Genomic DNA, 70,368 nt, shown 5'->3' with positions numbered 1-70,368 from the left:
CACTTGGTGTCAGTGTGTTTGTTTGTGTTACTGGGTGTCAGTGTGTGTCTGTGTGACTTGCTGTAAGTGTGTGTCTTTTTTACTTAGTGTCCGTGTGTGTCTGTGTTACTGGGTGTCAGTGTATGTCTTTGTTACTTGGTGTAAGTGTGTGTCTTTGTTAATGGGTATCAGTGTATGTCTTTGTTACTTGGTGTCAGTGTATGTCTTTGTTACTTTGTGTAAGTGTATGTCTTTGTTACTTGGTGTCAGTGTATGTCTTTGTTACTTGGTGTAAATGTGTGTCTGTGTTACTTGGTGTCAGTGTGTGTCTGTGTTACTTGGTGTAAGTGTGTGTCTTTGTTACTTGGTGTCCGTGTGTGTCTGTGTTACTGGGTGTCAGTTTATGTCTTTGTTACTTGATGTCAGTGTATGTCTTTGTTACTTGGTGTAAGTGTGTGTGTGTTACTGGGTATCAGTGTCTGTCTTTGTTACTTGGTGTAAGTGTGTGTCTGTGTTACTGGGTATCAGCGTATGTCTTTGTTACGTGGTGTCAGTGTATGTCTGTGTTACTTGGTGTAATTGTGTGTCTGTGTTACTGGGTATCAGTGTATATCTTTGTGACTTGGTGTCAATGTATGTCTTTGTTACTGGGTGTCTGTGTGTCTGTGTGACTTGGTGTCAGTGTATGTCTTTGTTACTTGGTGTAAGTGTGTGTCTGTGTTACGGGGTATCAGTGTATGTCATTGTTACTTGGTGTCAGTGTGTTTCAAAATACTTGGTGTCAGTGAAAGTCTGTGTTATTGGATATCAGTGAATGTCTTTGCTACATGGTGACAGTGTATGTCTGTCTTACTTGGTGTAAGTGTGTGTCTTCGTTACTTGGTGTAAGTGTATGTCTTTGTTACTTGGCGTCAGTGTATGCCTTTGTTACTTGGTGTAAGGGTGTGTCTGTGTTACTTGGTGTAAGTGTGTTTCTGTGTTACTTGGTATCATTGTATGTCTTTGTTACTTGGTGTAAGTGTGTGTCTGTGTTACTGGGTAACAGTGTATGTCATTGTTACTTGGTGTCAGTGTATGTCTGTGCTACTTGGTGTAAGTGTGTGTCTTTGTTACTTGGTGTAATTGTATCTCTTTGTCAATTGGTGTCAGTGTATGTCTTTGTTACTTGGTGTAAGTGTGTGTCTGTGTTACTTGGTATCAGTGTATGTCTTTGTTACTTGATGTAAGTGTGTATCTGTGTTACTGGGTAACAGTGTATGTCTTTGTTACTTGGTGTCAGTGTATGTCTGTGTTACTTGGTGTAAGTGTGTGTCTTTGTTACTTGGTGTAAGTGTGTGTCTTTGTTACTTGGTCTCAGTGTATGTCTGTGTTACTTGGTGTAAGTGTATGTCTTTGTTACTTGGTGTCAGTGCATGTCTTTGTTACTTGGTGTCAGTGTATGTCTTTGTTACTTGGTGTAAGTGTGTGCCTGTGTTACTTGGTGTAAGTGTGTGTCTGTGTTACTTGCTTTCATTGTACGTCTATGTTACTTGGTGTAAGTGTGTGTCTTTGTTACTTGGTGTAATTGTATGTCTTTGTTACTTTGTGTCAGTGTATGTCTTTGTTTCTTGGTGTCAGTGTATGTCTGAGTCACTTGGTGTCAGTGTGTTTGTTTGTGTTACTGGGTGTCAGTGTGTGTCTGTGTTACTTGCTGTAAGTGTGTGTCTTTGTTACATGGTGTCCGTGTGTGTCTGTGTTACTGGGTGTCAGTGTATGTCTTTGTTACTGGGTGTCAGTGTATGTCTTTGTTACTTGGTGTCAGTGTATTTCTTTGTTACTTGGTGTAAGTGTATGTCTTTGTTACTTGTTGTCAGTGTACGTCTTTGTTACTTGGTGTAAATGTGTGTCTGTGTTACTTGGTGTCAGTGTGTGTCTGTGTTACTTGGTGTAAGTGTGTGTCTTTGTTACTTGGTGTCCGTATGTGTCTGTGTTACTGGGTGTCAGTATATGTCTTTGTTACTTGATGTCAGTGTATGTCTTTGTTACTTGGTGTAAGTGTGTGTGTGTTACTGGGTATCAGTGTCTGTCTTTGTTCCTTGGTGTAAGTGTGTGTCTGTGTTACTGGGTATCAGCGTATGTCTTTGTTACGTGGTGTCAGTGTATGTCTGTGTTACTTCGTGTAATTGTGTGTCTGTGTTACTGGGTATCAGTGTATATCTTTGTTACTTGGTGTAAGTGTGTGTCTGTGTTACTTGGTGTAAGTGTGTGTCTGTGTTACTTGGTATCAGTGTATGTCTTTGTTACTTGGCGTAAGTGTGTGTCTGTGTTACTGGGTAACAGTGTATGTCTTTGTTACTTGGTGTCAGTGTATGTCTTTGTTACTTGGTGTAAGTGAGTGTTTGTGTTACTGGGTATCAGTGAATGTCTTTGTTACTTGGTGTAAGTGTGTGTCTGTGTTAATCGGTAACAGTGTATGTCTTTGTTACTTGGTGTCAGTGTGTGTCTGTGTTACTTGGTGTAAGCGTGTGTCTTTGTTACTTGGTGTAATTGTATGTCTTTGTTACTTGGTGTCAGAGTATGTCTGTGTTACTTGGTGTAAGTGTATGTCTTTGTTACTTGGTGTCAGTGTATGTCTTTGTTACTTGGTGTAAGTGTGTGTCTCTGTTACTGGGTATCAGTGTATGTCTTTGTTACTTGGTGTCAGTGTACGTCTTTGTGACTTGGTGTCAGTGTATGTCTTTGTTACTGGGTGTCACTGTATGTCTTTGTGACTTTGTGTCAGTGTATGTCTTTGTTACTGGGTGTCAGTTTATGTCATTGTTACTTGGTGTCAGTGTATGTCTTTGTTACTTGGTGTCATTGTATGTCTGTGTTACTTGGTGTAAGTGTGTGTCTTTGTTACTTGGTGTAAGTGTGTGTCTGTGTTACAGGGTATCAGTGTATGTCTTTGTTACTTGGTGTCAGTGTATGTCGTTGTTACTTGGTGTATGTGTGTGTCTGTGTTGCTGGGTGTCAGTGTATGTCTTTGTTACTTGGTGTCAGTGTATGTCTGTGTTGCTTGGTGTAAGTGTGTGTCTTTGTAACTTGGTGTAAATGTATGTCTTTGTTACTTGGTGTCAGTGTATGTCTGTGTTACTTTGTGTAAGTGTATGTCTTTGTTACTGGGTATCAGTGTATGTCTGTGTTGCTTGGTGTAAGTGTATTACTTTGTTACTTGGTGTCAGTGTATGTCTTTGTTACTTGGTGTAAGTGTGTGTCTGTGTTACTTGGTGTAAGTGTGTGTCTGTGTTACTTGGTATCAGTTTATGTCTTTGTTACTTGGTGTAAGTGTGTGTCTGTGTTAATGGGTAACAGTGTATGTCTTTGTTACTTGGTGTCAGTGTATGTCTGTGTTACTTGGTGTAAGTGTGTGTCTTTGTTTCTTGGTGTAATTGTACGTTTTGTTACTTGGTGTCAGTGTATGTCTTTGTTACTTGGTGTCAGTGTATGTCTGTGTTATTTTGTGTAAGTGTATGTCTTTGTTTCTTGGTGTCAGTGTATGTCTTTGTTACTTGGTGTTTAGTGTATGTCTGTGTTACTGGGTATCAGTGTATGTCTTTGTGACTTGGTGTAAGTGTATGTCTTTGTTACTGGGTGTAAGTGTGTGTCTGTGTTACTTGGTATCAGTGCATGTCTTTGTTACATGGTGTCAGTGTATGTCTGTGTTACTTGTTGTTAGTGTGTGTCTTTGTGACTTGGTGTAATTGTATGTCTTTGTTACTTGGTGTCATTGTATGTCTGTGTTACTTGGTGTAAGTGTGTGTCTGTGTTACTTGGCATAAGTGTATGTCTTTGTTACTTGGTGTAAGTGTGTGTCTGTGTTACCGGGTAACACTGTTTGTCTTTGTTACTTGGTGTCAGTGTATGTCTGCGTTACTTGGTGTAAGTGTGTGTCTTTGTTACTTGGTGTAATTGTATGTCTTTGTTACTTGGTGTCAGTGTATGTCTGTGTTACTTGGTGTAAGTGTATGTCTTTTTTACTTGCTGTCAGTGTATGTCTTTGTTACTTGGTGTAAGTGTGTGTCTGTGTTACTGGGAATCAATGTATGTCTTTGTTACTTGGTGTCAGTGTATGTCTTTGTAACTTGGTGTCAGTGTACGTCTGTGTTACTGGGTGTCACTGTATGTCTTTGTGACCTTGTGTCAGTGTATGTCTTGGTTACTGGGTGTCAGTTTATGTCTTTGTTTCTTGGTGTCAGTGTATGTCTTTGTTACTTGGTGTCAGTGTATGTCTGTGTTACTTGGTGTAAGTGTGTGTCTTTGTTACTTGGTGTAAGTGTGCGTCTGTGTTACTGGGTATCAGTGTATGTCTTTGTTACTTGGTGTCAGTGTATGTCGTTGTTACTTGGTGTGTGTGTGTGTCTGTGTTACTGGGTGTCAGTGTATGTATTTGTTGCTTGGTGTCAGGATATGTCTGTGTTGCTTGGTGTAAGTGTGTGTCTTTGTTACTTGTTGTAAGTGTATGTCTTTTTTACTTGGTGTCAGTGTTTGTCTTTGTTACTTTGTGGAAGTGTGTGTCTGTGTTGCTGCGTATCAGTGTATGTCTTTGTGACTTGGTGTCTGTGTATGTTTTTGTTACTGGGTGTCAGTGTATGTCTTTGTGACTTGGTGTCAGTGTGTGTCTCTGTTAGTCTTTGTTACTTGGTGTCAGTGTTTGTCTGTGTTATTGGGTATCAGTGTATGTCTTTGTTTCTTGGTGTCAGTGTAATTCTTTGTTACTTGGCGTCAGTGTATGTCTGTGTTACTGGGTATCACTGCATGTCTTTGTTACGTGGTATCAGAGTATGTCTGTTTTACTTGGTGTAAGTGTGTGTCTTCGTTACTTGGTGTAATTGTATGTCTTTTTTACTTGGTGTCAGTGTATGTCTGTGTTACGTGGTGAAAGTGTATGTCTTTGTTAATTAGTGTCAGTGTATGTCTTTGTTACTTGGTGTAAGTGTGTTTCTGTGTTACTTGGTGTAAGTGTGTGTCTGTGTTACTTGGTATCAGTGTATGTCTTTGATTCTTGGTGTCAATGCATTTCTTTGTTACATGGTGTCAGTGTATGTCTGTGTTACGTGGTGTAAGTGTGTGTCTTTGTTACTTGGTGTAATTGTATTTCTTTGTTACTTGGTGTCAGTGTATGTCTGTGTTACGTGATGTAAGTGTATGTCTTTGTTACTTGGTGTCAGTGTATGTCTCTGTTGCTTGGTGTAAGTGTGTGTCTCTGTTACTTGGTGTACGTGTGTGTCAGTGTTACGTGCTATCAGTGTATGTCTTTGTTACTTGGTGTAAGTGTGTGTCTGTGTTACTGGGTAACAGTGTATGTCTTTGTTACTTGGTGTCAGTGTATGTCTGTGATGCTTGGTGTAAGTGTGTGTCTTTGTTACTTGGTGTAATTGTATGTCTTTGTTACTTGGTGTCAATGTATGTCTGTGTTATTTTGTGTAAGTGTATGTCTTTGTTACTTGGTGTCAGTGTTTGTCTTTGTTACTTTGTGGAAGTGTGTGTCTGTGTTACTGGGTATCAGTGTATGTCTTTGTGACTTGGTGTCAGTGTATGTCTTTGTTGCTGGGTGTCAGTGTATGTCTTTGTGACTTGGTGTCAGTGTTTGTCTCTGTTACTCTTTCTAACTTGGTGTCAGTGTCTGTCTGTGTATGTCTTTGTTACTGTGTGTCAGTGTCTCTCTATGTTACTGGGTGTCAGTGTGTGTTTGTTTGTGTTACTGGGTGTCAGTATGTGTCTGTGCTAATTGGTGTAATTGTATGTCTTTGTTTCTTGGTGTCTGTGGATGTCTTTGTTACTTGGTGTCAGTGATTGTCTTTGGTACTTGGTGTAAGTGTGTGTCTGTGTTACTGGGTATCAGTGTATGTCTTTGTGACTTGGTGTCAGTGTATGTCTTTGTTACTGGGTGTCAGTGTATGTCTTTGTTACTTGGTGTAAATGTGTGTCTGTGTTACTGGGTATCAGTGTATGTCTTTGTTTCTTCGTATCAGTGTATGTCTTTGTTACATGGTGTCAGTGTATGTCTGTGTTACGTGGTGTAAGTGTGTGTCTTTGTTACTTGGTGTAATTGTATGTCTTTGTTACTTGGTGTCAGTGTATGTCTGTGTTACGTGATGTAAGTGTGTGTCTTTGTTACTTGGTGTCAGTGTATGTCTCTGTTGCTTGGTGTAAGTGTGTGTCTCTGTTACGTGGTGTACGTGTTTGTCTGTGTTACTTGCTATCAGTGTATGTCTTTGTTACTTGGTGTAACTGTGTGTCTGTGTTACTGGGTAACAGTGTATGTCTTTGTTACTTGGTGTCAGTGTATGTCTGTGATGCTTGGTGTAAGTGTGTGTCTTTGTTACTTGGTGTAAGTGTATGTCTTTGTGACTTGGTGTCAGAGTATGTCTGTGTTATTTTGTGTAAGTGTATGTCTTTGTTACTTGGTGTCAGTGTTTGTCTTTGTTACTTTGTCGAAGTGTGTGTCTGTGTTACTGGGTATCAGTGTATGTCTTTGTGACTTGGTGTCAGTGTATGTCTTTGTTACTGGGTGTCAGTGTATGTCTTTGTGACTTGGTGTCAGTATGTGTCTCTGTTAGTCTTTGTTACTTGGTGTCAGTGTCTGTCTGTGTATGTCTTTGTTACTGTGTGTCAGTGTTTCTCTATGTTACTGGGTGTCAGTGTGTGTTTGTTTGTGTTACTGGGTGTCGGTATGTGTCTGTGCTACTTGGTGTAATTGTATGTCTTTGTTTCTTGGTGTCTGTGGATGTCTTTGTTACTTGGTGTCTGTGTTACTTGGTGTAAGTGTGTGTCTGTGTTACTTGGTATCAGTGTATGTCTTTGTTACTTGGTGTAATTGTATGTCTTTGTTACTTGGTGTCAGTGTATGTCTTTGTAACTTGGTGTAAGTGTGTGTTTGTGTTACTTGGTGTAAGTGTATGTCTTTGTTACTTGGTGTAAGTGTGTGTCTGTGTTACTGGGAATCAGTGTCTGTCTTTGTTACTTGGTGTCAGTGTCTGTCTTTGTTACTTGGTGTAAGTGTGTGTCTGTGTTACTTGGTGTAAGTGTGTGTCTGTGTTACTTGGTGTCAGTGTATGTCTTTGTTACTTGGTGTAAGTGTGTGTCTGTGTTACTGGGTAACAGTGTATGTCTTTGTTACTTGGTGTCAGTGTTTGTCTGTGTTACTTGGTGTAAGTGTGTGTCTTTGTTACTTGGTGTAATTGTATGTCTTTGTTACTTGGTATCAGTGTATGTCTTTGTGACTTGGTGTCAGTGTATGTCTTTGTTACTTGGTGTAAGTGTGTGTCTGTGTTACTGGGTATCAGTGTATATCTTTGTTACTTGGTCTAAGTGTGTGTCTGTGTTACTGGGTGTCAGTGCATGTCTTTGTTACATGGTGTCAGTGTATGTCTGTGTTACTTGTTGTATGTGTGTGTCTTTGTTACTTGGTGTAATTGTATGTCTTTGTTACTTGGTATCAGTGCATGTCTTTGTGACTTGGTGTCAGTGTATGTCTTTGTTACTGGGTGTCAGTGTGTGTCTTTGTTACTTGGTGTCAGTGTATGTCTGCGTTACTTGGTGTAAGTGTATGTCTTTGTTACTTGGTGTCAGTGTATGTCTTTGTTACTTGGTGTAAGTGTGTGTCTGTGTTACTTGGTGTAAGTGTGTGTCTGTGTTACTTGGTATCAGTGTCTGTCTTTGTTACTTGGTGTAAGTGTCTGTCTGTGTTACTGGTTAACAGTGTATGTCTTTGTTACTTGGTGTCAGTGTATGGCTGTGTTACTTGGTGTAAGTGTGTGTCTTTGTTACTTGGTGTAATTGTATGTCTTTGTTACTTGGTGTCAGTGTATGTCTTTGTAACTTGGTGTAAGTGTGTGTTTGTGTTACTTGGTGTAAGTGCATGTCTTTGTTACTTGGTGTAAGTGTGTGTCTGTCTTACTGGGTATCAGTGTCTGTCTTTGTTACTTGGTGGAAGTGTGTGTCTGTGTTACTGGGTATCAGTGTATGTCTTTGTTACTTGGTGTCAGTGTATGTCTGTGTAACTTGGTGTAAGTGTGCATCTGTGTTACTGGGTGTCAGTGTATGTCTTTGTGAATTGGTGTCAGTGTATGTCTTTGTTATTGGGTGTCAGTGTGTGTCTTTGTGACTTGGTGTCAGTGTATGTCTTTGTTACTTGGTGTAATTGTGTGTCTGTGTTACTGGGAATCAGTGTATGTCTTTGTTACTTGGATTCAGTGTATGTCAAAATACTTGGTGTAAGTGTATGTCTTTGAAACTTGGTGTCAGTGTATGTCTGTGTTACATGGTGTATGTGTGTGTCTTTGTTACTTGGTGTAATTGTATGTCTTTGTTACTTGGTGTCAGTGCATGTCTTTGTTACTTGGTGTAAGTGTGTGTTTGTGTTACTTGGTGTAAGCGTGTGTCTGTGTTACTTGGTATCAGTGTATGCCTTTGTTACTTGGTTTAAGTGTGTGTCTGTGTTACTGGGTATCAGTTTATGTCTTTGTTACTTGGTGTTAGTGTCTGTCTGCGTTACTGGGTAACAGTGTATGTCTTTGTTACTTGGTGTCAGTGTATGGCTGTGTTACTTGGTGACTTGGTGTAAGTGTGTGTCTTTGTTACTTGGTGTAATTGTACGTCTTTGTTACTTGGTGTCAGTGTATGTCTTTGTAACTTGGTGTAAGTGTCTGTCTTTGTTACTGGGTGTCAGTGTATGTCTTTGTTACTTGGTGTAAGTGTGTGTCTGTCTTACTGGTTATCAGTGTCTGTCTTTGTTACTTGGTATAAGTGTGTGTCTGTGTTACTGGGAATCAGTGTATGTCTTTGTTACTTGGTGTCAGGGTATGTCTGTGTAATTTGGTGTAAGTGTGCGTCTGTATTACTGGGTATCAGTGTATGTCTTTGTGACTTGGTGTCAGTGTATGTCTTTGTTATTGGGTGTCAGTGTGTGTCTTTGTGACTTGGTGTCAGTGTATGTCTTGGTTACTTGGTTTAATTGTGTGTCTGTGTTACTGGGTATCAGTGTATGTCTTTGTTACTTGGTGTCAGTGTATGTCAAAATATTTGGTGTAAGTGTATGTCTTTGTTACCTGGTGTAAGTGTGTGTCTTTGTTACTTAGTGTAAGTGTATGCCTTTGTTACATGGTGTCTGTGTATGTCTTTGTTACTTGGTGTCAGTGTATGTCTATGTTACTTGGTGTAAGTGTGTGTCTGTGTTACTGGATATCAGTGTATGTCTTTGTTACTTGGTGTAAGTGTGTGTCTGTGTTACTGCGTATCAGTGTATGTCTTTGTTACTTGGTGTCTGTGTATGGCTTTGTTACTTGGCGTGAGTCTATGTCTCTGTTACTTGATGTCTGTGTACGTCTTTGTTACTTGGAGTAAGTGTGTGTCTATGTTACTGGTTATCAGTGTATGTCTTTGTTACTTGGCGTAAGTGTATGTCTTTGTTACTGTGCATCAGTGTTTCTCTATGTTACTGGGTGTCAGCGTGTGTTTGTTTGTGTTACTGTGTGTCAGTATTTAGTTTAGTGATACAGCACTGAAACAGGCCCTTCGGCCAACCGAGTCTGTGCCGACCATCAACCACCCATTTATACTAATCCTACACTAATCCCGTATTCCTACCACATCGCCACCTGTCCCAATATATTTCCCTACCACCTACCTATACTAGGGGCAATTTATAATTTCCAATTAACCTATCAACCTGCATGTCTTTGGCATGTGGAAGGAGACCGGAGCACCCGGAGGAAACCCACGCAGACACAGGGAGAACTCGCAAACTCCGCACAGGCAGTACCCAGAATCGAGCCCGTGTCCCTGGACCTGTGAGGCTGCTAACCACTGTGCCAATGTGCCGCCCAGTGTGTGTCTGTGTTACTGGGTATCAGTGTATGTCTTTGTTACTTGGTGTCAGTGTATGTCTGTGTTACCTGTTGTAAGTGTGGGTCTGTGTTGATCGGTATCAGTGTCTGTCTTTGTTACTTGGTGTAAGTGTGTGTCTGTGTTACTGGGTAACAGTGTATGTCTTTGTTACTTGGTGTCAGTGTATGACTGTGTTACTTGGTGTTAGTGTGTGTCTTTGTTACTTGGTGTAATTGTATGTCTTTGTTACTTGGTGTCAGTGTATGTCTGTGTTACTTGGTGTCAGTGTATGTCTGTGTTACTTGGTGTAAGTGTATGTCTTTGTTACCTGGTGTCATTGTATGTCTTTGTTACTTGGTGTAAGTGTGTGTCTGTGTTACTTGGTGTAAGTGTGTGTCTGTGTTACTTGGTATCAGTGTATGTCTTTGTTACTTGGTGTAAGTGTGTGTCTGTGTTACTGGGTAACAGTGTATGTCTTTGAAACTTGGTGTCAGTGTATGTCTGTGTTACATGGTGTATGTGTGTGTCTTTGTTACTTGGTGTAATTGTATGTCTTTGTTACTTGGTGTCAGTGCATGTCTTTGTTACTTGGTGTAAGTGTGTGTTTGTGTTACTTGGTGTAAGCGTGTGTCTGTGTTACTTGGTATCAGTGTATGCCTTTGTTACTTGGTTTAAGTGTGTGTCTGTGTTACTGGGTAACAGTGTATGTCTTTGTTACTTGGTGTCAGTGTATGTCTGTGTTACTTGGTGTAAGTGTGTGTCTTTGTTACTTGGTGTAATTGTATGTCTTTGTTACTTGGTGTCAGTGTATGTCTGTGTTACTAGGTGTAAGTGTATGTCTTTGTTACTTGGTGTCAGTTTATGTCTTGGTTACTTGGTGTAAGTGTGTGATTGTGCTACTGTGTATCAGTGCATGTCTTTGTTACTTGGTGTCTGTGTATGTCTTTGTGACTTGGTGTCATTGTGTGTCTTTGTTACTGGGTGTCAGTGTATGTCTTTGTGACTTGGTGTCAGTTTATGTCTTGGTTACTGTGTGTCAGTTTATGTCTTTGTTACTTGGTATCAGTGTATGTCTTTGTTACTTGGTGTCAGTTTATGTCTGTGTTACTTGGTGTAAGTGTGTGTCTTTGTTACTTGGTGTAAGTGTGCGTCTGTGCTGCTGGGTATCAGTGTATTTCTTTTTTACTTGGTGTCAGTGTATGTCTTTGTTACTAGGTGTAAGTGTGTGCCTGTGTTACTGGGTGTCAGTGTATGTCTTTGTTACTTTGTGTCAGTGTATGTCTGTGTTACATGGTGTCAGTGTATGTCTTTGTTACTGGGTGTCAGTGTATGTCTTTGTTACTTGGTGTAAGTGTGTGTCTGTGTTACTGGGTGTCAGTTTATGTCTTTGTTACTTGGTGTCAGTGTATGTCTGTGTTACTTCGTGTAAGTGTGTATCTTTGTTACTTGGTTTAAGTGTATGTCTTTGTTACTTGGTGTCAGTGTATGTCTGTGTTACTTGGTGTAAGTGTATGTCTTTGTTACTTGGTGTCAGTGTTTCTCTTTGTTACTTGGTGGAAGTGTGTGTCTGTGTTACTGGGTATCAGTGTATGTCTTTGTGACTTGGTGTCAGTCTATGTCTTTGTTACTGGGTGTCAGTGTATGTCTTTGTTACTTGGTGACAGTGTGTGTCTGTGTTAGTCAAAGATTTTTTTTTTTTTGTCTTTGCTACTTGGTGTCAAAGATAATTACAGCACAGGAACAGGCCCTTCGGCCCTCCAAGCCTGCGCCGATCCAGATCCTCTCTCTAAACATGTCGCCTATTTTCTAAGCTTCTGTATCTCTTTTCTTCCTGCCCATTCATGTATCTGTCTAGATACATCTTAAAAGACTCCATCGTGCCCGCATCTACCACCTCCGCTGGCAATGCGTTCCAGGTGCCCACCACCCTCTGCGTAAAGAACTTTCCACGCATATCCCCCCTAAACGTTTCCCCTTTCACTTTGAACTCGTGTCCTCTAGTAATTGAAACCCCCACTCTGGGAAAAAGCTTCTTGCTATCCACCCTGTCTATACCTCTCATGATTTTGTACACCTCAATCAGGTCCCCCCCTCAACCTCCGTCTTTCTAATGAAAATAATCCTAATCTACTCAACCTCTCTTCATAGCTACGCCCTCCATACCAGGCAACATCCTGGTGAACCTCCTCTGCACCCTTTCCAAAGCATCCACATCCTTTTGATAATGTGGCGACCAGAACTGTACGCAGTATTCCAAATGTGGCCGAACCAAAGTCCTGTACAACTGTAACATGACCTGCCAACTCTTGTACTCAATGCCCCGTCCGATGAAGGAAAGCATGCCGTATGCCTTCTTGTCCACTCTATTTACCTGCGTTGCCACCTTCAGGGAACAGTGGATCTGAACACCCAAATCTCTCTGGACATCAATTTTCCCCAGGACTTTTCCATTTACTGTATAGTTCACTATTGAATTGGATCTTCCAAAATGCATCACCTCGCATTTGCCCTATTGAACTCCATCTGCCATTTCTCTGCCCAACTCGCCAATCTATCTATATTCTGCTGTATTCTCTGACAGTCCCCTTCACTATCTGCTACTCCACCAATCTTAGTGTCGTCTGCAAATTTGCTAATCAGTCCACCTATACTTTCCTCCAAATCATTAATGTATATCACAAACGACAGTGGTCCCAGCACGGATCCCTGTGGAACACCACTGGTCACACGTCTCCATTTTGAGAAACTCCCTTCTACTGCTACTCTCTGTCTCCTGTTGCCCAGCCAGTTCTTTATCCATCTAGCTAGTACACCTAGTCTTTGTTACTTGGTGTAAGAGTGAGTCTGTGTATGTCTTTGTTACTGTGTGTCTGTGTTTCTCTATGTTGCTGGGTGTCAGTGTGTGTTTGTTTGCGTTACTGGGTTTCAGTGTGTGTCTTTGTTACTTGGTGTAAGTGTATGTCTTTGTTTCTTGGTGTCAGTGTATGTCTTTGTTACTTGGTGTCAGTGTTTGTCTTTGTTACTTGGTGTAACTGTGTGTCTGTGTTACTGGGTATCAGTGTATGTCTTTGTGACTTGGTGTCAGTGTATGTCTTTGTTACTGGGTGTAAGTCTGTGTCTGTGTTACTGGGTATCAGTGTATTTCTTTGTTTGTTGGTGTCAGTGTATGTCTTTGTTACTGGGTATCAGTGCATGTCTTTGTTACATGGTGTCAGTGTATGTCTGTGTTACTTGGTGTAAGTGTGTGTCTTTGTTACTTGGTGTCAGTGTATGTCTGTGTTACTGGGTATCACTGCATGTCTTTGTTACATGGTGTCAGTGTATGTCTGTGTTACTTGGTGTAAGTGTGTGTCTGTGTTACTGGGTAACAGTGTATGTCTTTGTTACTTGGTGTCAGTGTATGTCTGTGTTACTTGGTGTAAGTGTGTGTCTTTGCTACTTGGTGTAATTGTATGTCTTTGTTACTTGGTGTCAGTGTATGTCTGTGTTACTTGGTGTAAGTGTATGTCTTTGTTACTTGGTGTCAGTGTATGTCTTGGTTACTTGGTGTAAGTGTGTGTCTGTGCTACTGGGTATCAGTGTAAGTCTTTGTTACTGGGTGTCAGTGTATGTCTTTGTGACTTGGTGTCAGTGTATGTCTTTGTTACTGGGTGTCAGTGTATGTCTTTTGACTTGGTGTCAGTGTATGTCTTTGTTACTGTGTGTCAGTTTATGTCTTTGTTACTTGGTGTCAGTGGATGTCTTTGTTACTTGGTGTAAGTGTGTGTCTGTGTTACTGGGTTTCCGTGTATGTCTTTGTTACTTGGTGTCAGTGTATGTCTGTGTTACATGGTGTCAGTGTGTGTCTTTGTTACTGGGTGTCAGTGTATGTCTTTGTTACTTGGTGTAAGTGATTGTCTCTGTTACTGGGTATCAGTGTATGTCTTTGTTACTTGGTGTCAGTGTATGTCTGTGAACCGTCGTGTAAGTGTGTGTCTTTGTTACTTGGTGTAAGTGTGTGTCTGTGTTACTGGGTATCAGTTTATGTCTTTGTTACTTGGTGTCAGTGTATGTCTGTGTTACTTCGTGTAAGTTTGTATCTTTGTTACTTGGTTTAAGTGTATGTCTTTGTTACTTGGTGTCAGTGTATGTCTGTGTTACGTCGTGTAAGTGAATGTCTGTGTTACTTGGTGTAAGTTTATGTATTTGTTACTTGGTGGAAGTGTGTGTCTGTGTTACTGGGTATCAGTGTATGTCTTTGTGACTTGGTGTCAGTCTATGTCTTTGCTACTGGGTGTCAGTGTATGTCTTTGTTACTTGGTGACAGTGTGTGGCTGTGTTAGTCTTTGTTACTTGGTGTCAGTGTGAGTCTGTGTATGTCTTTGTAACTTTATGTCTGTGTTTCTCTATGTTACTGGGTGTTAGTGTGTGTTTGTTTGTGTTACTGGGTGTCAGTGTGTGTCTGTGTTAATTGGTGTAAGTGTATGTCTTTGTTTCTTGGTGTCAGTGTATGTCTTTGTTACTTGGTGTCAGTGTTTGTCTTTGTTACTTGGTGTAAGTGTGTTTCTGTGTTACTGGGTATCAGTGGATGTCTTTGTGACTGGTTGTCAGTGTCTGTCTTTGTTACTTGGTGTAAGTCTGTTTCTGTGTTACTGGGTATCAGTGTATGTCTTTGTTCGTTGGTGAAAGTTTATCTCTTTGTTACTTGGTGTCAGTGTATGTCTGTGTTACTGGGTATCAGTGCATGTCTTTGTTACATGGTGTCAGTGTATGTCTGTGTTACTTGGTGTAAGTGTGTGTCTTTGTTACTTGATGTCAGTGTATGTCTGTGTTACTGGGTTTCACTGCATGTCTTTGTTACATGGTGTCAGTGTCTGTCTGTGTTACTTGGTGCAAGTGTACGTCTTTGTTACTGGGTGTCAGTGTCTGTCTTCGTTACTTGGTGTCAGTGTATGTCTTTGTTACTGGGTGTAAGTCTGTGTCTGTGTTACTGGGTATCAGTGTATTTCTTTGTTTGTTGGTGTCAGTGTATGTCTTTGTTACTGGGTATCAGTGCATGTCTTTGTTACATGGTGTCAGTGTATGTCTGTGTTACTTGGTGTAAGTGTGTGTCTTTGTTACTTGGTGTCAGTGTATGTCTGTGTTACTGGGTATCACTGCATGTCTTTGTTACATGGTGTCAGTGTATGTCTGTGTTACTTGGTGTAAGTGTGTGTCTGTGTTACTGGGTAACAGTGTATGTCTTTGTTACTTGGTGTCAGTGTATGTCTGTGTTACTTGGTGTAAGTGTGTGTCTTTGCTACTTGGTGTAATTGTATGTCTTTGTTACTTGGTGTCAGTGTATGTCTGTGTTACTTGGTGTAAGTGTATGTCTTTGTTACTTGGTGTCAGTGTATGTCTTGGTTACTTGGTGTAAGTGTGTGTCTGTGCTACTGGGTATCAGTGTAAGTCTTTGTTACTGGGTGTCAGTGTATGTCTTTGTGACTTGGTGTCAGTGTATGTCTTTGTTACTGGGTGTCAGTGTATGTCTTTTGACTTGGTGTCAGTGTATGTCTTTGTTACTGTGTGTCAGTTTATGTCTTTGTTACTTGGTGTCAGTGGATGTCTTTGTTACTTGGTGCAAGTGTGTGTCTGTGTTACTGGGTTTCCGTGTATGTCTTTGTTACTTGGTGTCAGTGTATGTCTGTGTTACATGGTGTCAGTGTGTGTCTTTGTTACTGGGTGTCAGTGTATGTCTTTGTTACTTGGTGTAAGTGAGTGTCTCTGTTACTGGGTATCAGTGTATGTCTTTGTTACTTGGTGTCAGTGTATCTCTGTGAACCGTCGTGTAAGTGTGTGTCTTTGTTACTTGGTGTAAGTGTGTGTCTGTGTTACTGGGTATCAGTTTATGTCTTTGTTACTTGGTGTCAGTGTATGTCTGTGATACTTCGTGTAAGTGTGTATCTTTGTTACTTGGTTTAAGTGTATGTCTTTGTTACTTGGTGTCAGTGTATGTCTGTGTTACGTCGTGTAAGTGTATGTCTGTGTTACTTGGTGTAAGTTTATGTATTTGTTACTTGGTGGAAGTGTGTGTCTGTGTTACTGGGTATCAGTGTATCTCTTTGTTACTTGGTGTCAGTGTATGTCTGTGTTACTGGGTATCAGTGCATGTCTTTGTTACATGGTGTCAGTGTATGTCTGTGTTACTTGGTGTAAGTGTGTGTATTTGTTACTTGATGTCAGTGTATGTCTGTGTTACTGGGCTTCACTGCATGTCTTTGTTACATGGTGTCAGTGTCTGTCTGTGTTACTTGGTGCAAGTGTACGTCTTTGTTACTGGGTGTCAGTGTCTGTCTTCGTTACTTGGTGTCAGTGTATGTCTTTGTAACTTGGTGTCAGTGTATGTCTTTGTTACTTGGTGTAAGTTTGTGTCTGTTTTACTGGGTATCAGTGTATATCTTTGTTACTTGGTGTAAGTGTGTGTCTGTGTTACTGGGTATCAGTGCATGTCTTTGTTACATGGTGTCAGTGTATGTCTGTTTTAAAAGGTGTAAGTGTGTGTCTTTGTTACTTGGTGTAATTGTATGTCTTTGTTACTTGGTGTCAGTGTATGTCTGTGTTACTTGGTGTAAGTGTATGACTTTGTTACTTGGTGTCAGTGTATGTATTTGTTACTTGGTGTAAGTTTGTGTCTGTGTTACTTGGTATCAGTGTATGTCTTTGTGACTTGGCGTAAGTGTGTGTCTGTGTTACTGGGTAACAGTGTATGTCTTTGTTCCTTGGTGTCAGTGTATGTCTGTGTTACATGGTGTAAGTGTATTTCTTTGTTACTTGGTGTAATTGTGTGTCTGTGTTACTGGTTAACAGTGTATGTCTTTGTTACTTGGTGTAATTGTATGTCTTTGTTACTTGATGTCAGTGTATGTCTGTGTTACTTGGTGTAATTGTATGTCTTTGTTACTTGGTGTCAGTGTATGTCTTTGTTACTTGGTGTAAGTGTGTGTCTGTGCTACTGGTTATCAGTGTATGTCTTTGTTACTTGGTGTCAGTGTATGTCTTTGTGACTTGGTGTCAGTGTATGTCTTTTTTACTGGGTGTCAGTGTGTGTCTTTGTGACTTGGTGTCAGTGTATGTCTTTGCTACTGTGTGTCAGTTTATGTCTTTGTTACTTGGTGTCTGTGTATGTCTTTGTTACTTGGTGTCAGTGTATGTCTGTGTTACTTGGTGTAAGTGTGTGTCTTGTTTACTTGGTGTAAGTGTGTGTCTGTGTTACTGGTTATCAGTGTATGTCTTTGTTACTTGGTGTCAGTGTATGTCTTTGTTACTTGGTGTAAGTGTGTGTCTGTGTTACTGGGTGTCAGTGTATGTCTTTGTTACTTGGTGTCCGTGTATGTCTTTGTTACTTCGTGTAAGTGTGTGTCTTTGTTACTTGGTGTAATTGTATGTCTTTGTTACTTGGTGTCAGTGTATGTCCGTGTTACGTGTTGTAAGTGTATGACTATGTTACTTGGTGTCAGTGTATGTCTTTGTTACTTGGTGTAATTTTGCGTCTGTGATACTTGGTGTAAGTGTGTGTCTGTGTTACTTTGTATCAGTATATGGCTGTGTTACTTGGTGTAATTGCATGACTTTGTTACTGGGTATCAGTGTATGTCTTTGTGACTTGGTGTCAGTGTATGTCTTTGTTACTGGGTGTCAGTGTGTGTCTTTGTGACTTGGTGTCAGTGTATGTCTTTGTTACTTGGTGTAAGTTTGTTTCTGTGTTACTGGGTATCAGTGTATGACTTTGTTACTGGGTGTCCGTGTATGTCTGTGTTACTTGGTGTATGTGTGTCTTTGTTACTTGGTGTCAGTGTATGTCTTTGTTACTTGGTGTAAGTGTGTGTCTGTGTTACTGGGTATCAGTGTATGTCTTTGTCACTTGGTATCAGTGTATGTCTTTGTTACTGGGTGTCAGTGTGTGTCTGTGTTAATTCGTGTCAGTGTATGTCTTTGTGACTGTGTATCAGTGTTTCTCTGTGTTACTGGGTGTCAGTGTGTGTTTGTTTGTGTTACTGGGTGTCAGTGACGCTAGGTGTCAGTATTTAGTTTAGTTTAGAGATACAGCACTGAAACAGGCCCCTCGGCCCACCGAGACTGGGCCGACCATCAACCACCCATTTATACTAATCCTACACTAATCCCGTATTCCTATCACATCCCCACCTGTCCCTATATATTTCCCTACCACCTACATGTACTCGGGGCAATTTATGATGGCCAATTAACCTATCAACCTGCAAGTCTTTGGCATGTGGGAGGAAACCGGAGCACCCGGAGGAAACGCACGCAGACACAGGGAGAACTTGCAAACTCCGCACAGGCAGTTCCCAGAATTGAACCCGGGTCCCTGGAGCTGTGAGGCTGCGGTGCTAACCACAGTGGTGATGTGCCCACCCCCACCCCCCACCCCCCAGTGTGTGCCTGTGTTACCGGGTATCAGTGTATGTCTTTGTTACTTGGTGTCAGTGTATGTCTGTGTTACTTGGTGTAAGTGTGTGTCTGTGTTACTGGGTATCAGTGTATGTCTTTGTGACTTGGTGTCAGTGTATGTCTTTTTTACTGGGTGTCAGTGTGTGTCTTTGTGACTTGGTGTCAGTGTACGTCTTTGTTACTGGGTGTCAGTTTATGTCTTTGTTACTTGGTGTATGTGTGTGTCTGTGTTACTGGGTATCAGTGTCTGTCTTTGTTACTTGGTGTAAGTGTGTGTCTGTGTGACTGGGTATCAGTGTATGTCTTTGTTACTTGGTGTAGGTGTGTGTCTGTGTTACTGGGTATCAGTGTATGTCTTTGTTACTTGGTGTCAGTGTATGTCTGTGTTACTTGGTGTAAGTGTGTGTCTGTGTTACTGGGTATCAGTGCATTGTTTTGTGACTTGGTGTAAGTGTGTGTCTGTGTTGCTGGGTATCAGTGTCTGTCTTTGTTACTTGGTGTAAGTGTGTGTCTGTGTTACTGGGAATCAGTGTATGTCTTTGTTACTTGGTGTCAGTGTATGTCTGTGTTACTTGGTGTAAGTGTGTATCTGTGTTACTGGGTATCAGTGTATGTCTTTGTGACTTGGTGTCAGTGTATGTCTTTTTTATTGGGTGTCAGTGTGTGTCTTTGTGACTTGGTGTCAGTGTATGTCTTTGTTACTGGGTGTCAGTGTATGTCTTTGTTACTTGGTGTATGTGGGTGTCTGTGTTACTGGGTATCAGTGTCTGTCTTTGTTACTTGGTGTAAGTGTGTGTCTGTGTGACTGGGTATCAGTGTATGTCTTTGTTACTTGGTGTAGGTGTGTGTCTGTGTTACGGGGTATCAGTGTATGTCTTTGTTAATTGGTGTCAGTGTATGTCTGTGTTACTTGGTGTAAGTGTGTGTCTGTGTTACTGGGTGTCAGTGTATTGTTTTGTGACTTTGTGTAAGTGTGTGTCTGTGTTACTGGGTATCAGTGTCTGTCTTTGTTACTTGTTGTAAGTGTGTGTCTGTGTTACTGGGAATCAGTGTATGTCTTTGTTACTTGGTGTCAGTGTATGTCTGTGTTACTTGGTGTAAGTGTGTGTCTGTGTTACTGGTTATCAGTGTATGTCTTTGTGACTTGGTGTCAGTGTATGTCTTTTTTACTGGGTATCAGTGTGTGTCTTTGTGACTTGGTGTCAGTGTTTGTCTTTGTTACTGGGTATCAGTGTCTGTCTTTGTTACTTGGTGTCAGTGTGTGTCTGTGTGACTGGGTATCAGTGTATGTCTTTGTTACTTGTTGTAGGTGTGTGTCTGTGTTACTGGGTATCAGTGTATGTCTTTGTTACTTGGTGTCAGTGTCTGTCTGTGTTACTTGGTGTAAGTGTGTGTCTGTGTTACTGGGTATCAGTGTATTGTTTTGTGACTTGGTGTAAGTGTATGTCTTTGTGACTTGGCATAAGTGTGTGTCTGTGTGACTGGGTATCAGTGTATGTCTTTGTTACTTGGTGTAGGTGTGTGTCTGTGTTACGGGGTATCAGTGTATGTCTTTGTTACTTGGTGTCAGTGTATGTCTGTGTTACTTGGTGTAAGTGTGTGTCTGTGTTACTGGGTGTCAGTGTATTGTTTTGTGACTTTGTGTAAGTGTGTGTCTGTGTTACTGGGTATCAGTGTCTGTCTTTGTTACTTGTTGTAAGTGTGTGTCTGTGTTACTGGGAATCAGTGTACGTCTTTGTTACTGGGTGTCAGTGTCTGTCTTCGTTACTTGGTGTCAGTGTATGTCTTTGTAACTTGGTGTCAGTGTATGTCTTTGTTACTTGGTGTAAGTTTGTGTCTGTTTTACTGGGTATCAGTGTATATCTTTGTTACTTGGTGTAAGTGTGTGTCTGTGTTACTGGGTATCAGTGCATGTCTTTGTTACATGGTGTCAGTGTATGTCTGTTTTAAAAGGTGTAAGTGTGTGTCTTTGTTACTTCGTGTAATTGTATGTCTTTGTTACTGGGTGTCAGTGTATGTCTGTGTTACTTGGTGTAAGTGTATGACTTTGTTACTTGGTGTCAGTGTATGTCTTTGTTACTTGGTGTAAGTTTGTGTCTGTGTTACTTGGTATCAGTGTATGTCTTTGTGACTTGGCGTAAGTGTGTGTCTGTGTTACTGGGTAACAGTGTATGTCTGTGTTACATGGTGTAAGTGTATTTCTTTGTTACTTGGTGTAATTGTATGTCTTTGTTACTTGGTGTCAGTGTATGTCTTTGTTACTTGGTGTAAGAGTGTGTTTTTGTTACTTGTTGTAATTGTGTGTCTGTGTTACTGGGTAACAGTGTATGTCTTTGTTACTTAGTGTCAGTGTATGTCTTTGTTACTTGGTGTAAGTGTGTGCCTTTGTTACTTGGTGTAATTGTATGTCTTTGTTACTTGGTGTCAGTGTATGTCTGTGTTACTTGGTGTAATTGTATGTCTTTGTTACTTGGTGTCAGTGAATGTCTTTGTTACTTGGTGCAAGTGTGTGTCTGTGCTACTGGTTATCAGTGTATGTCTTTGTTACTTGGTGTCAGTGTATGTCTGTGTTACTTGGTGTAAGTGTGTGTCTGTGTTACTGGTTATCAGTGTATGTCTTTGTGACTTGGTGTCAGTGTATGTCTTTTTTACTGGGTGTCAGTGTGTGTCTTTGTGACTTGGTGTCAGTGTTTGTCTTTGTTACTGGGTATCAGTGTCTGTCTTTGTTACTTGGTGTCAGTGTGTGTCTGTGTGACTGGGTATCAGTGTATGTCTTTGTTACTTGTTGTAGGTGTGTGTCTGTGTTACTGGGTATCAGTGTATGTCTTTGTTACTTGGTGTCAGTGTCTGTCTGTGTTACTTGGTGTAAGTGTGTGTCTGTGTTACTGGGTATCAGTGTATTGTTTTGTGACTTGGTGTAAGTGTATGTCTTTGTGACTTGGCATAAGTGTGTGTCTGTGTGACTGGGTATCAGTGTATGTCTTTGTTACTTGGTGTAGGTGTGTGTCTGTGTTACGGGGTATCAGTGTATGTCTTTGTTACTTGGTGTCAGTGTATGTCTGTGTTACTTGGTGTAAGTGTGTGTCTGTGTTACTGGGTGTCAGTGTATTGTTTTGTGACTTTGTGTAAGTGTGTGTCTGTGTTACTGGGTATCAGTGTCTGTCTTTGTTACTTGTTGTAAGTGTGTGTCTGTGTTACTGGGAATCAGTGTACGTCTTTGTTACTGGGTGTCAGTGTCTGTCTTCGTTACTTTGTGTCAGTGTATGTCTTTGTAACTTGGTGTCAGTGTATGTCTTTGTTACTTGGTGTAAGTTTGTGTCTGTTTTACTGGGTATCAGTGTATATCTTTGTTACTTGGTGTAAGTGTGTGTCTGTGTTACTGGGTATCAGTGCATGTCTTTGTTACATGGTGTCAGTGTATGTCTGTTTTAAAAGGTGTAAGTGTGTGTCTTTGTTACTTCGTGTAATTGTATGTCTTTGTTACTGGGTGTCAGTGTATGTCTGTGTTACTTGGTGTAAGTGTATGACTTTGTTACTTGGTGTCAGTGTATGTCTTTGTTACTTGGTGTAAGTTTGTGTCTGTGTTACTTGGTATCAGTGTATGTCTTTGTGACTTGGCGTAAGTGTGTGTCTGTGTTACTGGGTAACAGTGTATGTCTGTGTTACATGGTGTAAGTGTATTTCTTTGTTACTTGGTGTAATTGTATGTCTTTGTTACTTGGTGTCAGTGTATGTCTTTGTTACTTGGTGTAAGAGTGTGTTTTTGTTACTTGTTGTAATTGTGTGTCTGTGTTACTGGGTAACAGTGTATGTCTTTGTTACTTAGTGTCAGTGTATGTCTTTGTTACTTGGTGTAAGTGTGTGCCTTTGTTACTTGGTGTAATTGTATGTCTTTGTTACTTGGTGTCAGTGTATGTCTGTGTTACTTGGTGTAATTGTATGTCTTTGTTACTTGGTGTCAGTGAATGTCTTTGTTACTTGGTGCAAGTGTGTGTCTGTGCTACTGGTTATCAGTGTATGTCTTTGTTACTTGGTGTCAGTGTATGTCTTTGTGACTTGGTGTCAGTGTATGTCTTTTTTACTGGGTGTCAGTGTGTGTCTTTGTGACTTGGTGTCAGTGTATGTCTTTGCTACTGTGTGTCAGTTTATGTCTTTGTTACTTGGTGTCTGTGTATGTCTTTGTTACTTGGTGTCAGTGTATGTCTGTGTTACTTGGTGTAAGTGTGTGTCTTTTTTACTTGGTGTAAGTGTGTGTCTGTGTTACTGGGTATCAGTGTATGTCTTTGTCACTTGGTATCAGTGTATGTCTTTGTTACTGGGTGTCATTGTTTGTCTGTGTTACTTCGTGTCAGTGTATGTCTTTGTGACTGTGTATCAGTGTTTCTCTGTGTTACTGGGTGTCAGTGTGTGTTTGTTTGTGTTACTGGGTGTCAGTGACACTAGGTGTCAGTATTTAGTTTAGTTTAGAGATAAGGCACTGAAACAGGCCCCTCGGCCCACCGAGTCTGGGCCGACCATCAACCACCCATTTATACTAATCCTACACTAATCCCGTATTCCTATCACATCCCCACCTGTCCCTATATATTTCCCTACCACCTACATGTACTCGGGGCAATTTATGATGGCCAATTAACCTATCAACCTGCAAGTCTTTGGCATGTGGGAGGAAACCGGAGCACCCGGAGGAAACCCACGCAGACACAGGGAGAACTTGCAAACTCCGCACAGGCAGTACCCAGAATCGAAACCGGGTCCCTGGAGCTGTGAGGCTGCGCTGCTAACCACAGTGGTGATGTGCCCCCCCACCCCCCAGTGTGTGCCTGTGTTACTGGGTATCAGTGTATGTCTTTGTTACTTGGTGTCAGTGTACGTCTGTGTTACTTTTTGTAAGTGTGTGTCTTTGTTACTGGGTGTCAGTGTGTGTCTTCGTTACTGGCTGTCAGTGTATGTCTTTGTTACTTGGTGTAAGTGTGTGTCTGTGTTACTGGGTATCAGTGTCTGTCTTTGTTACTTGGTGCAAGTGTGTGTCTGTGTTACTGGGAATCAGTGTATGTCTTTGTTACTTGGTGTCAGTGTATGTCTGTGTTACTTGGTGAAAGTGTGTGTCTGTGTTACTGGGTATCAGTGTATGTCTTTGTGACGTGGTGTCAGAGTATGTCTTTTTTACTGGGTGTAAGTGTGTGTCTTTGTGACTTGCTGTCAGTGTATGTCTTTGTTACTTGTTGTATGTGTGTGTCTGTGTTACTGGGTATCAGTGTATGTCTTTGTTACTTGGTGTCAGTGTCTGTCTGTGTTACTGGGTGTCAGTGTGTGTCTGTTTTACTTGGTGTCAGTGTATGTCTTTGTTACTTGGTGTATTTGTGTTTCTCTGTGTTACTGGGTGTCAGTGTGTGTTTGTTTGTGTTACTGGGTGTCAGTGACACTAGGAGTCAGTATTTAGTTTAGCTTAGAGATACAGCAATTGAACAGGCCGTTCGGCCCACCGAGTCAGTGCCGACCATCAACCACCCATTTATACTAATCCTACACTAATCCCGTATACCTATCACATCCCCACCTGTCCCTATATATTTCCCTACCTCCGACCTCTACTAGGGGCAATTTATGATGGCCAATTAACCAATCAACCTGCAAGTCTTTGGCATGTGGGAGGAAACCGGAGCACGCGGAGGAAACCCACGCAGACACAGGGAGAACTTGCAAACTCCGCACAGGCAGTACCCAGAATCGAACCCGGGTCCCTGGAGCTGTGAGGCTGCGGTGCTAACCACTGCGCCAATGTGCCCCGCCCCCCGCCCCCCCCCCCAGTGTGTGCCTGTGTTACTGTGTATCAGTGTATGTCTTTGTTACTTGGTGTCAGTGGATGTCTGTGTTACTTGGTGTCAGTGTGTTTGTTTGTGTAACTGGGTGTCAGTGTGTGTCTGTGTTACTTGGTGTAAGTGTGTGTCTTTGTTACTTGGTGTACGTGTGTGTCTGTGTTACTGGGTAGCAGTGTCTGTCTTTGTTACTTGGTGTAAGTGTGTGTCTGTGTGACTGGGTATCAGTGTATGTCTTTGTTACTTGGTGTCAGTGTATGTCTTTGTTACTTGGTGTAAGTGTGTATCTGTGTTACTGGGTGTCTGTGTTACTTGGTGTAAGTGTGTGTCTTTGTTACTTGGTGTCCGTGTGTGTCAGTGTTACTGGGTTTCAGTGTATGTCTTTGTTACTGGGTGTCAGTGTATGTCTTTGTTACTTGGTGCATGTGTGTGTCTGTGTTACTGGGTATCAGTGTCTGTCTTTTTTACTTGGTGTCAGTGTCTGTCTTTGTTACTAGGTATCAGTGTATGTCTTTGTTACTTGGTGTCAGTGTATGTCTGTGTTACTTGGTGTAAGTGTGTGTCTGTGTTACTGGGTGTCAGTGTGTGTCTGTGTTACTTGGTGTAAGTGTGTGTCTTTGATACTTGGTGTCCGTGTGTGTCTGTGTTACTGGGTGTCAGTGTATGTCTTTGTTACTGGGTGTCAGTGTATGTCTTTGTTACTTGGTGTATGTGTGTGTCTGTGTTACTGGTTATCAGTGTCTGTCTTTGTTACTTGGTGTAAGTGTGTGTCTGTGTTACTGGGTATCAGTGCATGTCTTTGTTACTTGGTGTAAGTGTGTGTCTGTGTTACTGGGTATCAGTGTATGTCTTTGTTACTTGGTGTCAGTGCATGTCTGTGTTACTTGGTGTAAGTGTGTGTTTGTGTTACTGGGTATCAGTGTATTGTTTTGTGACTTGGTGTAAGTGTGTGTCTGTGTTACTGGGTATCAGTGTATGTCTTTGTTACTTGGTGTCAGTGTATGTCTGTGTTAATTGGTGTAGGTGTGTGTATGTGTTACTGGGTATCAGTGTATGTCTTTGTGACTTGGTGTCAGTGTATGTCTTTGTTACTGGGTGTCAGTGTGTCTCTTTGTGACTTGGTGTCAGTGTATGTCTTTGTTGCTTGCTGTAAGTGTGTGTCTGTGTTACTGGGTATCAGTGTATGTCTTTGTTGCTGGGTGTCAGTGTATGTCTGTGTTACTTGGTGTAAGTGTATGTCTTTGTTACTTGGTGTCAGTGTATGTCTTTGTTACTTGGTGTAAGTGTGTGTCTGTGTTACTGGGTATCAGTGTATGTCTTTGTGACTTGGTATCAGTGTATGTCTTTGTTACTGGGTGTCAGTGTGTGTCTGTGTTACTTCGTGTCAGTGTATGTCTTTGTTACTGTGTATCAATGTTTCTCTGTGTTACTGGGTGTCAGAGTGTATTTGTTTGTGTTACTGGGTGTCAGTGACACTATGTGTCAGTATTTAGTTTAGTTTAGAGATACAGCACTTAAACAGGCCCTTCGGCCCACCGAGTCTGTGCCGACCATCAGCCACCCATTTATACTAATCCTGCACTAATCCCGTATTCCTATCACATCCCCACCTGTCGATATATATTTCCCTCCCACCTACCTATACGAGGGGCAATTTATGATGGCCAATTAACCTATCAACCTTCAAGTCTTTGGCATGTGGGAGGGAACCGGAGCACCCGGAGGAAACCCAGGCAGACACAGGGAGAACTTGCAAACTCCGCACAGGCAGTACCCAGAATCGAACACGGGTGCCTGGAGCTGTGAGGCTGCGGTGCTAACCACAGCGCCGATGTGCCCCCCCCTCCCCTCCCCCCCAGTGTGTGCCTGTGTTACTGGGTATCAGTGTATGTCTTTGTTACTTGGTGTCAGTGTATGTCTGTGTTACTTGGTGTGAGTGTGTGTCTTTGTTACTGGGTGTCAGTGTGTGTCTTTGTTACTGGGTGTCATTGTACGTCTTTGTAACTTGGTGTCCGTGTGTGTCTGTGTTACTGGGTATCAGTGTATGTCTTTGTTACTGGGTGTCAGTGTATGTCTGTTTTACTTGGTGTAAGTGTGTGCCTTTGTTACTTGGTGTCAGTGTATTTCTTTGTTACTTGGTGTCAGTGTATGTCTTTGTTACTTGGTGTAAGTGTGTGTCTGTGTTACTGGGTATCAGTGTATGTCTTTGTGACTTGGTATCAGTGTATGTCTTTGTTACTGGGTGTCAGTGTGTGTCTTTGTTACTGGGTGTCATTGTACGTCTTTGTAACTTGGTGTCCGTGTGTGTCTGTGTTACTGGGTATCAGTGTCTGTCTTTGTTAATTGGTGTAAGTGTGTGTCTGTGTTACTGGGTATCAGTGTATGTCTTTGTTACTTGGTGTCAGTGTATGTCTGTGTTACTTGGTGTAAATGTGTGTCTGTGTTACTGGGTATCAGTGTATGTCTTTGTGACTTGGTGTCAGTGTATGTCTTTGTTAATGGGTGTCAGTGTGTGTCTTTGTGATTTGGTGTCAGTGTATGTCTGTGTTACTTGGTGTAAGTGTGTGTCTGTGTTACTGGGTATCAGTGTATGTCTTTGTGACTTGGTGTCAGAGTATGTCTTTTTTACTGGGTGTCAGTGTGTGTCTTTGTGACTTGGTGTCAGTGTATGTCTTTGTTACTTGGTGTAAGTGTGTGTCTGTGTTACTGGGTATCAGTGTATGTCTTTGTTACTTGGTGTCAGTGTATGTCTGTGTTACTTGGTGTAAGTGTGTGTCTTTGTTACTTGATGTCAGTGTATGTCTTTGTTACTTGGTGTAAGTGTGTGGCTGTGATACTGTGGATCAGTGTATGTCTTTGTGACTTGGTATCAGTGTATGCCTTTGTTACTGGGTGTCAGTGGGTGTCTGTGTTACTTGGTGTCTGTGTATGTCTTTGTTACTGTGTGTCAGTGCGTGTTTGTTTGTGTTACTAGGTGTCAGTGACACTGGGTGTCAGTATTTAGTTTAGTTTCGAGATACAGCACTTAAACAGGCCCTTCGGCCCACCGAGTCAGTGCCGACCATCAACCACCCATTTATACTAATCCTACACTAATCCCGTATACCTATCACATCCCCACCTGTCCCTATATATTTCCCTACCTCCTACCTATACTAGGGGCAATTTATGATAGCCAATGAACCAATCAACCGGCAAGTCTTTGGCATGTGGGAGGAAACCGGAACACGCGGAGGAAACCCACGCAGACACAGGGAGAACTTGCAAACTCCGCACAGGCAGTACCCAGAATCGAACCCGGGTCCCTGGAGCTGTGAGGCTGCGGTGCTAACCACTGCGCCAATGTGCCCCGCCCCCCGCCCCCCCCCCAGTGTGTGCCTGTGTTACTGTGTATCAGTGTATGTCTTTGTTACTTGGTGTCAGTGGATGTCTGTGTTACTTGGTGTCAGTGTGTTTGTTTGTGTAACTGGGTGTCAGTGTGTGTCTGTGTTACTTGGTGTAAGTGTGTGTCTTTGTTACTTGGTGTACGTGTGTGTCTGTGTTACTGGGTAGCAGTGTCTGTCTTTGTTACTTGGTGTAAGTGTGTGTCTGTGTGACTGGGTATCAGTGTATGTCTTTGTTACTTGGTGTCAGTGTATGTCTTTGTTACTTGGTGTAAGTGTGTATCTGTGTTACTGGGTGTCTGTGTTACTTGGTGTAAGTGTGTGTCTTTGTTACTTGGTGTCCGTGTGTGTCAGTGTTACTGGGTTTCAGTGTATGTCTTTGTTACTGGGTGTCAGTGTATGTCTTTGTTACTTGGTGCATGTGTGTGTCTGTGTTACTGGGTATCAGTGTCTGTCTTTGTTACTTGGTGTCAGTGTCTGTCTTTGTTACTAGGTATCAGTGTATGTCTTTGTTACTTGGTGTCAGTGTATGTCTGTGTTACTTGGTGTAAGTGTGTGTCTGTGTTACTGGGTGTCAGTGTGTGTCTGTGTTACTTGGTGTAAGTGTGTGTCTTTGTTACTTGGTGTCCGTGTGTGTCTGTGTTACTGGGTGTCAGTGTATGTCTTTGTTACTGGGTGTCAGTGTATGTCTTTGTTACTTGGTGTATGTGTGTGTCTGTGTTACTGGTTATCAGTGTCTGTCTTTGTTACTTGGTGTAAGTGTGTGTCTGTGTTACTGGGTATCAGTGCATGTCTTTGTTACTTGGTGTAAGTGTGTGTCTGTGTTACTGGGTATCAGTGTATGTCTTTGTTACTTGGTGTCAGTGCATGTCTGTGTTACTTGGTGTAAGTGTGTGTTTGTGTTACTGGGTATCAGTGTATTGTTTTGTGACTTGGTGTAAGTGTGTGTCTGTGTTACTGGGTATCAGTGTATGTCTTTGTTACTTGGTGTCAGTGTATGTCTGTGTTAATTGGTGTAGGTGTGTGTATGTGTTACTGGGTATCAGTGTATGTCTTTGTGAGTTGGTGTCAGTGTATGTCTTTGTTACTGGGTGTCAGTGTGTCTCTTTGTGACTTGGTGTCAGTGTATGTCTTTGTTACTTGCTGTAAGTGTGTGTCTGTGTTACTGGGTATCAGTGTATGTCTTTGTTGCTGGGTGTCAGTGTATGTCTGTGTTACTTGGTGTAAGTGTATGTCTTTGTTACTTGGTGTCAGTGTATGTCTTTGTTACTTGGTGTAAGTGTGTGTCTGTGTTACTGGGTATCAGTGTATGTCTTTGTTACTTGGTGTCAGTGGATGTCTGTGTTACTTGGTGTCAGTGTGTTTGTTTGTGTAACTGGGTGTCAGTGTGTGTCTGTGTTACTTGGTGTAAGTGTGTGTCTTTGTTACTTGGTGTACGTGTGTGTCTGTGTTACTGGGTAGCAGTGTCTGTCTTTGTTACTTGGTGTAAGTGTGTGTCTGTGTGACTGGGTATCAGTGTATGTCTTTGGTACTTGGTGTCAGTGTATGTCTGTGTTACTTGGTGTAAGTGTGTATCTGTGTTACTGGGTGTCTGTGTTACTTGGTGTAAGTGTGTGTCTTTGTTACTTGGTGTCCGTGTGTGTCAGTGTTACTGGGTTTCAGTGTATGTCTTTGTTACTGGGTGTCAGTGTATGTCTTTGTTACTTGGTGCATGTGTGTGTCTGTGTTACTGGGTATCAGTGTCTGTCTTTGTTACTTGGTGTCAGTGTATGTCTTTGTTACTAGGTATCAGTGTATGTCTTTGTTACTTGGTGTCAGTGTATGTCTGTGTTACTTGGTGTAAGTGTGTGTCTGTGTTACTGGGTGTCAGTGTGTGTCTGTGTTACTTGGTGTAAGTGTGTGTCTTTGTTACTTGGTGTCCGTGTGTGTCTGTGTTACTGGGTGTCAGTGTATGTCATTGTTACTGGGTGTCAGTGTATGTCTTTGTTACTTGGTGTATGTGTGTGTCTGTGTTACTGGTTATCAGTGTCTGTCTTTGTTACTTGGTGTAAGTGTGTGTCTGTGTTACTGGGTATCAGTGCATGTCTTTGTTACTTGGTGTAAGTGTGTGTCTGTGTTACTGGGTATCAGTGTATGTCTTTGTTACTTGGTGTCAGTGCATGTCTGTGTTACTTGGTGAAAGTGTGTGTTTGTGTTACTGGGTATCAGTGTATTGTTTTGTGACTTGGTGTAAGTGTGTGTCTGTGTTACTGGGTATCAGTGTATGTCTTTGTTACTTGGTGTCAGTGTATGTCTGTGTTAATTGGTGTAGGTGTGTGTATGTGTTACTGGGTTTCAGTGTATGTCTTTGTGACTTGGTGTCAGTGTATGTCTTTGTTACTGGGTGTCAGTGTGTCTCTTTGTGACTTGGTGTCAGTGTATGTCTTTGTTACTTGCTGTAAGTGTGTGTCTGTGTTACTGGGTATCAGAGTATGTCTTTGTTGCTGGGTGTCAGTGTATGTCTGTGTAACTTGGTGTAAGTGTATGTCTTTGTTACTTGGTGTCAGTGTATGTCTTTGTTACTTGGTGTAAGTGTGTGTCTGTGTTACTGGGTATCAGTGTATGTCTTTGTGACTTGGTATCAGTGTATGTCTTTGTTACTGGGTGTCAGTGTGTGTCTGTGTTACTGGGTATCAGAGTATGTCTTTGTTGCTGGGTGTCAGTGTATGTCTGTGTAACTTGGTGTAAGTGTATGTCTTTGTTACTTGGTGTCAGTGTATGTCTTTGTTACTTGGTGTCCGTGTGTGTCTGTGTTACTGGGTGTCAGTGTATGTCTTTGTTACTGGGTGTCAGTGTATGTCTTTGTTACTTGGTGTATGTGTGTGTCTGTGATACTGGGTATCAGTGTCTGTCTTTGTTACTTAGTGTAAGTGTGTGTCTGTGTTACTGGGTATCAGTGTATGTCTTTGTGACTTGGTGTGAGTGTATGTCTTTGTTACTGGGTGTCAGTGTGTGTCTTTGTGACTTGGCGTCAGTGCATGTCTTTGTTACTTGGTGTAAGTGTGTGTCTTTCTTACTGGGTATCAGTGTATGTCTTGGTTACTGGGTGTCAGTGTATGTCTGTGTTACTTGGTGTAAGTGTGTGTCTTTGTTACTTGGTGTCAATGTATGTCTTTGTTACTTGGTGTAAGTGTGTGTCTGTGTTACTGGGTATCAGTGTATGTCTTTGTGACTTGGTATCAGTGTATGTCTTTGTTACTGGCTGTCAGTCTGTGTCTGTGTTACTTCGTGTCAGTGTATGTCTTTGTTACTGTGTATCAGTGTTTCTCTGTGTTACTTGGTGTAAGTGTATGTCTTTGTTACTTGGTGTCAGTGTATGACTGTGTTACTTGGTGCAAGTCTGTGTCTTTGTTACTTGGTGTGCGTGTGTGTCTGCGTTACTGGGTGTCAGTGTATGTCTTTGTTACTGGGTGTCAGTGTATGTCTGTGTTACTTGGTGTAAGTGTGTGTCTTTGTTCCTTGATGTCAGTGTATGTCTGTGTTACTTGGTGTAAGTGTGTGTCTGTGTTACTGGGTATCAGTGCATGTCTTTGTGACTGGGTGTCAGTGTGTGTCTTTGTGACTTGGTGTCAGTGTATGTCTTTGTTACTTGGTGTAAGTGTGTGTCTTTGTTACTGGGTATCAGTGTATGTCTTTGTTACTTGGTGTCTGTGTATGTCAAAATACTTGCTGTAAGTGTATGTCTTTGTTACTTGGTGTAATTGTCTGTCTTTGTTACTTGGTGTCAGTGTGTGTCTGTGTTGCTGGGTATCAGTGTATGTCTTTGTGACTGGGTGTCAGTGTGTGTCTTTGTGACTTGGTGTCAGTGTATGTCTTTGTTACTTGGTGTAAGTGTGTGTCTTTGTTACTGGGTATCAGTGTATGTCTTTGTTACTTGGTGTCTGTGTATGTCAAAATACTTGCTGTAAGTGTATGTCTTTGTTACTTGGTGTAATTGTCTGTCTTTGTTACTTGGTGTCAGTGTGTGTCTGTGTTGCTGGGTATCAGTGTATGTCTTTGTTACTGGGTGTCAGTGTGTATCTGTGTTACTTGGTGTCAGTGTAAGTCTTTGTGACTTGGTGTCAGTGTATGTCTTTGTTACTGGGCGTCAGTGTGTGTCTGTGTTACTTGGTGTCAGTGTATGTCTTTGTTACTGTTCATCAGTGTTTCTCTGTGTTACTGGGTGTCAGTGTGTGTTTGTTTGTGTTACTGGGTGTCATTGTGTGTCTGTGTTACTTGGTGTAAGTGTGTGTCTTTGTTACTTGGTGTCCGTGTGTGTCAGTGTTACTGGGTGTCACTGTATGTCTTTGTTTCTGGGTGTCAGTGTGTGTCTGTGTTACTGGGTATCAGTGCATGTCTTTGTTACTTGGTGTCAGTGTATGTCTGTGTTACTTGGTGTAAGTGTGTGTCTGTGTTACTGGGTATCAGTGTATGTCTTTGTGACTTGGTGTCAGTGTATGACTTTGTTACTGGGTGTCAGTGTGTGTCTTTATGACTTGGTGTCAGTGTATGCCTTTGTTACTTGGTATAAGTGTGTGTCTGTGTTACTGGGTATCAGTGTATGTCTTCGTTACTTGGTGTCAGTGTATGTCAAAATACTTGGTGTAAGTGTATGTCTTTGTGACTTGGTGTCATTGTATGTCTTTTTTACTGGGTGTCAGTGTGTGTCTGTGTTACTTGGTGTCAGTGTATGTCATTGTTACTGTGTATCAGTGTTTCTCTGTGTTACTGGGTGTCAGTGTGTGTTTGTTTGTGTTACTGGGTATCAGTGTATGTCTTTGTGACTTGGTATCAGTGTAAGTCTTTGTTACTTTGTGTCAGTATGTGTCTGTGTTACTTGGTGTCAGTGTGTATCTTTGTTACTGTGTATCAGTGTTTCTCTGTGTTACTGGGTGTCACTGTATGTCTTTGTTACTTGGTGTAAATGTGTGTCTGTGTTACTGGGTGTCAGTGTCTGTCTTTGTTACTTGTTGTAAGTGTGTGTCTGTGTTACTGGGTATCAGTGTATGTCTTTGTTACTTGGTGTCAGTGTATGCATGTGTTACTTGGTGTAAGTGTGTGTCTGTGTTACTGGGTATCAGTGTATGTCTTTGTGACTTGGTGTCAGTGTATGACTTTGTTACTGGGTGTCAGTGTGTGTCTTTGTGACTTGGTGTCAGTGTATGTCTTTGTTACTTGGTGTAAGTGTGTGTCTGTGTTACTGGGTATCAGTGTATGTCTTTGTGACTTGGTGTCAGTGTATGTCTTTTTTACTGGGTTTCAGTGTGTGTCTGTGTTAATTGGTGTCAGTGTATGTTATTGTTACTGTGTATCAGTGTTTCTCTGTGTTACTGTGTGTCAGTGTGTGTTTGTCTGTGTTACTGCGTATCAGTGTATGTCTTTGTGACTTGGTATCAGTGTATGTCTTTGTTACTGGGTGTCAGTGTGTGTCCGTGTTACTTGGTGTCAGTGTGTATCTTTGTTACTTGGTGTAAGTGTGTGTCTGTGTTACTGGGTATCAGTGTATGTCTTTGTGACTTGGTATCAGTGTATGTCTTTGTTACTGGGTGGCAGTGTGTGTCTGTGTTTCTTCGTGTCAGTGTACGTCTTTGTTACTGTGTATCATTGTTTATCTGTGTTACTGGGTGTCAGTGTATGTCTTTGTTACTTGGTATAAGTGTGTGTCTGTGTTACAGGGTATCAGTGTCTTTCTTTGTTACTTGGTGTAAGTGTGTGTCTGTGTTACTGGGTATCAGTGTATGTCTTTGTTACTTGGTGTCAGTGTATGTCTGTGTTACTTGGTGTAAGTGTGTGTCTGTGTTACTGGGTATCAGTGTATGTCTTTGTGACTTGGTGTCAGTGTATGTCTTTGTTACTGGGTGTCAGTGTGTGTCTTTGTGACTTGGTCTCAGTGTATGTCTTTGTTACTTTGTGTAAGTGTGTGTCTGTGTTACTGGGTATCAGTGTATGTCATTGTTACTTGGTGTCAGTGTATGTCTGTGTTACTTGGTGTAAGTGTGTGTCTTTGTTACTTGGTGTCAGTGTACGTCTTTGTTACTTGTTGTAAGTGTGTGGCTGTGTTACTGGGTATCGGTGTATGACTTTGTGACTTGGTATCAGTGTATGTCTTTGTTACTGGGTGTCAGTGTGTGTCTGCGTTACTTGGTGTCAGTGTATGTCTTTGTTACTGTGTATCAGTGTTTTTCTGTGTTACTGGGTGTCAGTGTGTGTTTGTTTGTGTTACTGGGTGTCATTGTGCGTCTGTGTTACTTGGTGTAAGTGTGTGTCTTTGTTACTTGGTGTCCGTGTGTGTCTGTGTTACTGGGTGTCAGTGTATGTCTTTGTTACTGGGTGTCAGTGTATGTCTTTGTTACTTGGTGTAAGTTTGTGTCAGTGTTACTGGGTCGCAGTGTCTGTCTTTGTTACTTGGTGTAAGTGTGTGTCTGTGTTACTGGGTATCAGTGCATGTCTTTGTTACTTGTTGTCAGTGTATGTCTGTGTTACTTGGTGTAAGTGTGTGTCTGTGTTACTGGGTATCAGTGTATGTCTTTGTGACTTGGTGTCAGTGTATGACTTTGTTACTGGGTGTCAGTGTGTGTCTTTGTGACTTGGTGTCAGTGTATGTCTTTGTTACTTGGTGTAAGTGTGTGTCTGTGTTACTGGGTATCAGTGTATGTCTTTGTTACTTGGTGTCAGTGTATGTCAAAATACTTGGTGTAAGTGTATGTCTTTGTGACTTGGTATCAGTGTATGTCTTTGTGACTTGGTGTCAGTGTATGTCTTTTTTAGTGAGTGTCAGTGTGTGTCTGTGTTAATTGGTGTCAGTGTATGTCATTGTTACTGTGTATCAGTGTTTCTCTGTGTTACTGTGTGTCAGTGTGTGTTTGTTTGTGTTACTGGGTATCAGTGTATGTCTTTGTGACTTGGTATCAGTGTATGTCTTTGTTACTGGGTGTCAGTGTGTGTCCGTGTTACTTGGTGTCAGTGTGTATCTTTGTTACTTGGTGTAAGTGTGTGTCTGTGTTACTGGGTATCAGTGTATGTCTTTGTGACTTGGTATCAGTGTATGTCTTTGTTACTGGGTGTCAGTGTGTGTCTGTGTTTCTTCGTGTCAGTGTACGTCTTTGTTACTGTGTATCATTGTTTCTCTGTGTTACTGGGTGTCAGTGTATGTCTTTGTTACTTGGTATAAGTGTGTGTCTGTGTTACTGGGTATCAGTGTCTTTCTTTGCTACTTGGTGTAAGTGTGTGTCTGTGTTACTGGGTATCAGTGTATGTCTTTGTTACTTGGTGTAATTGTATGTCTGTGTTACTTGGTGTAAGTGTGTGTCTGTGTTACTGGGTATCAGTGTATGTCTTTGTGACTTGGTGTCAGTGTATGTCTTTGTTACTGGGTGTCAGTGTGTGTCTTTGTGACTTGGTCTCAGTGTATGTCTTTGTTACTTTGTGTAAGTGTGTGTCTGTGTTACTGGGTATCAGTGTATGTCTTTGTTACTTGGTGTCAGTGTATGTCTGTGTTACTTGGTGTAAGTGTGTGTCTTTGTTACTTGGTGTCAGTGTACGTCCTTGTTACTTGTTGTAAGTGTGTGGCTGTGTTACTGGGTATCAGTGTATGACTTTGTGACTTGGTATCAGTGTATGTCTTTGTTACTGGGTGTCAGTGTGTGTCTGCGTTACTTGGTGTCAGTGTATGTCTTTGTTACTGTGTATCAGTGTTTTTCTGTGTTACTGGGTGTCAGTGTGTGTTTGTTTGTGTTACTGGGTGTCATTGTGCGTCTGTGTTACTTGGTGCAAGTGTGTGTCTTTGTTACTTGGTGTCCGTGTGTGTCTGTGTTACTGGGTGTCAGTGTATGTCTTTGTTACTTGGTGTAAGTGTGTGTCTGTGTTACTGGGTAGCAGTGTCTGTCTTTGTTACTTGGTGTAAGTGTGTGTCTGTGTTACTGGGTATCAGTGCATGTCTTTGTTACTTGGTGTCAGTGTATGTCTTTGTTACTTGGTGTCAGTGTATGTCAAAATACTTGGTGTCAGTGTATGTCTTTGTGACTTGGTATCAGTGTATGTCTTGGTGACTTGGTGTCATTGTATGTCTTTGTTACTGGGTGTCAGTGTGTGTCTATGTTACTTGGTGTCAGTGTGTATCTTTGTTACTTGGTGTAAGTGTGTGTCTGTGTTACTGGGTATCAGTGTATGTCTTTGTGACTTGGTATCAGTGTATGTCTTTGTTACTGGGTGTCAGTGTGTGTCTGTGTTACTTCGTGTCAGTGTATGTCTTTGTTACTGTGTATCAGTGTTTCTCTGTGTTACTGGGTGTCAGTGTCTGTCTTTGTTACTTGGTGTAAGTGTGTGTCTGTGTTACTGGGTATCAGTGTATGTCTTTGTTACTTGGTGTCAGTGTATGCATGTGTTACTTGGTGTAAGTGTGTGTCTGTGTTACTGGGTATCAGAGTATGTCTTTTTGACTTGGTGTCTGTGTGACTTTGTTACTGGGTGCAAGTGTGTGTCTGTGTTACTGGGTATCAGTGTGTGTCTTTGTGACTTGGTGTCAGTGTATGTCTTTGTTACTTGGTGTAAGTTTGTGTCTGTGTTACTGGGTATCAGTGTATGTCTTTGTTACTTGGTGTCAGTGTATGTCAAAATACTTGGTGTAAGTGTATGTCTTTGTGACTTGGTATCAGTGTATGTCTTTGTTACTGTGTGTCAGTGTGTGTCTTTGTGACTTGGTGTCAGTGTGTGTCTTTGTTACTTGGTGTAACTGTGTCTCTATGTTACTGGGTATCGGTGTATGTCTTTGTTACTTGGTGTCAGTGTATGTCAAAATACTTGGAGTAAGTGTATGTCTTTGTTACTTGGTGTAATTGTCTGTCTTTGTTACTTGGTGTCAGTGTATGTCTGTGCTACTTGGTGTAAGTGTGTGTCTTTGTTACGTGGTGTAAGTGTATGTCTTTGTTACTTGGTGTCAGTGTATGTCTTTGTTACTTGGTGTCAGAATGTGTCTGTCTTACTGGGCATCAGTGTTTGTCTTTTTGACTTGGTGTCAGTGTATGTCTTTGTGACTTGGTGTCAGTGTATGTCTTTTTTACTGGGTGTCAGTTTGTGTCTGTGTTACTTGGTGTCAGTGTATGTCTTTGTTACTGTGCATCAATGTTTCTCTGTGATATACATATATCAGGAATAAAAGAATGACTAGAGTTAGATTAGGGCCAATCAAGGATAGTCGTGGGAAGTTGTGTGTGGAATCAGAGGAGATAGGGGAAGTGTTAAATGAATATTTTGCGTCAGTATTTACAGTAGAGAAAGAAAATGTTGTTGAGAATACTTCGATTCAGGCTACGAGGCTAGATGGGATTGAGGTTCACAAGGAGGATCTGTTAGCAATTTTGGAAAGTGTGAAAAGAGATAAGCCAGCTGGGCCAGATGGGATTTATCCTAAGATTCTCTGGGAAGCTAGGGAGGAGATTGCAGAGCCTTTGTCCTTGATCTTTATGTCGTCATTGTCGAAAGGAATTGTGCCGGAAGACTGGAGGATTGCAGATGTTGTCCCCTTGTTCAAGAAGGGGAGTAGAGACAGCCCTGGTAATTATAGACCTGTGAGCCTTACTTCGGTTGTGGGTAAAATGTTGGAAAAGTTTATAAGAGACAGGATTTATAATCATCTTGAAAAGAATAAGTAGATTAGAGATAGTCAGGGCGGTTTTGTGACGGGTAGATCGTGCCTCACAAACCTTATTGAGTTTTTCGAGAAGGTGACCAAACAGGTGGATGAGGGTAAAGCAGTGGATGTGGTGAATATGAATTTCAGTAAGGCGTTTGATAAGGTTCCCCACGGTAGGCTATTGCAGAAAATACGGAAGTATGGGGTTGAAGGCGATTTAGAGCTTTGGATCAGAAATTGGCTAGCTGAAAGAAGACAGAGGGTGGTGGTTGATGGCAAATGTTCATCCTGGAGTTTAGTTACTAGTGGTGTACCGCAAGGATCTGTTTTGGGGCCACTGCTGTTTGTCATTTTATAAATGTCCTGGAAGAGGGTGTAGAAGGGTGGGTTAGTAAATTTGCAGATGACACTAAGGTCGGTGGAGTTGTGGACAGTGCCGAAGGATGTTGTAGGGTACAGAGAGACATAGATAGGCTGCAGAACTGGGCTGAGAGTTGGCAAATGGAGTTTAATGCGGAAAAGTGTGAGGTGATTCACTTTGGAAGGAGTAACAGGAATGCAGAGTACTGGGCTAATGGGAAGATTCTTGGTAGTGTAGATGAACAGAGAGATCTTGGTGTCCAGGTGCATAAATCCCTGAAGGTTGCTAACCAGGTTAATAGGGCTGTTAAGAAGGCATATGGTGTGTTAGCATTTATTAGTAGGGGGATCGAGTTTCGGAGCCAAGAGGTCATGCTGCAGCTGTACAAAACTCTGGTGAGACCGCACCTGGAGTATTGCGTGCAGTTCTGGTCACCACATTATAGGAAGGATGTGGAAGCTATGGAAAGGGTGCAGAGGAGATTTACTAGGATGTTGCCTGGTATGGAGGGAAGGTCTTGCGAGGAAAGGCTGAGGGACTTGAGGTTGTTTTCGTTGGAGAGAAGGAGGAGGAGAGGTGACTTAATAGAGACATATAAGATAATCAGTGGGTTAGATAGGGTGGATAGTGAGCGTCTTTTTCCTCGGATGGTGATGGCAAACACGAGGGGACATAGGTTCAAGTTGAGGGGTGATAGATATAGAACAGATGTGAGAGGTAGTTTCTTTACTCAGAGAGTAGTAAGGGCGTGGAACGCCCTGCCTGCAGCAGTAGTAGATTCGCCAACTTTAAGGGCATTTAAGTGGACATTGGATAGACACATGGAAGAAAATGGAATAGTGTAGGTCAGATGGTTTCACAGGTCGGAGCAACATCGAGGGCAAAAGGGCCTGTACTGCGCTGTAATGTTCTAATTCTAATTCTACTGGGTGTCAGTGTGTGTTTGTTTGTGTTACTGGGTGTCAGTGTGTGTCTGTGTTACTTGGTGTAAGTGTGTGTCTTTGTTACTTGGTGTCCGTGTGTGTCTGTGTTACTGGGTAGCAGTGTCTGTCTTTGTTACTTGATGTAAGTGTGTGTCTGTGTTAATGGGTATCAGTGCATGTCTTTGTGACTTGGTGTCAGTGAATGTCAAAATACTTGGTGTAATTGTATGTCTTTGTTACTTGGTGTAATTGTCTGTCTTTGTTAGTTGGTGTCAGTGTATGTCTTTGTTACTTGGTGTCAGTGTATGTCTTTGTTACTTGGTGTCAGTCTGTGTCTGTGTTACTGGGTATCAGTGTATGTCTTTGTGACTTTGTATCAGTGTCTGTCTTTGTGACTTGGTGTCAGTGTATGTCTTTTTTACTGGGTGCCAGTGTCTGTCTGTGTTACTTGGTGTCAGTGTATGACATTGTTCCTGTGTATCAGAGTTTCTCTGTGTTACTGGGTGTCAGTGAGTGTTTGTTTGCGTTACTGGGTATCAGAGTATGACTTTGTGAATTGGTATCAGTGTATGTCTTTGTTCCTGGGTGTCAGTGTGTGTCTGTGTGTCAGTGTATCAGTGTTTCTCTGTGTGACTGGGTGTCAGTGTGTGTTTGTTTGTGTTAATGGGTGTCAGTGACACTAGGTGTCAGTATTTAGTTTAGTTTGGAGATACAGCAATTAAACAGGCCCTTCGTCTCACCGAGTCTGTGCCGACCATCAACCACCCATTTATACTAATCCTGCACTAATCCCGTATTCCTATCACATCCCCACCTGTCCCTAAAGATTTCCCTACCACCTACCTATACTAGGGGCAATTTATGATGGCCCATTAACCTATCAACCTGCAAGTCTTTGGCATTTGGGAGGAGACCGGAGCACCCGAAGGAAACCCACGCAGACACAGGAGAACTTGCAAACTCCGCACAGGCAGTACCCAGAATCGAACCCGGGTCCCTGGAGCTGTGAGACTGCGGTGCTAACCACTGCGGCAATGTGCCCCCACCCCCCACCAGTGTGTGCCTGCGTTACTGGGAATCAGTGTGTGTCGTTGTTACTTGGTGTCAGTGTATGTCTGTGTTACTTGGTGTAAGTCTGTGTCTTTGTTACTTGGTGTGCGTGTGTGTCTGCGTTACAGGGTGTCAGTGTATGTCTTTGTTACTTGGTGTCAGTATATGTCTGTGTTACTTGGTGTAAGTGTGTGTCTGTGTTACTGGGTGTCAGTGTGTGTCTGTGTTACTTAGTGTAAGTGTGTGTCTTTGTTACTTGGTGTCCGTGTGTGTCTGTGTTACTGGGTGTCAGTGTATGTCTTTGTTACTGGGTGTCAGTGTATGTCTTTGTTACTTGGTGTAAGTGTGTGTCTGTGTTACTGGGTGTCAGTGTATGTCTGTGTTACTTGGTGTAAGTGTGTGTCTGTGTTACTGGGTATCAGTGTATGTCTTTGTGACTTGGTGTCATTGTATGTCTTTGTTACTGGGTGTCAGTTTATGTCTTTGTTACTGGGTGTCAGTGTATGTCTTTGTTACTTGGTGTCAGTGTGTGTCTGTGTTACTGGGTGTCAGTGTATGTCTGTGTTGCTTGGTGTAAGTGTGTGTCTGTGTTACTGGGTATCAGTGTATGTCTTTGTGACTTGGTGTCATTGTATGTCTTTGTTACTGGGTGGCAGAGTGTGTCTTTGTGACTTGGTGTCAGTGTATGTCTTTGTTACTTGGTGTAAGTGTGTGTCTGTGTTACTGGGTATCAGTGTATGTCTTTGTTACTTGGTGTCAGTGTATGTCAAAATACTTGGAGTAAGTGTGTGTCTTTGTTACTTGGTGTCAGTGAATGTCTTTGTTACTTGGTGTAAGTGTGTGTCTTTGTTACTTGGTGTCAGTGAATGTCTTTGTTACTTGGTGTCAGTGTGTGTCTGTGTTACTGGGTATCAGTGTATGTCTTTGTGACTTGGTATCAGTGTACGTCTTTGTGACTTGGTGTCTGTGTATGTCTTTGTTACTGGGTGTCAGTGTATGTCTGTGCTACTGGGTGTCAGTGTATGTCTTTGTTATTTGCTGTCAGTGTGTGTCTGTGTTACTTGGTGTCAGTGTGTTTGTTTGTGTTACTGGGTGTCAGTGTGTGTCTGTGTTACTTGGTGTAAGTGTGTGTCTGTGTTACTTGGTGTCAGTGTATGTCTGTGTTACTTGGTGTCAGTGTGTTTGTTTGTGTTACTGGGTGTCAGTGTGTGTCTGTGTTACTTGGTGTAAGTGTGTGTCTGTGTTACTGGGTGTCAGTGTATGTCTGTGTTACTGGGTGTCAGTGTATGTCTGTGTTACTGGGTGTCAGTGTATGTCTTTGTTATTTGCTGTCAGTGTGTGTCTGTGTTACTGGGTATCAGTGTATGTCTTTGTGACTTGGTATCAGTGTCTGTCTTTGTGACTTGGTGTCAGTGTATGTCTTTTTTACTGGGTGCCAGTGTGTGTCTGTGTTACTTGGTGTCAGTGTATGTCACTGTTACTGTGTATCAGTGTTTCTCAGTGTTATCGGGTGTCAGTGTGTGTCTGTGTTACTTGGTGTCAGTGTATTAGTGTTTCTCTGTGTGACTGGGTGTCAGTGTGTGTTTGTTTGTGTTACTGGGTTTCAGTGACACTAGGTGTCAGTATTTAGTTTAGTTTAGAGATACAGCACTTAAACAGGCCCTTCGGCTCACCGAGTCTGTGCCGACCATCAACCACCCATTTATACTAATCCTACATTAATCCCATATTTCTATCACATCCCCACCTATCCCTATATATTTTCCTCCCACCTACCTATACTAGGGGCCATTTATGATGGCCAGTTCAACGATAAACCTGCAAGTCTTTGGCATATGGGAGGAAATCGGAGCACCCGGAGGAAACCCAAGCCGACACAGGAGAACTTGCAAACTCCGCACAGGCAGTACCCAGAATCGATCCCGGGTCCCTGGAGCTGTGGGACTGCGTTGCTAACCACTGCGCCAATGTGCGCCCCCCCCAGTGTGTACCTGTGTTACTGGGTATCAGTGTGTGTCTTTGTGACTTGGTGTCAGTGTATGTCTTTGTTACTTGGTGTAAGTGTGTGTCTATGTTACTGCGTATCAGTTTATGTCTTTGTTACTTGGTGTCAGTGTATGTCAAAATACTTGGTGTAAGTGTATGTCTTTGTTACTGGGTGTCAGTGTATGTCTTTGTTACTTAATGTAAGAGTGTGTCTGTGTTACTGGGTGTCAGTGTATGTCTGTGTTACTTGGTGTAATTGTGTGTCTGTGTTACTGGGTATCAGTGTATGTCTTTGTGACTTTGTGTCATTGTATGTCTTTGTTTCTGGGTGTCAGTGTGTGTCTTTGTGACTTGGTGTCAGTGTATGTCTTTGTTACTTGGTGTAAGTGTGTGTCTGTTTTACTGGGTATCAGTGGATGTCTTTGTTACTTGGTGTCAGTGTATGTCAAAATACTTGGTGTAAGTGAATGTCTTTGTTACTTGGTGTAATTGTCTGTCTTTGTTACTTGGTGTAAGTGTGTGTCTTTGTTACTTGGTGTCAGTGTATGTCTTTGTTACTTGGTGTCAGTGTGTGCCTGTGTTACTGGGTATCAGTGTATGTCTTTGTTACTGGGTGTCAGTGTATGACTTTGTTACTTGGTGTAAGTGTGTGTCTGTGTTACTGGGCGTCAGTGCATGTCAATGTTACTTGGTGAAAGTGTGTGTCTGTGTTACTGGGTATCAGTGTATGTCTTTGTGACTTGGTGTCATTGTATGTCTTTGTTACTGGGTGTCAGTGTGTGTCTTTGTGACTTGGTGTCATTGTATGTCTTTGTTACTGGGTGTTAGTGTATGTCTTTGTTACTTGGTGTAAATGTGTGTCTTTGTGACTGGGTGTCAGTGTATGTTTGTGTTACTTGGTGTAAGTGTGTGTCTGTGATACTGGGTATCAGTGTATGTCTTTGTGACTTGGTGTCATTGTATGTCTTTGTTACTGGGTGTCAGTGTGTGTCTTTGTGACTTGGTGTCAGTGTATGTCTTTGTTACTTGGTGTAAGTGTGTGTCTGTGTTACTGGGTATCAGTGTATGTCTTTGTTGCTTGGTGTCAGTGTATGTCAAAATACTTGGTGTAAGTGTATGTCTTTGTTACTTGGTGTAATTGTCTGTCTTTGTTACTTGGTGCAAGTGTGTGTCTTTGTTACTTGGTGTCAGTGTATGTCTTTGTTACTTGGTGTCGGTGTGTGTCTGTGTGACTGGGTATCAGTGTATGTCTTTGTTCCTGGGTTTCAGTGTATGTCTTTGTTACTTGGTGTAAGTGTGTGTCTGTGTTACTGGGTGTCAGTGTATGTCTGTGTTGCTTGGTGTAAGTGTGTGTCTGTGTTACTGGGTATCAGTGTATGTCTTTGTGACTTGGTGTCATTGTATGTCTTTGTTACTGGGTGGCAGTGTGTGTCTTTGTGACTTGGTGTCAGTGTATGTCTTTGTTACTTGGTGTAAGTGTGTGTCTGTGTTACTGGGTATCAGTGTATGTCTTTGTTACTTGGTGTCAGTGTATGTCAAAGTACTTGGTGTAAGTGTATGTCTTTGTTACTTGGTGTAACTGTCTGTCTTTGCTACTTGGTGTAAGTGTGTGTCTTTGTTACTTGGTGTCAGTGAATGTCTTTGTTACTTGGTGTCAGTGTATGTCAAAATACTTGGTGTAATTGTATGTCTTTGTTACTTGGTGTAATTGTCTGTCTTTGTTAGTTGGTTTCAGTGTATGTCTTTGTTACTTGGTGTCAGTATGTGTCTGTGTTACTGGGTATCAGTGTATGTCTTTGTGACTTGGTATCAGTGTCTGTCTTTGTGACTTGGTGTCAGTGTATGTCTTTTTTACTGGGTGCCAGTGTGTGTCTGTGTTACTTGGTGTCAGTGTATGTCATTGTTACTGTGTATCAGTGTTTCTCTGTGTTACTGGGTGTCAGTGAGTGTTTGTTTGTGTTACTGGGTATCAGTGTATGTCTTTGTGACTTGGTATCAGTGTATGTCTTTGTTACTGGGTGTCAGTGTGTGTCTGTGTTACTTGGTGTCAGTGTATCTCTTTGTGACTGGGTGTCAGTGTGTGTTTGTTTGTGTTACTGGGTGTCAGTGACACGAGGTGTCAGTATTTAGTTTAGTTTAGACATACAGCACTTAAACAGTCCCTTCGGCTAACCGAGTCTGTGCCGACCATCAACCACCAATTTATACTAATCCTACACTAATCCCGCATTCCTATCACATCCCCACCGATCCGTATATATTCCCCTACCACCTACCTAAACTAGGGGCAATTTATGATGGCCAATTAACCTATCAACCTGCAAGTCTTTGGCATGTGGGAGGAAACCGGAGCACCCGGAGGAAACCCACGCAGACACAGGGAGAACTTGCAAACTCCGCACAGGCAGTACCGAGAATAGAACATGCGTCCCTGGAGCTGTGAGGCTGCAGTGCTAACCACTGCGCCAGGGTGCCGCCCAGTGTGTATCTGTGTTACTGGGTGTCAGTGTATGTCTTTGTTACTTGGTGTCAGTGTATGTCTGTGTTACTTGGTGTCAGTGTGTTTGTTTGTGTTACTGGGTGTCAGTGTGTGTCTGTGTTTCTTGGTGTAAGTGTGTGTCTTTGTTACTTGGTGTCCGTGTGTGTCTGTGTTACTGGGTGTCAGTGTATGTCTTTGTTACCGGGTGTCAGTGTATGTCTTTGTTACTTGGTGTAAGTGTGTGTCTGTGTTACTGGGTAGCAGTGTCTGTCTTTGTTACTTGGTGTAAGTGTGTGTCTGTGTTACTGGGTATCAGTGCATGTCTTTTTTACTTGGTTTCAGTGTATGTCTGTGTTACTTGGTGTAAGTGTGTGTCTGTGTTACTCGGTATCAGTGTATGTCTTTGTGACTTGGTGTCAGTGTACGACTTTGTTACTGGGTGTCAGTGTGTGTCTTTGTGACTTTGTGTCAGTGTATGTCTTTGTTACTTGGTGTACGTGTGTGTCTGTGTTACTGGGTATCAGTGTATGTCTTTGTTACTTGGTGTCAGTTTATGTCAAAATACTTGGTGTAAGTGTATGTCTTTGTTACTTGGTGTAATTGTCTGTCTTTGTTACTTGGTGTCAGTGTATGTCTTTGTTACTTGGTGTCAGTGTGTGTCTGTGTTACTGGGTATCAGTGTATGTCTTTGTGACTTGGTATCAGTGTCTGTCTTTGTGACTTGGTGTCAGTGTATGGCTTTTTTACTGGGTGTCAGTGTGTGTCTGTGTTACTTGTTGTCAGTGTATGTCATTGTTACTGCATATCAGTGTTTCTCTCTGTTACTGGGTGTCAGTGTGTGTTTGTTTGTGTTACTGGGTATCAGTGTATGTCTTTGTGACTTGGTATCAGTGTATGTCTTTGTTACTGGGTGTCAGAGTGTGTCTGTGTTACTTGGTGTCAGTGTATGTCTTTGTTGCTTGGTGTAAGTGTGTGTCTGTGTGACTGGGTATCAGTGTATGTCTTTGTGACTTGGTATCAGTGTCTGTCTTTGTTACTGGGTGTCACTGTGTGTCTGTGTTACTTCGTGGCAGTGTATGTCTTTGTTACTTGGTGTCAGTGTATGTCTGTGTTACTTGGTGTAAGTGTGTGTCTTTGTTACTGGGTGTCAGTGTGTGTCTTTGTGACTTGGTGTCAGTGTATGTCTTTGTTACTTGGTGTCAGTGTATGTATGTGTTACTTGGTGTCAGTGTGTTTGTTTGTGTTACTGGGTGTCAGTGTGTGTCTGTGTTACTTGGTGTAAGTGTGTGTCTTTGTTACTTGGTGTCCGTGTGTGTCTGTGTTACTTGGTGTCAGTGTATGTAATTGTTACTGTGTATCAGTGTTTCTCTGTGTTACTGGGTGTCAGTGAGTGTTTGTTTGTGTTACTGGGTATCAGTGTATGTCTTTGTGACTTGGTATCAGTGTATGTCTTTGTTACTGGGTGTCAGTGTGTGTCTGTGTTACTTGTTGTCAGTGTATGTCATTGTTACTGCATATCAGTGTTTCTCTCTGTTACTGGGTGTCAGTGTGTTTGTTTGTGTTACTGGGTATCAGTGTATGTCTTTGTGACTTGGTATCAGTGTATGTCTTTGTTACTGGGTGTCAGAGTGTGTCTGTGTTACTTGGTGTCAGTGTATGTCTTTGTTGCTTGGTGTAAGTGTGTGTCTGTGTTACTGGGTATCAGTGTATGTCTTTGTGACTTGGTATCAGTGTCTGTCTTTGTTACTGGGTGTCACTGTGTGTCTGTGTTACTTCGTGGCAGTGTATGTCTTTGTTACTTGGTGTCAGTGTATGTCTGTGTTACTTGGTGTAAGTGTGTCTCTTTGTTACTGGGTGTCAGTGTGTGTCTTTGTGACTTGGTGTCAGTATATGTCTTTGTTACTTGGTGTCAGTGTATGTATGTGTTACTTGGTGTCAGTGTGTTTGTTTGTGTTACTGGGTGTCAGTGTGTGTCTGTGTTACTTGGTGTAAGTTTGTGTCTTTGTTACTTGGTGTCCGTGTGTGTCGGTGTTACTGGGTATCAGTGCATGTCTTTCTTACTTGGTGTCAGTGTATGTCTTTGTTACCGGGTGTCAGTGTATGTCTTTGTTACTTGGTGTAAGTGTGTGTCTGTGTTACTGTGTAGCAGTGTTTGTCTTTGTTACTTGGTGTAAGTGTGTGTCTGTGTTACTGGGTATCAGTGCATGTCTTTTTTACTTGGTTTCAATGTATGTCTTTGTTACTTGGTGTAAGTGTGTGTCTGTGTTACTCGGTATCAGTGTATGTCTTTGTGACTTGGTGTCAGTATATGACTTTGTTACTGGGTGTCAGTGTGTGTCTTTGTGACTTGGTGTCAGTGTATGTCTTTGTTACTTGGTGTACGTGTGTGTCTGTGTTACTGGGTATCAGTGTATGTCTTTGTTACTTGGTGTCAGTTTATGTCAAAATACTTGGTGTAAGTGTATGTCTTTGTTACTTGGTGTAATTGTCTGTCTTTGTTACTTGGTGTCAGTGTATGTCTTTGTTTTTGGTGTCAGTGTATGCCTTTGTTACTTGGTGTCAGTGTGTGTCTGTGTTACTGGGTATCAGTGTATGTCTTTGTGACTTGGTATCAGTGTCTGTCTTTGTGACTTGGTGTCAGTGTTTGGCTTTTTTACTGGGTGTCAGTGTGTGTCTGTGTTACTTGGTGTCAGTGTATGTCATTGTTACTGTGTATCAGTGTTTCTCTGTGTTACTGGGTGTCAGTGAGTGTTTGTTTGTGTTACTGGGCATCAGTGTATGTCTTTGTGACTTGGTATCAGTGTATGTCTTTGTTACTGGGTGTCAGTGTGTGTCTGTGTTACTTGTTGTCAGTGTATGTCATTGTTACTGCATATCAGTGTTTCTCTCTGTTACTGGGTGTCAGTGTGTGTTTGTTTGTGTTACTGGGTATCAGTGTATGTCTTTGTGACTTGGTTTCAGTGTATGTCTTTGTTACTGGGTGTCAGAGTGTGTCTGTGTTACTTGGTGTCAGTGTATGTCTTTGTTACTTGGTGTAAGTGTGTGTCTGTGTTACTGGGTATCAGTGTATGTCTTTGTGACTTGGTATCAGTGTCTGTCTTTGTTACTGGGTGTCAGTGTGTGTCTGTGTTACTTCGTGGCAGTGTATGTCTTTGTTACTTGGTGTCAGTGTATGTCTGTGTTACTTGGTGTAAGTGTGTGTCTTTGTTACTGGGTGTCAGTGTGTGTCTTTGTGACTTGGTGTCAGTGTATGTCTTTGTTACTTGGTGTCAGTGTATGTATGTGTTACTTGGTGTCAGTGTGTTTGTTTGTGTTACTGGGTGTCAGTGTGTGTCTGTGTTACTTGGTGTAAGTGTGTGTCTTTGTTACTTGGTGTCCGTGTGTGTCTGTGTTACTGGGTGTCAGTGTATGTCTTTGTTACTTGGTGTAAGTGTGTGTCTGTGTTACTGGGTATCAGTGCATGTCTTTTTTACTTGGTGTCAGTGTATGTCTTTGTTACCGGGTGTCAGTGTATGTCTTTGTTACTTGGTGTAAGTGTGTGTCTGTGTTACTGTGTAGCAGTGTTTGTCTTTGTTACTTGGTGTAAGTGTGTGTCTGTGTCACTGGGTATCAGTGCATGTCTTTTTTACGTGGTTTCAGTGTATGTCTGTGTTACTTGGTGTAAGTGTGTGTCTGTGTTACTCGGTATCAGTGTATGTCTTTGTGACTTGGTGTCAGTGTATGACTTTGTTACTGGGTGTCAGTGTGTGTCTTTGTGACTTGGTGTCAGTGTATGTCTTTGTTACTTGGTGTACGTGTGTGTCTGTGTTACTGGGTATCAGTGTATGTCTTTGTTACTTGGTGTCAGTTTATGTCAAAATACTTGGTGTAAGTGTATGACTTTGTTACTTGGTGTAATTGTCTGTCTTTGTTACTTGGTGTCAGTGTATGTCTTTGTTACTTGGTGTCAGTGTATGTCTTTGTTACTTGGTGTCAGTGTGTGTCTGTGTTACTGGGTGTCAGTGTATGTCTTTGTGACTTGGTATCAGTGTCTGTCTTTGTGACTTGGTGTCAGTGTATGGCTTTTTTACTGGGTGTCAGTGTGTGTCTGTGTTACTTGGTGTCCGTGTATGTCATTGTTACTGTGTATCAGTGTTTCTCTGTGTTACTGGGTGTCAGTGAGTGTTTGTTTGTGTTACTGGGTATCAGTGTATGTCTTTGTGACTTGGTATCAGTGTATGTCTTTGTTCCTGGGTGTCAGTGTGTGTCTGTGTTACTTGTTGTCAGTGTATGTCATTGTTACTGCATATCAGTGTTTCTCTCTGTTACTGGGTGTCAGTGTGTGTTTGTTTGTGTTACTGGGTATCAGTGTATGTCTTTGTGACTTGGTATCAGTGTATGTCTTTGTTACTGGGTGTCAGAGTGTGTCTGTGTTACTTGGTGTCAGTGTATGTCTTTGTTACTTGGTTTAAGTGTGTGTCTGTGTTACTGGGTATCAGTGTATGTCTTTGTGACTTGGTATCAGTGTCTGTCTTTGTTACTGGGTGTCAGTGTGTGTCTGTGTTACTTCGTGTCAGTGTATGTCTTTGTTACTTGGTGTCAGTGTATGTCTGTGTTACTTGGTGTAAGTGTGTGTCTTTGTTACTGGGTGTCAGTGTGTGTCTTTGTGACTTGGTGTCAGTGTATGTCTTTGTTACTTGGTGTAAGTGTGTGCCTGTGTTACTGGGTATCAGTGTATGTCTTTGTTACTTGGTGTCAGTGTATGTCTGTGTTACTTGGTGTAAGTGTGTGTCTTTGTTACTTGGTGTCAGTTTCTGTCTTTGTTACTTGGTGTAAGTGTGTGGCTGTGTTACTGGGTATCAGTGTATGTCTTTGTGACTTGGTATCAGTGTATGTCTTTGTTACTGGGTGTCAGTGTGTGTCTGTGTTACTTGGTGTCAGTGTATGTCTTTGTTGCTGTGTATCAGTGTTTCTCTGTGTTACTGGGTGTCACTGTGTGTTTGTTTGTGTTACTGGGTGTCAGTGACACTAGGTGTCAGTATTTAGTTTAATTTAGAGATGCAGCACTTAAACAGGCCCTTCGGCCCACCGAGTCTGTGCCGACCATTAACCACCCATTTATACTAATCCTACACTAATCCCGTATTCCTATCACAGCCCCACCTATCCCTATATATTCCCCTACCACCTACCTATACTAGGGGCAATTTATGATGACCAATTAACCTATCAACCTGCAAGTCGTTGGCATGTGGGAGGAAACCGGAGCACCCGGAGGAAACCCACGCAGACACAGGGAGAAATTGCAAATCCGCACAGGCAGTTCCCAGAATCGAACCCGGGTCCCTGGAGCTGTGAGGCTGCGGTGCTAACCACTGCGCCAATGTGCCCCCCCCCACCCCACCCTCCTCCTCTAACCAAAAAAAAAGGACTCTGGTGTGTTGATAAGGTAAGCTTTTTATTTAGGAAATTCTGTCTGTTGGATTGCGAACCTAACAAGTTTTGAGTTTTTTTTTTTTATTTTATCAGTAGATTTGTTGGGAATTTGGAATAGTGGGAATGGAGGTTAAGGCAGTTGTATGTTCCTCCTGCAGAATGTGGGAGGTAAGGGTCGCCAAGAGTGTCCCTGCTGACTGCATCTGTGGGAAGTGCACCCAACTCCAGCTCCTCGAGAACCGCGTTCGGGAACTGGAGCTGGAGCTGGATGAACTTCAGATCATTCGGGAGGCGGAGGAGGTTATTGAGAGGAGTTATGGGGAGGTAGTCACACCTCAGGTAAAAGAAGTAGGTAGATGGGTTACCGTCAGGGGAAGGAGAGGGAACCAGCAGGCAGTGCAGGGATCCCCTGTGGCCGTTTCCCTCAAAAACAGGTATACCGTTTTGGATACTGTTGCGGGGGACGACTTACCAGGGGTAAGCAATGGGGTACAGATATCTGGCACAGAGTCTGTCCCTGTTGCTCAGAAGGGAAGGGGGAAGAGGAGCAGAACATTAGTCATTGGGGACTCCATAGTTAGGGGAACAGATAGGAGGTTCTGTGGGAACGAGAGAGACTCACGGTTGGTATGTTGCCTCCCAGGTGCCAGGGTTCGTGATGTCTCGGATCGTGTTTTTGGGATCCTTAATGGGGAGGGGGAGCAGCCCCAAGTCGTGGTCCACATAGGCACCAACGACATAGGTAGGAAGAGAGATGGGGATTTAAGACAGAAATTTCGGGAGCTAGGGTGGAAGCTTAGAGCGAGAACAAACAGAGTTGTTATCTCTGGGTTGTTGCCCGTGCCACGTGATAGCAAAGCGAGGAATAGGGAGAGAGATGAGTTGAACACGTGGCTGCAGGGATGGTGCAGGAGGGAGGGTTTTGGTTTCCTGGATAATTGGGGCTCGTTCTGGGGTAGGTGGGACCTCTACAAACAGGATGGTCTTCACCTGAACCAGAGGGGTACCAATATCCTGGGGGGGAGGTTTGCTAGTGCTCTTCTTGGGGGTTAAAACTAATTCAGCAGGGGAATGGGAACCTAAATTGTAGTGCCAGTGTACAGGATGTTGAGAGTAGTGAGGTCAGGGATATGGTTACAAGGACGCAAGAGGGCACTGGCAAGCAAGAACCTGGTTTAAAGTGTGTCTATTTCAACGCCAGGAGCATCCGGAATAAGGTGGGTGAGCTTGCAGCATGGGTTGGTACCTGGGATCTCGATGTAGTGGCCATTTCGGAGACATGGGTAGAGCAGGGGCAGGAATGGATGTTGCAGATTCCAGGATTTAGATGTTTCAGTAAGAACAGAGAAGATGGTAAAAGAGTGGGGGGGAGGTATGTGGCATTGTTAATCAAGGAGAGTATTACAGCGACAGAAAGGACGTTTGAGGATTCATCTACTGAGGTAGTATGGGCTGAGGTTAGAAACAGGAGAGGTGAGGTTACCCTGTTGGGAGTCTTTTATAGACCTCCGAATAGTTTCAGAGATGTAGAGGAAAGGATAGCGAAGATGATTCTCGACAGGGGCGAGAGTAACAGGGTAGTTGTTATGGGGGACTTTAACTTTCCAAATATCGACTGGAAATACAATAGTTCGAGTACTTTAGATGGGTCAGTTGTTGTCCAGTGTGTGCAGGAGGGTTTTCTGACACAGTATGTAGACATGCCAACCAGGGGCGATGCCACATTGGATTTGGTACTGGGAAATGAACCCGGCCGGGTGTTAGATTTAGATGTAGGTGAGCACTTTGGTGATAGTGATCACAATTCGGTTAGGTTGACCTTAGCGATGGGCAGGGACAGGTATATACCGCAGGGCAAGAATTATAACTGGGGGAAAGGAAATTATGATGCGATTAGGCAAGATTTAGGATGCGTAGGATGGGGAAGGAAACTGCAGGGGATGGGAACAATCGAAATGTGGAGCTTATTCAAGGAGCAGCTACTGCGTGTCCTTGATAAGTATGTACCTGTGAGGCAGGGAGGAAGTTGTCGTGCGAGGGAGCCGTGGTTTACTAAAGAAGTTGAAGCGCTTGTCAAGAGGAAGAAGAAGGCTTATGTTAGGATGAGACGTGAAGGCTCAGTTAGGGCGCTTGAGAGCTACAAGCTAGCCAGGAAGGATCTAAAGGGAGAGATAAGAAGAGCAAGGAGAGGACACGAGAAGTCATTGGTGGCTCGGATCAGGGAAACCCCTAAGGCTTTCTATAGGTATATCAGGAATAAAAGAATGACTAGAGTTAGATTACGGCCAATTAATGATAGTAGTGGGAAGTTGTGTGTGGAATCAGAGGAGATAGGGGAAGTGTTAAATGAATATTTTGCGTCAGTATTTACAGTAGAGAAAGAAAATGTTGTTGAGAATACTGAGATTCAGGCTACGAGGCTAGATGGGATTGAGGTTCACAAGGAGGAGGTGTTAGCAATTTTGGAAAGTGTGAAAATAGATAAGTCCCCTGGTCCAGAATGGATTTATCCTAGGATTCTCTGGGAAGCTAGGGAGGAGATTGTAGAGCCTTTGTCCTTGATCTTTATGTCGTCATTGTCGACAGGAATAGTGCCGGAAGACTGGAGGATTGCAAATGTTGTCCCCTTGTTCAAGAAGGGGAGTAGAGACAGCCCTGGTAATTATAGACCTGTGAGCCTTACTTCGGTTGTGGGTAAAATGTTGGAAAAGGTTATAAGAGACAGGATTTATAATCATCTTGAAAAGAATAAGTACATTAGAGATAGTCAGCACGGTTTTGTGACGGGTAGGTCGTGCCTCACAAACCTTATTGAGTTTTTCGAGAAGGTGACCAAACAGGTGGATGAGGGTAAAGCAGTGGATGTGGTGTATATGGATTTCAGTAAGGCATTTGATAAGGTTCCCCACGGTAGGCTATTGCAGAAAATATGAAAGTATGGGGTTGAAGGCGATTTAGAGCTTTGGATCAGAAATTGGCTAGCTGAAAGAAGACAGAGGGTGGTGGTTGATGGCAAATGTTCATCCTGGAGTTTAGTTACTAGTGGTGTACCGCAAGGATCTGTTTTGGGGCCACTGCTGTTTGTCATTTTTATAAATGACCTGGAAGAGTGTGTAGAAGGGTGGGTTAGTAAATTTGCAGATGACACTAAGGTCGGTGGAGTTGTGGATAGTGCCGAAGGATGTTGTCGGGTACAGAGAGACATAGATAGGCTGCAGAGCTGGGCTGAGAGATGGCAAATGGAGTTTAATGCGGAAAAGTGTGAGGTGATTCACTTTGGAAGGAGTAACAGGAATGCAGAGTACTGGGCTAATGGGAAGATTATTGGTAGTGTAGATGAACAGAGAGATCTTGGAGTCCAGGTGCATAAATCCCTGAAGGTTGCTAACCAGGTTAATAGGGCTGTGAAGAAGGCATATGGTGTGTTACCTTTTATTAGTAGGGGGATCAAGTTTCGGAGCCACGAGGTCATGCTGCAGCTGTACAAAGCTCTGGTGCGGCCGCACCTGGAGTACTGCGTGCAGTTCTGGTCACCGCATTATAGGAAGGATGTGGAAGCTATGGAAAGGGTGCAGAGGAGATTTACTAGGATGTTGCCTGGTATGGAGGGAAGGCCTTACGAGGAAAGGCTGAGGGACTTGAGGTTGTTTTCGTTGGAGAGAAGGAGGAGGAGAGGTGACTTAATAGAGACATATAAGATAATCAGAGGGTTAGATAGGGTGGATAGTGAGCGTCTTTTTCCTCCGATGGTGATGGCAAACACGAGTGGACATAGCTTCAAGTTGAGGGGTGATAGATATAGGAAAGATGTGAGAGGTAGTTTCTTTACTCAGAGAGTAGTAAGGGTGTGGAACGCCCTCCCTGCAGCAGTAGTAGATTGGCCAAATTTAAGGGCATTTAAGTGGACATTGGATAGACACATGAATGAAAATGGAATAGTGTAGGTCAGATGGTTTCACAGGTCGGCGCAACATCGAGGGCCGAAGGGCCTGTACTGCGCTGTAATGTTCTAATTCTAAGTGTATGTCTTTGTTACTTGGTGTCAGTGTATGTCTTTGTTACTTGGTGTAAGTGTATGTCTTTGTCACTTGGTGTCAGTGTATGTCTTCGTTACTTGGTGTAAGTGTCTGTCTGTGTTACTGTGTGTCAGTGTGTGTCTGTGTTACTTGGTGTCCGTGTGTGTCTGTGTTACTGGGTGTCAGTGTATGTCTTTGTTACCTGTTGTCAGTGTATGTCTTTGTTACATGGTGTAAGTGCGTGTCTGTGTTACTGGGTATCTATGTATGTCTTTGTGACTTGGTGTCAGTGTATGTCTTTGCTACATGGTGTAAGTGTATGTCTTTGTTATTTGGTGTCAGTGTATGTCTTTGTTACTTGGTGTAAGTGTGTGTCTGTGTTACTGGGTGTAAGTGTGTGTCTGTGTTACTGGGTATCAGTGTATGTCTTTGTTACTTGGTGTCAGTGTATGTCGAAATTTTTGGTGTAAGTGTATGTCTTTGTTACTTGGTGTAATTGTCTGTCTTTGTTACTTTGTGTCAGTGTGTGTCTGTGTTACTTGGTATCAATGTATGTCTTTGTTACTTGGTGTCAGTGTATGTCTTTATTACTGGGTGTCAGTGTGTGTCTGTGTTACTTGGTGTCAGTGTATGTCTTTGTTACTGTGTATCAGTGTTCTCTGTGTTACAGGGTGTCAGTGTGTGTTTGTTTGTGTTACTGGCTGTCAGTGTGTGTCTGTGACACTAGGTGTCAGTATTTAGTTTAGTTTAGAGATACAGCACTTAAACAGGCCCTTCGGCCCACCGAGTCTGTGCCGACCATCAACCACCCATTTATACTAATCCTACACTAATCCCGTATTTCTATCACATCCCCACCGGTCCCTATATATTTCCCTACCACCTACCTATACTAGGGGCAATTTATGATGGCCAATTAACCTATCAACCTGCAAGTCTTTGGCATGTGGGAGGAAACCGGAGCACCCGGAGGAAACTCACGCAGACACAGGGAGAACTTGCAAACTCCGCACAGGCAGTGCCCAGAATCGAACCCGGGTCCATGGAGCTGTGAGGATGTGGTGCGAACCACTGCACCAATATGCCCCACCGCGCCCCCCTCCCCCCCCCCCCCCACTCATTGTGTGCCTGTGTTACTGGGTATCAGTGTATGTCTTTGTTAATTTTTGTCAGTGTATGTCTGTGTTACTTGGTGTAAGTGTGTGTCTGTGTTACTGGGTATCAGTGTAAGTCTTTGTTACTTGGTGTAAGTGTGTGTCTGTTACTGGGTATCAGTGTTTGTCTTTGTTAATTCTTGTCAGTGTATGTCTTTGTTAATTGGTGTAAGAGTATGTCTTTGTTACTTGCTGTCAGTGTATGTCTTTGTTACTTGGTGTAAGTGTGTGTCTGTGTTACTGGGTGTCATTGTGTGTCTGTGTTACTTGGTGTAAGTGTATGTCTTTGTCACTTGGTGTAAGAGTATGTCTTTGTTACTTGGTGTCAGTGTATGTCTTTGTTACTTGGTGTAAGTGTGTGTCTGTGTTACTGGGTGTCATTGTGTGTCTGTGTTACTTGGTGTAAGTGTATGTCTTTGTTACTTGGTGTAATTGTCTGTCTTTGTTACTTTGTGTCAGTGTGTCTCTGTGTTACTGGGTATCAGTGTATGTCTTTTTTACTTGGTATCAATGTATGTCTTTGTTACTTGGTGTCAGTGTATGTCTTTGTTACTGGGTGTCAGTGTGTGTCTGTGTTACTTGGTGTCAGTGTAAGTCTTTGTTACTGTGTATCAGTGTTCTCTGTGTTACAGGGTGTCAGTGTGTGTTTGTTTGTGTTACTGGCTGTCAGTGTGTGTCTGTGACACTAGGTGTCAGTATTTAGTTTAGTTTAGAGATACAGCACTTAAACAGGCCCTTCGGCCCACCGAGCCTGTGCCGACCATCAACCACCCATTTATACTAATCCTACACTAATCCCGTATTTCTATCACATCCCCACCTGTCCCTATATATTTCCCTACCACCTACCTATACTAGGGGCAATTTATGATGGCCAATTAACCTATCAACCTGCAAGTCTTTGGCATGTGGGAGGAAACCGGAGCACCCGGAGGAAACTCACGCAGACACAGGGAGAACTTGCAAACTCCGCAAAGGCAGTGCCCAGAATCGAACCCGGGTCCCTGGAGCTGTGAGGATGCGGTGCGAACCACTGCACCAATGTGCCCCACCGCGCCCCCCTCCCCCCCCCCCCACCCATTGTGTGCCTGTGTTACTGGGTATCAGTGTACGTCTTTGTTAATTTTTGTCAGTGTATGTCTGTGTTACTTGGTGTAAGTGTGTGTCTGTGTTACTGGGTATCAGTGTAAGTCTTTGTTACTTGGTGTAAGTGTGTGTCTGTTACTGGGTATCAGTGTTTGTCTTTGTTAATTCTTGTCAGTGTATGTCTTTGTTACTTGGTGTAAGAGTATGTCTTTGTTACTTGGTGTCAGTGTATGTCTTTGTTACTTGGTGTAAGTGTGTGTCTGTGTTACTGGGAGTCATTGTGTGTCTGTGTTACTTGGTGTAAGTGTTTGTCTTTGTTACTTGGTGTCGTGTGTGTCTGTGTTTCTGGGTGTCAGTTTATGTCTTTGTTACTTGGTGTCAGTGTATGTCTTTGTTACTTGGTGTAAGTGTGTGTCTGAATTACTGGGTATCAGTGTATGTCTTTGTTACTTGGTGTAAGTGTGTGTCTGTGTTACTGGGTATCAGTGTATGTCTTTGTTACTTGGTGTCAGTGTATGTCTTTGTTACTTGGTGTAAGTGTATATCTTTGTTACTTGGTGTCAGTGTATGACTTTGTTACTGGTGTAAGTGTGTGTCTGTGTTACTGGGTGTCAGTGTGTGTCTGTGTTACTTGGTGTAAGTGTGAGTATTTGTTACTTGGTGTCCGTGTGTGTCTGTGTTACTGGGTGTCAGTTTATATCTTTGTTACTTGGTGTCAGTGTATATCTTTGTTACTTGGTGTAAGTGTGTGTCTGTGTTACTGGGTATGAGTGTCTGTCTTTTTTACTTAAGTGTCCGTGTGTGTCTGTGTTACTGGGTGTCAGTTTATGTCTTTGTTACTTGGTGTCAGTGTATGTCTTTTTTACTTGGTGTAAGTGTGTGTCTGTGTTACTGGGTATCAGTGTATGTCTTTGTTACTTGGTGTCAGTGTATGACTGTGTTACTTGGTGTAAGTGTGTGTCTTTGTTACTGGGTATCAGTGTATGTCTTTGTGAATTTGTGTCAGTGTATGTCTTTGTTACTGGGTGTCAGTGTGTGTCTTTGTGACTTGGTGTCAGTGCATGTCTTTGTTACTTGGTGTAAGTGTGTGTCTGTGTTACTGGGTATCAGTGTATGTCTTTATTACTTGGTGTCAGTGGATGTCAAAATACTTGGTGTCAGTGTATGTCTTTGTTACTGTTTGTATGTGTGTGTCTTTGTGACTTGGTGTCAGTGTATGTCTTTGTTACTTGGTGTAAGTGTGTGTCTGTGTTACTGGGTATCAGTGTATGTCTTTGTTACTTGGTGTCAGTGTATGTCTGTGTTACTTGGTGTAAGTGTGTGTCTGTGTTGCTGGGTATCAGTGTATGTCTGTGTTACTTGGTGTAAGCGTGTGTCTGTGTTACTGGGTATCAGTGTATGTCTTTGTGACTTGGTGTCAGTGTATGTCTTTGTTACTGGGTGTCAGTGTGTGTCTTTGTGAATTGGTGTCATTGTATGTCTTTGTTACTTTGTGTAAGTGTGTGTCTGTGTTACTGGGTATCAGTGTATGTCTTTCTTACTTGGTGTCAGTGTATGTCAACATACTTGGTGGAGGTGTATGTCTTTGTTACTTGGTGGAATTGTCAGTCTTTGTTACCTGGTGTCAGTGTATGTCTGTGTTATATGGTGTAAGTGTGTGTCTTTGTTACTTGGTGTAAGTGTGTTCCTTTGTTACTTGGTGCCAATGTGTGTCTGTGTTACTGGGTATCAGTGTATGTCTTTGTTACTTGGTGTCAGTGTATGTCTTCGTTACTTAGTGTAAGAGTATGTCTTTGTTACTTGGTGTCAGTGTATGTCGTTGATACTTGGTGTAAGTGTGTGTCTGTGTTACTGGTTATCAGTGTATGTCTTTGTGACTCGGTGTCAGTGTATGTCTTTGTTACTGGGTGTCAGTGTATGTCTTTGTTACTTGGTGACAGTGGGTGTCAGAGTGTCAGTGTATGTCTTTGTTACTGTGTATCAGTGTATCTCTATGTTACAGGGTGTCAGTGTGTGTTTGTTTGTGTTACTAGGTGTCAGTATTTAGTTTCGTTCAGAGATACAGCACTGAAACAGGCCCTTCGGCCAACCGTGTCTGTGCCGACTATCAACCACCCATTTATACTAATCCTACACTAATCCCGTATTCCTATCACATCCCCACCTGTCCCTATATATTTCCCTACCACCTACCTATACTAGGGGCAATTTATGATGGCCAATTAACCTATCAACCTGCAAGTCTTTGGCATGTGGGAGGAAACCGGAGCACCCGGAGGAAACTCACGCAGAACAGGGAGAACTTGCAAACTCCGCACAGGCAGTACCCAGAATCGAGCTCGGGTCCCTGGAGCTGTGAGGCTGCCAATGTGCCGCCCGGTGTGTGTCTGTGTTACTGGGTATCAGTGTATGTCTTTGCTACTTGGTGTAAGTGTGTGTCTGTTATACTGGGTAACAGTGTATGTCTTTGTTACTTGGTGTCAGTGTATGTCTTTGTTCCTTGGTATCAGTGTATGTCTGTGTTACTTGGTGTAAGTGTATGTCTTTGTTACTTGGTGTCAGTGTATGTCTTTGTGACGTGGTGTCATTGTCTGTCTTTGTTACTGGGAGTCAGTGTCCGTCTTCGTTACTTGGTGTCAGTGTTTGTTTTTGTTACTGGGTGTCAGTGTATGTCTTTGTGACTTGGTGTCAGTGTATGTCTTTGTTACTTGGAGTCAGTGTATGTCTTTGTTACGGGGTATCAGTGTATATCTTTGTTACTTGGTGTAATTGTGTGTCTGTGTTACTGGGTAACAGTGTATGTCTTTGTTACTTGGTGTCAGTGTATGTCTGTGTTACTTGGTGTAAGTGTGTGTCTTTTTTACTTGGTGTAATTGTATGTCTTTGTTACTTGGTGTCAATGTATGTCTTTGTTACTTGGTGTAAGTGAGTGTTTGTGTTACGTGGTGTAAGTGTGTGTCTGTGTCACTCGGTATCAGTATATGTCTTTGTTACTTGGTGTCAGTGTATGTCTGTGTTACTTGGTGTTAATGTGTGTCTTTGTTACTTGGTGTAATTGACTGTCTTTGTTACTTGGTGTCAGTGTGTGTCTGTGTTACTTGCAGTAAGTGTGTGTCTTTGTTACTTGGTGTCAGTGTGTGTCTGTGTTACTGGGTATCAGTGTATGTCTTTGTGACTTGGTATCAATGTAAGTCTTTGTTACTTGGTGTCAGTGTATGTCTTTGTTACTGGGTGTCAGTGTGTGTCTGTGTTAATTGGTGTCAAATTATTTCTTTGTTACTGTGTATCAGTGGTTCTCTGTGTTACTTGGTGTAAGTGTGTGTCTGTGTTACTGGGTATCAGTGCATGTCTTTGCTACATGGTGACAGTGTATGTCTGTGTTACTTGGTGTAAGTGTGTGTCTTTGTTACTTGGTGTAATTGTATGTCTTTGTTACTTGGTGTCAGCGTATGTCTGTGTTACTTGGTGCAAGTGTATGTCTGTGTTACTTGGTGTCAGTGTATGACTTTGTTACTTGGTTTAAGTGTGTGTCTGTGTTACTTGGTGTAAGTGTGTGTCTGTGTTACTTGGTATCAGTGTATGTCTTTGTTACTTATGGAAGTGTGTGGCTGTGTTACTGGGTAACAGTGTATGTCTTTGTTACTTGGTGTCAGTGTATGTCTATGTTACTTGGTGTAAGTGTGTGTCTGTGTTACTTGGTGTAAGTGTATGTCTTTGTCACTTGGTGTAAGAGTATGTCTTTGTTACTTGGTGTCAGTGTATGTCTTTGTTACTTGGTGTAAGTGTGTGTCTGTGTTACTGGGTGTCATTGTGTGTCTGTGTTACTTGGTGTAAGTGTATGTCTTTGTTACTTGGTGTAATTGTCTGTCTTTGTTACTTTGTGTCAGTGTGTCTCTGTGTTACTGGGTATCAGTGTATGTCTTTGTTACTTGGTATCAATGTATGTCTTTGTTACTTGGTGTCAGTGTATGTCTTTGTTACTGGGTGTCAGTGTGTGTCTGTGTTACTTGGTGTCAGTGTAAGTCTTTGTTACTGTGTATCAGTGTTCTCTGTGTTACAGGGTGTCAGTGTGTGTTTGTTTGTGTTACTGGCTGTCAGTGTGTGTCTGTGACACTAGGTGTCAGTATTTAGTTTAGTTTAGAGATACAGCACTTAAACAGGCCCTTCGGCCCACCGAGCCTGTGCCGACCATCAACCACCCATTTATACTAATCCTACACTAATCCCGTATTTCTATCACATCCCCACCTGTCCCTATATATTTCCCTACCACCTACCTATACTAGGGGCAATTTATGATGGCCAATTAACCTATCAACCTGCAAGTCTTTGGCATGTGGGAGGAAACCGGAGCACCCGGAGGAAACTCACGCAGACACAGGGAGAACTTGCAAACTCCGCAAAGGCAGTGCCCAGAATCGAACCCGGGTCCCTGGAGCTGTGAGGATGCGGTGCGAACCACTGCACCAATGTGCCCCACCGCGCCCCCCTCCCCCCCCCCCCACCCATTGTGTGCCTGTGTTACTGGGTATCAGTGTACGTCTTTGTTAATTTTTGTCAGTGTATGTCTGTGTTACTTGGTGTAAGTGTGTGTCTGTGTTACTGGGTATCAGTGTAAGTCTTTGTTACTTGGTGTAAGTGTGTGTCTGTTACTGGGTATCAGTGTTTGTCTTTGTTAATTCTTGTCAGTGTATGTCTTTGTTACTTGGTGTAAGAGTATGTCTTTGTTACTTGGTGTCAGTGTATGTCTTTGTTACTTGGTGTAAGTGTGTGTCTGTGTTACTGGGAGTCATTGTGTGTCTGTGTTACTTGGTGTAAGTGTTTGTCTTTGTTACTTGGTGTCGTGTGTGTCTGTGTTTCTGGGTGTCAGTTTATGTCTTTGTTACTTGGTGTCAGTGTATGTCTTTGTTACTTGGTGTAAGTGTGTGTCTGAATTACTGGGTATCAGTGTATGTCTTTGTTACTTGGTGTAAGTGTGTGTCTGTGTTACTGGGTATCAGTGTATGTCTTTGTTACTTGGTGTCAGTGTATGTCTTTGTTACTTGGTGTAAGTGTATATCTTTGTTACTTGGTGTCAGTGTATGACTTTGTTACTGGTGTAAGTGTGTGTCTGTGTTACTGGGTGTCAGTGTGTGTCTGTGTTACTTGGTGTAAGTGTGAGTATTTGTTACTTGGTGTCCGTGTGTGTCTGTGTTACTGGGTGTCAGTTTATATCTTTGTTACTTGGTGTCAGTGTATATCTTTGTTACTTGGTGTAAGTGTGTGTCTGTGTTACTGGGTATGAGTGTCTGTCTTTTTTACTTAAGTGTCCGTGTGTGTCTGTGTTACTGGGTGTCAGTTTATGTCTTTGTTACTTGGTGTCAGTGTATGTCTTTTTTACTTGGTGTAAGTGTGTGTCTGTGTTACTGGGTATCAGTGTATGTCTTTGTTACTTGGTGTCAGTGTATGACTGTGTTACTTGGTGTAAGTGTGTGTCTTTGTTACTGGGTATCAGTGTATGTCTTTGTGAATTTGTGTCAGTGTATGTCTTTGTTACTGGGTGTCAGTGTGTGTCTTTGTGACTTGGTGTCAGTGCATGTCTTTGTTACTTGGTGTAAGTGTGTGTCTGTGTTACTGGGTATCAGTGTATGTCTTTATTACTTGGTGTCAGTGGATGTCAAAATACTTGGTGTCAGTGTATGTCTTTGTTACTGTTTGTATGTGTGTGTCTTTGTGACTTGGTGTCAGTGTATGTCTTTGTTACTTGGTGTAAGTGTGTGTCTGTGTTACTGGGTATCAGTGTATGTCTTTGTTACTTGGTGTCAGTGTATGTCTGTGTTACTTGGTGTAAGTGTGTGTCTGTGTTGCTGGGTATCAGTGTATGTCTGTGTTACTTGGTGTAAGCGTGTGTCTGTGTTACTGGGTATCAGTGTATGTCTTTGTGACTTGGTGTCAGTGTATGTCTTTGTTACTGGGTGTCAGTGTGTGTCTTTGTGAATTGGTGTCATTGTATGTCTTTGTTACTTTGTGTAAGTGTGTGTCTGTGTTACTGGGTATCAGTGTATGTCTTTCTTACTTGGTGTCAGTGTATGTCAACATACTTGGTGGAGGTGTATGTCTTTGTTACTTGGTGGAATTGTCAGTCTTTGTTACCTGGTGTCAGTGTATGTCTGTGTTATATGGTGTAAGTGTGTGTCTTTGTTACTTGGTGTAAGTGTGTTCCTTTGTTACTTGGTGCCAATGTGTGTCTGTGTTACTGGGTATCAGTGTATGTCTTTGTTACTTGGTGTCAGTGTATGTCTTCGTTACTTAGTGTAAGAGTATGTCTTTGTTACTTGGTGTCAGTGTATGTCGTTGATACTTGGTGTAAGTGTGTGTCTGTGTTACTGGTTATCAGTGTATGTCTTTGTGACTCGGTGTCAGTGTATGTCTTTGTTACTGGGTGTCAGTGTATGTCTTTGTTACTTGGTGACAGTGGGTGTCAGAGTGTCAGTGTATGTCTTTGTTACTGTGTATCAGTGTATCTCTATGTTACAGGGTGTCAGTGTGTGTTTGTTTGTGTTACTAGGTGTCAGTATTTAGTTTCGTTCAGAGATACAGCACTGAAACAGGCCCTTCGGCCAACCGTGTCTGTGCCGACTATCAACCACCCATTTATACTAATCCTACACTAATCCCGTATTCCTATCACATCCCCACCTGTCCCTATATATTTCCCTACCACCTACCTATACTAGGGGCAATTTATGATGGCCAATTAACCTATCAACCTGCAAGTCTTTGGCATGTGGGAGGAAACCGGAGCACCCGGAGGAAACTCACGCAGAACAGGGAGAACTTGCAAACTCCGCACAGGCAGTACCCAGAATCGAGCTCGGGTCCCTGGAGCTGTGAGGCTGCCAATGTGCCGCCCGGTGTGTGTCTGTGTTACTGGGTATCAGTGTATGTCTTTGCTACTTGGTGTAAGTGTGTGTCTGTTATACTGGGTAACAGTGTATGTCTTTGTTACTTGGTGTCAGTGTATGTCTTTGTTCCTTGGTATCAGTGTATGTCTGTGTTACTTGGTGTAAGTGTATGTCTTTGTTACTTGGTGTCAGTGTATGTCTTTGTGACGTGGTGTCATTGTCTGTCTTTGTTACTGGGAGTCAGTGTCCGTCTTCGTTACTTGGTGTCAGTGTTTGTTTTTGTTACTGGGTGTCAGTGTATGTCTTTGTGACTTGGTGTCAGTGTATGTCTTTGTTACTTGGAGTCAGTGTATGTCTTTGTTACGGGGTATCAGTGTATATCTTTGTTACTTGGTGTAATTGTGTGTCTGTGTTACTGGGTAACAGTGTATGTCTTTGTTACTTGGTGTCAGTGTATGTCTGTGTTACTTGGTGTAAGTGTGTGTCTTTTTTACTTGGTGTAATTGTATGTCTTTGTTACTTGGTGTCAATGTATGTCTTTGTTACTTGGTGTAAGTGAGTGTTTGTGTTACGTGGTGTAAGTGTGTGTCTGTGTCACTCGGTATCAGTATATGTCTTTGTTACTTGGTGTCAGTGTATGTCTGTGTTACTTGGTGTTAATGTGTGTCTTTGTTACTTGGTGTAATTGACTGTCTTTGTTACTTGGTGTCAGTGTGTGTCTGTGTTACTTGCAGTAAGTGTGTGTCTTTGTTACTTGGTGTCAGTGTGTGTCTGTGTTACTGGGTATCAGTGTATGTCTTTGTGACTTGGTATCAATGTAAGTCTTTGTTACTTGGTGTCAGTGTATGTCTTTGTTACTGGGTGTCAGTGTGTGTCTGTGTTAATTGGTGTCAAATTATTTCTTTGTTACTGTGTATCAGTGGTTCTCTGTGTTACTTGGTGTAAGTGTGTGTCTGTGTTACTGGGTATCAGTGCATGTCTTTGCTACATGGTGACAGTGTATGTCTGTGTTACTTGGTGTAAGTGTGTGTCTTTGTTACTTGGTGTAATTGTATGTCTTTGTTACTTGGTGTCAGCGTATGTCTGTGTTACTTGGTGCAAGTGTATGTCTGTGTTACTTGGTGTCAGTGTATGACTTTGTTACTTGGTGTAAGTGTGTGTCTGTGTTACTTGGTGTAAGTGTGTGTCTGTGTTACTTGGTATCAGTGTATGTCTTTGTTACTTATGGAAGTGTGTGGCTGTGTTACTGGGTAACAGTGTATGTCTTTGTTACTTGGTGTCAGTGTATGTCTATGTTACTTGGTGTAAGTGTGTGTCTGTGTTACTTGGTGTAATTGTATGTCTTTGTTACTTGGTGTCAGTGTATGTCTTTGTTACTTGGAGTAAGTGTGTGTCTGTATTACGGGGTATCAGTGTATATCTTTGTTACTTGGTGTAAGTGTGTGTCTGTGTTACTGGGTATCAGTGAATGTCTTTGCTACATGGTGACAGTGCATGTCTGTGTTACTTGGTGTAAGTGTGTGTCTTTGTTACTTGGTGTAATTGGATGACTTTGTTACTTGGTGTCAGCGTATGTCTGTGTTACTTGGTGGAAGTGTATGTCTGTGTTACTTGGTCACAGTGTATGTCTGTGTTACTTGATGTCAGTGTATGTCTTTGTTACTTGGTGTCAGTGTATGTCTATGTTACTTGGTGTAAGTGTGTGTCTGTGTTACTTGGTGTAATTGTATGTATTTGTTACTTGGTGTCAGTGTATGTCTTTGTTACTTGTTGTAAGTGAGTGTTTGTGTTACTTGGTGTAAGTGTGTGTCTGTGTCACTCGGTATCAGTGTATGTCTTTGTTACTTGGTGTAAGTGTGTGTCTCTGTTATTTGATGTAAGTGTGTGTCTTTGTTACTTGGTGTAATTGTATGTCTTTGTGACTTGTTGTCAGTGTATGTCTTTGTTTTTGGGTGTAAGTTGGTTACTTGGTGTCAGTGCATGTCTTTGTTACATGCTGTTAGTGTATGTCTGTGTTACTTGGTGTAAGTGTGTGTCTTTGTTACTTGGTCTAAGAGTGTGTCTGCTTTACTAGGTATCAGTGTATGTCTTTGTGACTTGGTGTAATTGTATGTCTTTGTTACTTGGTGTCAGTGTATATCTTTGTTACTTGGTGTAAGTGAGTGTTTGTGTTACTTGGTGTAAGTGTGTGTCTGTGTCACTTGGTATCAGTGTATGTCTTTGTTACTTGGTGTAAGAGTGTGTCTGTGTTACTGGGTATCAGTGTATGTCTTTGTTACTTGGTGTAAGTGTGTGTCTGTGTTCCTGGGTATCAGTGTATGTCTTTGTTACTTGGTGTCAGTGTATGTCTTTGTTACTTGGTGTAAGTGTCTGTCTTTGTTACTTGGTGTCAGTGTATGTCTTTGTTACTTGGTGTAAGTGTGTGTCTGTGTTACTGGGTGTCAGTGTGTGTCTGTGTTACTTGGTGTAAGTGTGTGTCTTTTTTACTTGGTGTCCGTGTGTGTCTGTGTTACTGGGTGTCAGTGTCTGTCTTTGCGACTGGGTGTCAGTGTCTGTCTTTGTTACTTGGTGTAAGTGTGTGTCTGTGTTACTGGGTATCAGTGTCTGTCTTTGTTACTTGGTGTCAGTGTTTGTCTTTGTTACTGGGTATCAGTGTATGTCTTTGTTACTTGGTGTCAGTGTATGTCTGTGTTACTTGGTGTAAGTGTGTGTCTGTGTTACTGGGTATCAGTGTATGTCTTTGTGACTTGGTGTCAGTGTATGTCTTGGTTACTGGGTGTCAGTGTGTGTCTTTGTGACTTGGTGTCAGTGTATGCCTTTGTTACTTGGTGTAAGTGTGTGTCTGTGTTACTGGGTATCAGTGTATGTCTTTGTTACTTGGTGTCAGTGTATGTCAAAATACTTGGTGTAATTGTATGTCTTTGTTACTTGGTGTAAGTGTATGCCTTTGTTACTTGGTGCAGTGTCTGTCTTTGTTACTTGGTGTCAGTGTGTGTCTGTTTTACTTGGTATGAGTGTATGTCTTTGTTACTTGGTGTCAGTGTCTGTCTTTGTTACTTGGTGTCAGTGTGTGTCTGTTTTACTGGGTATCAGTGTATGTGTTTGTTACTTGGTGTCAGTGTATGTCTTTGTTACTTGGTGTATGTGTATGTCTTTGTTACTTGGTGTCAGTGTATGTCGTTGTTACTTGGTGTAAGTGTGTGTCTGTGTTACTGGTTATCAATGTATGTCTTTGTGACTCGGTGTCAGTGTATGTCTTTGTTACTGGGTGTCAGTGTATGTCTTTGTTACTTCGTGACAGTGTGTGTCTCTGTGTCAGTGTATGTCTTTGTTACTGTGTATCAGTGTCTCTCCATGTTACTGGGTGTCAGTGTGTGTTTGTTTGTGTTACTGGGTGTCAGTATTTCGTTTAGTGATGCAGCACTGAAACAGGCCCTTCGGCCATCCGAGTCTGTGCTGACCATCAACCACCCATTTACACCAATCCTACATTAATCCCGTATTCCTATCACATCCCCACCTGTCCCGAAATATTTCCCTACCACCTACCTATACTATGGTCAATTTATCATGGCCAATTAACCTATCAACCTGCAAGTCTTTGGCATGTGGGAAGAAACCGGAGCACCCGTAGGAAACTCACGCAGACACAGGGAGAACTTGCAAACTCCGCACAGGCAGTACCCATAATCGAGACCGGGTCCCTGGAGCTGTGAGGCTGCTAACCATTGTGCCAATGTGCCGCCCAGTGTGTGTCTGGGCTACTGGGTATCAGTGTATGTCTTTGTTACTTGGTGTCAGTGTATGTCAGTGTCACTTGGTGTAAGTGTATGTCTTTGTTACCTGGTGTCAGTGTATGTCTGTGTTACTTGGTGTAATTGTATGTCTTTGTTACTTGGTGTCAGTGTACATCTTTGTTACTTGGTGTAAGTGAGTGTTTGTGTTACTTGGTGTAAGTGTGTGTCTGTGTCACTTGGTATCAGTGTATGTCTTTGTTACTTGGTGTAAGAGTGTGTCTGTGTTACTGGGTATCAGTGTATGTCTTTGTTACTTGGTGTAAGTGTGTGTCTGTGTTCCTGGGTATCAGTGTATGTCTTTGTTACTTGGTGTCAGTGTATGTCTTTGTTACTTGGTGTAAGTGTCTGTCTTTGTTACTTGGTGTCAGTGTATGTCTTTGTTACTTGGTGTAAGTGTGTGTCTGTGATACTGGGTGTCAGTGTGTGTCTGTGTTACTTGGTGTAAGTGTGTGTCTTTTTTACTTGGTGTCCGTGTGTGTCTGTGTTACTGGGTGTCAGTGTATGTCTTTGCTACTGGGTGTCAGTGTATGTCTTTGTTACTTGGTGTAAGTGTGTGTCTGTGTTACTGGGTATCAGTGTCTGTCTTTGTTACTTGGTGTAAGTGTGTGTCTTTGTTACTGGGTATCAGTGTATGTCTTTGTTACTTGGTGTCCGTGTATGTCTCTGTTACTTGGTGTAAGTGTGTGTCTGTGTTACTGGGTATCAGTGTATGTCTTTGTGACTTGGTGTCAGTGTATGTCTTGGTTACTGGGTGTCAGTGTGTGTCTTTGTGACTTGGTGTCAGTGTATGCCTTTGTTACTTGGTGTAAGTGTGTGTCTGTGTTACTGGGTATCAGCGTATGTCTTTGTTACTTGGTGTCAGTGTATGTCAAAATACTTGGTGTAAGTGTATGTCTTTGTTACTTGGTGTAAGTGTATGCCTTTGTTACTTGGTGTCAGTGTCTGTCTTTGTTACTTGGTGTCAGTGTGTGCCTGTTTTACTGGGTATCAGTGTATGTCTTTGTTACTTGGTGTCAGTGTCTGTCTTTGTTACTTGGTGTCAGTCTGTGTCTGTTTTACTGGGTATCAGTGTATGTGTTTGTTACTTGGTGTCAGTGTATGTCTTTGTTACCTGGTGTAAGTGTATGTCTTTGTTACTTGGTGTCAGTGTATGTCGTTGTTACTTGGTGTAAGTGTGTGTCTGTGTTACTGGTTATCAATGTATGTCTTTGTGACTCGGTGTCAGTGTATGTCTTTGTTACTGGGTGTCAGTGTATGTCTTTGTTACTTCGTGACAGTGTGTGTCTGTGTGTCAGTGTATGTCTTTGTTACTGTGTATCAGTGTCTCTCTATGTTACTGGGTGTCAGTGTGTGTTTGTTTGTGTTACTGGGTGTCAGTATTTAGTTTAGTGATGCAGCACTGAAACAGGCCCTTCGGCCAACCGAGTCTGTGCTGACCATCAACCACCCATTTATACCAATCCTACATTAATCCCGTATTCCTATCACATCCCCACCTGTCCCGAAATATTTCCCTACCACCTACCTGTGCTATGGTCAATTTATAATAGCCAATTAACCTATCAACCTGCAAGTCTTTGGCATGTGGGAAGAAACCGGAGCACCCGTAGGAAACTCACGCAGACACAGGGAGAACTTGCAAACGCCGCACAGGCAGTACCCAGAATCGAGTCCGGGTCCCTGGAGCTGTGAGGCTGCTAACCATTGTGCCAATGTGCCGCCCAGTGTGTGTCTGGGCTACTGGGTATCAGTGTATGTCTTTGTTACTTGGTGTCAGTGTGTGTCTGTGTCACTTGGTGTAAGTGTATGTCTCTGTTACCTGGTGTCAGTGTATGTCTTTGTGACGTGGTGTCATTGTCTGTCTTTGTTACTGGGTGTCAGTGTCTGTCTTCGTTACTTGGTGTCAGTGATTGTCTTTGTTACTGGGTGTCAGTGTCTGTCTCTGTGACTTGATGTCAGTGTATTTCTTTGTTCCTTGGTGTAAGTGTGTGTCTCTGTTACTGGGTATCAGTGCATGTCTTTGCTACATGGTGACAGTCTATGTCTATGTTACTTGGTGTAAGTGTGTGTCTGTGTTACTGGGTATCAGTGTATGTCTTTGTTACTTGGTGTAAGTGTATGTCTGTGTCACTTGGTGTAAGTGTATGTCTTTGTTACCTGGTGTCAGTGTATGTCTTTGTGACGTGGTGCCATTGTCTGTCTTTGTTACTGGGTGTCAGTGTCTGTCTTCGTTACTTGGTGTCAGTGTTTGTCTTTGTTACTGGGTGTCAGTGTCTGTCTCTGTGACTTGATGTCAGTGTATTTCTTTGTTACTTGGTGTAAGTGTGTGTCTCTGTTCCTGGGTATCAGTGCATGTCTTTGCTACATGGTGACAGTCTATGTCTATGTTACTTGGTGTAAGTGTGTGTCTGTGTTACTGGGTAACAGTGTATGTCTTTGTTACTTGGTGTCAGTGTATGTCTGTGTTACTTGGTGTAAGTGTTATTCTTTGTGACTTGGTGTAATTGTATGTCTTTGTTACTTGGTGTCAGTGTATGTCTTTGTTACTTGATGTAAGTGTGTGTCTGTGTTGCTGGGGAACAGTGTATGTCTTTGTTACTGGGTGTCAGTGTATGTCTGTGTTACTTGGTGTAAGTGTGTGTCTGTGTTACTGGGTTTCAGTGTATGTCTGTGTTACTTGGTGTAAGGGTGTGTCTGTGTTACTGGGTGTCAGTGTATGTCAAAATACTTGGTGTAAGTGTATGTCTTTGTTACTTGGTGTAATTGTCTGTCTTTGTTACTTGGTGTAAGTGCATGTCTTTGTTACTTGGTGTAAGTGTGTGTCTTTGTTACTTGGTGTAAGTGTATGTCTTTGTTACTTGGTGTAATTGTCTGTCTTTGTTACTTGGTGTAAGTGTATGTCTTTGTTACTTGGCGTCAGTGTATGTCTGTGTTACTTGGTGTAAGTGTACGTCTTTGTTACTGGGTGTCAGTGTGTGTCTGTGTTACTTGGTGTCAGTGTATGTCTTTGTTACTTGGTGTCAGTGTGTGTCTGTGATACTGGGTATCAGTGTATGTCTTTGTGACTTGGTATCAGTGTATGTCTTTGATACTTGGTGTCAGTGTATGTCTGTGTTACTTGGTGTAAGTGTGTGTCTATGTTACTGGGTATCAGTGTATGTCTTTGTTACTTGGTGTCTGTGTATGTCTGTGTTACTTGGTGTCAGTGTATGTCTTTGTTACTTGGTGTAAGTGTATGTCTTTTTTACTTGGTGTCAGTGTATGTCTTTGTTACTTGGTGTCAGTGTGTGTCTGTGTTACTGGGTATCAGTGTATGTCTTTGTGACTTGGTGTCAGTGTATGTCTTTGTGAATTGGTGTCAGTGTATGTCTTTGTTACTGGGTATCAGTGTGTGTCTGTGTTACTTGGTGTAATTGTGTGTCTGTGTTACTGGGTGTCAGTGTATGTCTGAGTTACTGGGTGTCAATGTATGTCTTTGTTACTGGGTGTCAGTGTATGTCTTTGTTACTTGGTGTAAGTGTGTGTCTGTGTTACTGGGTTTCAGTGTATGTCTGTGTTACTTGGTGTAAGGGTGTGTCTGTGTTACTGGGTGTCAGTGTATGTCAAAATACTTGGTGTAAGTGTATGTCTTTGTTACTTGGTGTAATTGTCTGTCTTTGTTACTTGGTGTAAGTGCATGTCTTTGTTACTTGGCGTCAGTGCATGTCTGTGTTACTTGGTGTAAGTGTGTGTCTTTGTTACTTGGTGTAAGTGTATGTCTTTGTTACTTGGTGTAATTGTCTGTCTTTGTTACTTGGTGTAAGTGTATGTCTTTGTTACTTGGCGTCAGTGTATGTCTGTGTTACTTGGTGTAAGTGTACGTCTTTGTTACTGGGTGTCAGTGTGTGTCTGTGTTACTTGGTGTCAGTGTATGTCTTTGTTACTTGGTGTCAGTGTGTGTCTGTGATACTGGGTATCAGTGTATGTCTTTGTGACTTGGTAACAGTGTATGTCTTTGATACTTGGTGTCAGTGTATGTCTGTGTTACTTGGTGTAAGTGTGTGTCTATGTTACTGGGTATCAGTGTATGTCTTTGTTACTTGGTGTCAGTGTATGTCTGTGTTACTTG

The sequence above is a fragment of the Heterodontus francisci genome, unplaced genomic scaffold, assembly GCF_036365525.1.
Source record: "Heterodontus francisci isolate sHetFra1 unplaced genomic scaffold, sHetFra1.hap1 HAP1_SCAFFOLD_198, whole genome shotgun sequence".
In the NCBI taxonomy this organism is placed as follows: Eukaryota; Metazoa; Chordata; class Chondrichthyes; order Heterodontiformes; family Heterodontidae; genus Heterodontus; species Heterodontus francisci.
The sequence above is the reverse complement of the archived record's forward strand: the minus strand, read 5'-3'. Positions refer to the sequence as shown.